General features: G+C 45.5%; 2 protein-coding genes across 2 annotated transcripts; one reads left to right on the top strand and one right to left on the bottom strand.

The window, feature by feature from the left end:
- Positions 1-611: 611 nt before the first annotated feature.
- LOC142301216 (transmembrane O-methyltransferase homolog) lies at positions 612-14,959 on the top strand. The gene is made up of 4 exons (XM_075342243.1): positions 612-648; positions 6,663-6,922; positions 10,215-10,411; positions 13,674-14,959. The coding sequence occupies exons 1-4, from the start codon at positions 629-631 to the stop codon at positions 13,962-13,964; spliced, it is 768 nt and encodes a 255-aa protein (XP_075198358.1). The 5' UTR covers positions 612-628; the 3' UTR covers positions 13,965-14,959.
- A 369-nt stretch (positions 14,960-15,328) lies between these two features.
- PCDH12 (protocadherin 12) lies at positions 15,329-42,643 on the bottom strand. Its single transcript, XM_075344383.1, has 4 exons — positions 39,601-42,643; positions 22,659-22,750; positions 19,252-19,406; positions 15,329-19,014 (listed from the first exon to the last, which is right to left on the bottom strand). Exons 1-4 carry the CDS (start codon positions 42,505-42,507, stop codon positions 18,653-18,655), a joined length of 3,516 nt encoding a protein of 1,171 aa, XP_075200498.1. The 5' UTR covers positions 42,508-42,643; the 3' UTR covers positions 15,329-18,652.
- Between the last annotated feature and the right edge of the window lie 18,305 nt (positions 42,644-60,948).

Below are 60,948 nucleotides of genomic sequence, written 5' to 3'. Positions count from 1 at the left end.
TTGCTGTCACCTGTGGTATACCATACTGCGCTCTCACCCCATAGCTCAGCGCTGTGTCTGCTTGCTGTCACCTGTGGTATACCATACTGCACTCTCACCCCATAGCTCAGCGCTGTGTCTGCTTGCTGTCACCTGTGGTATACCATACTGCGCTCTCACCCCATAGCTCAGCGCTGTGTCTGCTTGCTGTCACCTGTGGTATACCATACTGTGCTCTCACCCCATAGCTCAGCGCTGTGTCTGCTTGATGTCACCTGTGGTATACCATACTGCGCTCTCACCCCATAGCTCAGCGCTGTGTCTGCTTGCTGTCACCTGTGGTATACCATACTGCGCTCTCACCCCATAGCTCAGCGCTGTGTCTGCTTGCTGTCACCTGTGGTATACCATACTGCGCTCTCACCCCATAGCTCAGCGCTGTGTCTGCTTGCTGTCACCTGTGGTATACCATACTGCGCTCTCACCCCATAACTCAGCGCTGTACTGTGCCTGCTTGCTGTCACCTGTGGTATACCATACTGCGCTCTCACCCCATAGCTCAGCGCTGTGTCTGCTTATCTCACATATCTCAGGTATAATCTACACTTCCTGGTTCTGACATCACCTCCCCTCCTGAGACTGAGGCTACATGGAGCTCACAATCACAGGGTAAGAAGAGATCAAATGAATCAAACTCCACAGAACATAGAATGTGACTGATATGAGGTTGTGATGGATCTTACAGGGGCTGGGTCCAGTATCTGCTGACACTTGCATGCTTCTCTTCATACTTAGTGATCTTTTGTGCAGAGAGTGGAAAGATTTAATTGAAATCTTCAGATCAGCTCATTATATCTCTGCAATCCCTGTATTTGCTGAACTTCGCACACTGCGGAGCTGAGTGATCTGTAGAATCTGTAGCTGAAGGGTCTCAGTTTATCGCTTTCATGTAGTTCTGCACTTTGAGGACTCTAGAATAAAATACAACCGCCTCTTTCAGACGTCTGATTATTGGTTTTCACAGACTATATTACATGTACGAGTGCCATGGGGCCATTCACATGCCCATCCTCAGAAAATCAGGGAGACATATGTCAGATTGGCAATGCAAGTCTATAGGGGGCTTTACATGCCGCGATATCGTTAATGAATTATCGTCGGGGTCACGATGTTTGTGACGCACATACGAGCGAACATAAACAATCGCAAAAGCGGTCAAAATCGTTTGCCGCGGAGAGGTCGTCCTGCAACTAAAAATCGTTCTCTGCTTATTAGCGATGTTGTTCCTCGTTCCTGTGGCAGCACACATCGCTGTGTGTGACAGCGCGGGAGCGACGAACATCTCCTTACCTGCAGCCGCCGGCAATGCGGAAGGAAGGAGGTGGGCGGCATGTTACATCCTGCTCATCTCTGCGCCTCCGCTTCTATTGGACACCTGCCGTGTGACGTCGCTATTACGCCGCACGAACCACCCCCTTAGAAAGGAGACGGTTCGCCAGCCAGAGCGACGTCACAGGGCAGGTAAGTGCGTGTGATGGGGGTAAGCGAGGTTGTGCGGCACGGACAGTGATTTGCCCGTGTCGCACAACCGACGGGGGCGGGTACGATCAGTAGGAGACAACATTTCTCAGTGTAAAATCATGCTTTCAATTGGTCTTATATAATATTCTAATTTTCTGAGATAATGACTTTTGGGTTTTCTTTGGCTGTAACCCATAATCATCAATATCAACAGACATAAACACTTGAAATAGATCCCTCTGTGTGTTATGACTCTATATAATATATAGCAATAGATCCCTCTGTGTGTAATGACTATAATATATAGAAATAGATACCTCTGTGTGTAATGACTATATAATATATAGGAATAGATCCCTCTGTGTGTAACGACTCTATATAATATATAGGAATAGATACCTCTGTGTGTAATGACTCTATATAATATATAGAAATAGATCCCTCTGTGTGTAATGACTATATAATATATAGGAATAGATCCCTCTGTGTGTAATGACTCTATATAATATATAGGAATAGATCACTGTGTGTAATGATTCTATATAATATAGAGGAATAGATCCCTCTGTGTGTAATGACTATATAATACAGTATATAGGAATAGATCCCTCTGTGTGTAATGACTCTATAATATATAGGAATAGATCCCTCTGTGTGTAATGACTCTATATAATATATAGGAATAGATCCCTCTGTGTGTAATGACTATAATATATAGGAATAGATGCTTCTGTGTGTAATGACTCTATATAATATATAGGAATAGATCACTGTGTGTAATGATTCTATATAATATAGAGGAATAGATCCCTCTGTGTGTAATGACTATATAATACGGTATATAGGAATAGATCCCTCTATGTGTAATGACTCTATAGTATATAGGAATAGATTCCTCTGTGTGTATTGACTATATAATATATCGGAATAGATCCCTCTGTGTGTAATGACTCTATATAATATATAGGAATAGATCACTGTGTGTAATGACTCTATATAATATATAGGAATAGATCCCTCTGTGTGTAATGACTATAATATATAGGAATAGATGCTTCTGTGTGTAATGACTCTATATAATATATGCATTTCACTTTTTGTATTGAATCACTGAAATAAACTTTTTGATGATATTCTAATTTATTGAGATGCACTTGTAAATAGGAGGCTATGTGGGAGCTCCTACTGTATTTAGGATGCGATGTGAGGGCTCTCAGTGTATTTAGGAGGCTATGTGAGGCTCATGCTGTATATAGGAGGCTATGTGAGGCTCATGTTGTATATAGGAGGCTATGCGGGAGCTCCTACTGTATTAAGGATGCAATGTGAGGGCTCATAATGTATTTGGGAGACTGAGGGGCTCATATTGTACAAAGGTGGCTATGTGGATGCTCACACTGTATATAGCAGGGGCAATGTGGGGGCTCATTTATCAGTAGAGAACTAATAAATCTGCTGTTATGTAGTCCTCCATGAGCTTTGTATAACCCCACCTCCACTACCGATTGGCAACTTTCTGCCTATGCACAGTGTACACAGAAAGCTGTCACTCAGTAGTGTGATTGGGGTTATACAGAGCTCAGCATTCAGAGAACTGGTGGATCTGCGCCAGATAAAACAGTGATTTTATTAAAAAAAAAAAATAAAATAAAAAAAATACAGCAAGCAGCCCAGTAAGCAACACATCACTATATTCAGGGTCTCTGCTGCTACTTCACGCTGCTCTCAGATGGGTGGAGCAAATAACTTGTGGGAGATTCGTTTTAAGAAAAAATACATTCATATAGACTTGATTGAAACAATAGGTTAATTTCCGATTATACATTTTCCCTAACGTGCAGGGGGAATGTCGGGCTGCCCGTGGCTTTACCCGGCAAAATTGGCATCACATGCCATTGGCTGTATTGTGAAAATGATTGTGTAAAACCTCTATGTAATGTCTGTATGGGGGATCTGACAGAGAGGAGTATGGGGAGATGTTATTCTTTTTACTTATTTTCCTTGGATGTATGAATGTACAGTCATATGAAAAAGTTTGGGCACCCCTATTAATGTTAACCTTTTTTCTTTATAACAATTTGGGTTTTTGCAGCAGCTATTTCAGTTTCATATATCTAATAACTGATGGACTGAGTAATATTTCTGGATTTAAATGAGGTTTATTGTACTAACAGAAAATGTGCAATCCGCATTTAAACAAAATTTGACCGGTCCAAAAGTATGGGCACCCTTATCAATTTCTTGATTTGAACACTCCTAACTACTTTTTACTGACATACTAAAGCACTAAATTGGTTTTGTAACCTCATTGAGCTTTGAACTTCATAGGCAGGTGTATCCAATCATGAGAAAAGGTATTTAAGGTGGCCACTTGCAAGTTGTTCTCCTATTTGAATCTCCTATGAAGAGTGGCATCATGGGCTCCTCAAAACAACTCTCAAATGATCTGAAAACAAAGATTATTCAACATAGTTGTTCAGGGGAAGGATACAAAAAGTTGTCTCAGAGATTTAAACAGTCAGTTTCCACTGTGAGGAACATAGTAAGGAAATGGAAATGGAAGAACACAGGTACAGTTCTTGTTAAGCCCAGAAGTGGCAGGCCAAGAAAAATATCAGAAAGGCAGAGAAGAAAAATGGTGAGAACAGTCAAGGACAATCCACAGACCACCTCCAAAGACCTGCAGCTTCATCTTGCTGCAGATGGTGTCAATGTGCATCGGTCAACAATACAGCGCACTTTGCACAAGGAGAAGCTGTATGGGAGAGTGATGCGAAAGAAGCCGTTTCTGCAAGCACGCCACAAACAGAGTCGCCTGAGGTATGCAAAAGCACATTTGGACAAGATAGTTACATTTTGGAAGAAGGTCCTGTGGACTGATGAAACAAAGATTGAGTTGTTTGGTCATACAAAAAGGCGTTATGCATGGAGGCAAAAAAACACGGCATTCCAAGAAAAGCACTTGCTACCCACAGTAAAATTTGGTGGAGGTTCCATCATGCTTTGGGGCTGTGTGGCCAATGCCGGCACCGGGAATCTTGTTAAAGTTGAGGGTCGCATGGATTCAACTCAGTATCAGCAGATTCTTGACAATAATGTGCAAGAATCAGTGACGAAGTTGAACTTACGCAGGGGATGGATATTTCAGCAAGACAATGATCCAAAACACCGCTCCAAATCTACTCGGGCATTCATGCAGAAAAACAATTACAATGTTCTGGAATGGCCATCCCAGTCCCCAGACCTGAATATCATTGAACATCTGTGGGATGATTTGAAGCGTGCTGTCCATGCTCGGCGACCATCAAACTTAACTGAACTGGAATTGTTTTGTAAACAGGAATGGTCAAAAATACCTTCATCCAGGATCCAGGAACTCATTAAAAGCTACAGGAAGCGACTAGAGGCTGTGATTTTTGCAAAAGGAGGATCTACAAAATATTAATGTCACTTTTATGTTGAGGTGCCCATACTTTTGCACATTTTGTTTAAATGCAGATTGCACATTTTCTGTTAGTCCAATAAACCTCATTTCAATCCAGAAATATTACTGAGTCCATCAGTTATTAGATATATGAAACTGAAATAGCTGTTGCAAAAACCCAAATTGTTATAAAGAAAAAAGGTTAACATTAATAGGGGTGCCCAAACTTTTTCATATGACTGTGTATATATATATATATATATATATATAGATTCTAATTTTCTGAGATAATGACTTTTGGGTTTTCTTTGTCTGTAAGCCATAATCATCAACATTAACAGAAATAAACACTTGAAATAGATCCCTCTGTGTGTAATGACTCTCTATATAATATATGTGTTTCACTTTTTGTATTGAATTACTGAAATAAATGAACTTTTTGATGATATTCTAATTTATTCAGATGCACTTGTAAATAGGAGGGCTGTGTTGGAGCTCCTACTGTATTTAGGATGCGATGTGAGGCTCATACTGTATATAGTAGGCTATGTGAGGCTCATACTGTATATAGGAGGCTATGTGGGAGCTCCTACTGTATTTAGGACGCGATGTGAGGCTCATACTGTATATAGGAGGCTATGTGAGGCTCATACTGTATATAGGAGGCTATCTGAGGCTCATACTGTATATAGGAGTCTATCTGATGCTCATACTGTATATAGGCGGCTATCTGAGGCTCATACTGTATATAGGAGGCTATCTGAGGCTCATACTGTATATACGGTAGAAGGCTATGTGGGAGCTCCTACTGTATTTAGGACGCGATGTGAGACCTCATAGTGTAAATAGGAGGCTATGTGGGAACTCCTACTGTATTTAGAATGTGATGTGAGGCTCATGTTGTATATAGGAGACTATGCGAGGCTCATAGTGTATATAGGAGGCTATGCGGGAGCTCCTACTGTATTTAGGATGCAATGTGAGGGCTTATAATGAATTTGGGAAACTGAGGGGCTCATATTGTACAAAGGTGGCTATGTGGGTGCTCACACTGTATATAAAAGGGCTATTTTGGGGCTCACACTGTATATAAAGGGGCTTGCATCAGTAGAGGACTAATCTGCTACCATGTAGTCCTCCATGAGCTTTGTATAACCCCAGCTCCACTACCGATTGGCAACTTTCTGCCTATGCACAGTGTACACAGAAAGCTGTCAATCAGTAGTGTGATTGGGGTTATACAGAGCTCAGCATTCAGAGAACTGGTGGATCTGCCCCAGATAAAACAGTGATTTTATTTAAAAAAAAATAAATAAAAAAAATACAGCAAGCAGCCCAGTAAGCAACACATCACTATATTCAGGGTCTCTGCTGCTACTTCACGCTGCTCTCAGATGGGGGAGCAAATAACTTGTGGGAGATTCGTTTTAAGAAAAAATACATTCATATAGACTTGATTGAAACAATAGGTTAATTTCTGATTATACATTTTCCCTAAAGTGCAGGGGGAATGTCGGGCTGCCCGTGGCTTTACCCGGCAAAATTGGCATCACATGCCATTAGCTGTATTGTGAATATGATTGTGTAAAACCTCTATGTAATGTCTGTATGGGGGATCAGACAGAGAGGAGTATGGGGAGATGTTATTCTTTTTACCTATTTTCCCTGGATGTATGAATGTAATACTTTTTAAATTTTTTAACTTCTATTTTAATTTTTTTTTTTTTTTATATTTCAGCTTTTTTGGCTCAAATTCCTCTCTGCTGATCACCGGTGTACTCGTGCCACTGGCTACTGGTGTGGTTTGGGCACTATACTGGTATCACTTGTGCCCATCGGACAGACGCCGGAGTGTGGTTGTGAAGACACAGCAGACTCTACGTCGATATGTGCTGTTTGAATCCACCCATGGAAAACCGGAGAGTGTTCTGCAAGCGTTCAAGGAATATGCCCGGAGAGATCGTGCAATAAAGGAGCTGCTGTTTACTGAGGAGCAAGGTACAGACAAAGATTTATCTTATTATGTTAGTTAATGGCCTTCAGCTCAATCTCCAGCTATGGCGACTTGATGGATGAATGTTCTATAGATAGATCAATTTTGTGCAGCCTAGATAGGTCCACCAGGATCTTCTCCGCCATTATCTGTCACGGTCGTCTCCCTGTCTTTAGGAGACTAGTGACAGCTTTAGGACTGGAGCTTCTCATTGCCATCTGGGACTCTACATTTAAATGTTGTTTTATTTTTTTTTGGTGCTCAAACAATTAATGTCAATTTTGCTGCTAGCAGCTTTCCAGCAGTAGCCACACCCCCTTGTGTTTAAGTAGCATACTTTGCTGATTATACAAAACCATTTGTATTCTGGCCTCCTTGGTGGAAGGAGCTGCTGTTGATTTGTCTTGTAGTCGTATCTTTTCCATTGTGGTTGTTATTCCCCTGTTTTTCTCACCTACCCTCATGTTGTATTAATGCAGCAGTGGGTCTAGTGAACCTCACCTTCCTACTCACTAGTCAGGATTATTGTAGGGTCTTTCGGGGGTTCAGGTTCCTGCTTGGCACAGAACCTGTATACAGTCTGGCTAGGAGTGCAGGGTACTTCAACAAGTAAGGGCAGGAGGTGTACCATCTACACTTTCACTAGTGCCAGGGCCCACCGTTGTTATTCCAGGTGTCCTCCTTGTTTGTAGTGTTGTTGTGGTGATAACATTGTATTGGATTCGCCTGATCTTTTTACATTGTTGTGGTGTGTTTTTGTTGTGCATCAGACATTTGTAGGTCTGAATGACATTATTTTGATTGCATCAAACCATTGGGTTTCTGGTCTTCCTTTTCACCTTGTTTCTTCAATTCTTCTGACCAGGGATTGCTCTCTTCATAGGATGTATCCAAAGTAGACAAATCATAGCTTGCTGATCCTTGCTTCAAGTGACGTCTGGCTTGATTTGTTCCAAAATTATTATGTTACCCTGCCCTTTGTGTATAGAGCATCCATATACTGTATAATGGCAGCTCACTGCATCTGAGTAGGTTCTGATCAGTCCATCATGGCAGCTTCTACTTGTACCTTGTAAATAAGAAATATCTATCAATTATAATTCTTTTGTTAATTAATCCTTTTTCTAGATAGTTGATGGCGAATAAGACAAAGTGGGATCCATTTTAAAGAAGTATTCACACAATTGAATGGTTTTTTTTTTATCCATGAGATAGGGAATATATTACTAATTGCTGGGTGTGTAATTTGTCGCACCGCCTTGTGAAAATATGGGTATAGCTTGTTGGCTACTTTTTCAGTACTCTGTTGTTGCAGAAACGAGGCGCTCCGAATGGGTGCTAATTACACTCCCCACATATCTAAAAATGGAGGTCTCTTTTTTTTTCCTGCATTACAGCAACTCAACCGCATACGACCGTTTTCTCTTTCAACTGCCTCCTCAAGCTTCGCCCCAATAGCCACTTCTTTGCTTTCAAATCAATTGCAATACCAATTGCAATACCAAACCAAGGTAGTAGAGGGCAGCGCAACACTAAATAATTTATCTCCTCCCAAAGTGGGGAATAGGTGTCTCAAATGTAATCACATAGATAATACAGAACACACATTAGTAGTGGCTTTTCTGGTCCCTATATATACCCCCCTAGTTTAAACAGCGCCGTCCCCGGTGTTTGCCACCATAGATATCTGTTATACCATGATACAGGTCACCTTCAAATTTGAGCTAAAGTGCTATTTTACTCACAATTCTCAACAGCGGGGTGTATCACCAGAGTCTACACCTCCCAAGTGTGGGGTGTAGACTTAGTATCTAAGCAACATGTGAGTTGCAGTGGGGCGCTAAGTTAGGGCAGAACCCTATGTCTATAGCAAATCTTATGGGGTCCATTCAATACATCTCCAAATATTTTAAATTAGAATTCCGAGAAAGGATTCTGTCTCAGACTGGCAAATCAACGGGGCTGTGGATCCCGTGCACGGCACAAGCTCCAGTTAGTGTGTGTCGGACTGGGATACTAAGGGCCCACCAGTACCATTGACTCTGGAGGCCAACTGCTGAGCTACATACAAATATTACATTACTCCCATTCACAAATTTACCTCTGCTTTTATCTAATAGTAAACTGGGTAGTTCATTAATTGAATGATGAGATGCTGCCTTTTTCTGTGCATGGTGAATTAAGTGTATTGTGCCAAGTAATATGGGGGCTGCACATGGGGCCTACCGGGGGATTCATCAGTTTCCTTGTAGGCCAATCAAAGCCTGCGACCATCCCATAGATAATGAATGACGAGGAGTTAAAGCATGTGCACCTCTTAGTCTAAGGCCTCCTTCACATGTCCGTGTTTTCAGTACGTGTGGCATCCATTTTTTCTACGGATAACACATGTACTCCTTATAACCCATGGGGCTTTTCATATGTCCATGTTTTCACACGGGCTGTCTGTCCATGCAAGTAATGGCACGATGATTGAAAACACTGATGACACCAATACTGGTTTTATCATGTATGTGTTTTATACATGTGTGAAGGAGGCCAAAGATGGGGCTCTGCTGAGAATAGGTCTTGGGATCCAGAGCCCCGGTTATTGGGCATTGTAGGGGTCCGAGTGGTCACATCCCTATCGATCAGTAACTTATCCTGGCGATAGAGGATAACCTTTGATTTCAAGAATACCCCATTAAAATGCTAGGTTTCTTTAGTATTTGGATTACGTTGCTTAGATAAAGGGGTTGTCCACTACTTGGACAACCCCTTCTCATTCCCAATGTTTGCCCCCATAAAAAAAACAAAGCCAATACTCTCCTCCGGTGTCGGCGTGGTTCCAGTAGTGTCGGAACTTGCGTTCCTGGAGCTCACATGACATTATTATGCCACGTGAGCACCGCATCCAGCTTTCTTCTCCGCGCCAATGGACATAGGAGCAATCAACAGGAAGTGAATGGCATCCACTACGCTCACTTTCTGTTACTTAACCGTCCGAAGGCAGGAAGACAGAAGCCGTAATTATTGCGGGGCTCGCGTGTCATAACAATGTCACATGATCCTCCGGAACGCAAGTTCCGACATCACTGGATCCGCGCTGGCATCGGAGGTGAGTATAGGCTGTTTTATTTTCATGGGGGTAAACATGGGGAATGAGAAGGGTTTGTCCAAGTACTAGATAAACCCTTTAATAATTCTGCTGTACTATATATTATAATCAGTAAACCCCTGAGGAAAAATGGTCATTTTTTTTTACTTCTCATTTTATTGTTGTTTTTCTTAACTATTTTAATTTTTTTCTATTAACAGAATGTTTTCTAAAGAAAGCTGCCAAACAGCGTTATCCCAAAACGACTCTTCTGTTGGGCACACAGTGTGGCTTCTCCGCCATATGCCTCCTACAACTCCTGCCCGCGGACGTGATATTGTACGCAGTGGAGCAAGATGAAAGCATGGCAGAATCAGCCGAGGAGATGATTTTAGTTGCTGGCTTCAAAAATAATCGGGTAAAAACACAATTTAAGGTTTTTTATGTCAATTACTGTATAGGTTCAGTCCCACAGATAATTTCTGCATTCCATGGTTACAGTATGTACTATCTCCTTAGCAACAGACTACAAACTGTCCTTAGCAACAGACTACAATCAGTCATTGTCAGTGAGAACTGTTTGAAAGATAGATCTATAATCTTTTCTTCTGTCTACCCTCTATTTGTCAGACATACTATATATAGTATACCATGTCACGGTGGAGTGACTTTTTTCTTTTTTGAGCAAGTTAGTGTTAACTAAGTATCCCATGTTATTTACATGTACTATTGCTATTTACTTGCTGTAGGGTATATGCTCATTTTGTTTTGTGTTTGTTTTTTTTGGGAGGGTGGTGTTTTTTTTGTTCTTGGGTTTTATATTATCTATAAATAAATAATATTCTAGGTTGCTTTTTGCTACAGATTTCCTATCCACAACAGTGCTGCAACACCCAGAACAGCCAATACTCAGTAATCAGCTTGCAGGTAAAAGCAGCATAAATGATGAAGAAACTGCAGCAGTGACCACTTCAAACACACAATCAGTTTGCCATGCCCAAAAGATGGGCCTCTACCCACCTGATATGGATAAGTTATCCTAAAGTCCTAAAGATAGGACATCACTTTTGTGATCACACTTTTAAAGTCAACCCTCATAAATGAGAACATTCTGGCTGCCTTCAGCCACCACTAGGGGGAGCTTACCGCATACTGTGCCAACCTGTGACAAGAAGCACAGGATTTTGAGCTCTCTATTAGACACTTATAATTAAATATTCCAAAATCCATAAACACTAGACATCATGGCATTAAACCGTATACATCCCCCTTTGCAGGAAATAAGAAATCTGTCACAAAATTTCACACTACAAATCCTATACATTATTAATAAGATCTCTTAGACCTGGTGAGGCTGCTGTACCTAGTTTGAAAATCCGGCAAACAGACTGGCCATGTAATACTGAGATACAAATGAGCACTTTAATATCAGGCAGGGAATCTATCAAAATGAATTTGACAGCCATGATTACATGGATTTTAAAAGTAAGTATACCAGCCTCATCGGTCTAAGTGATCTGTTTATTAAAGGGAACCAATCACCAGTATTTTCCTATATAACCCTAAGCAAGTGCTATACTGGCGCTATCAGGCTGATTGTATACATACCTGTAGTGGTCAGCTCGGATGTTTAGGTTTTGAAATCCAAGAAAATATAGTTTATACAGTGTAACCTCGGTTTACGAGTAACTTGGTGTGTGAGTATTTCGATATATGAGCAAAGGTTGTTGTAAATTTGTAACTCAGTTTACGAGCAAGCTTTGCTGTACGAGCAAAATACTCACCGCACACACTTCTGGTTCTGTACTTTCACCGCTCTCTGACCCGCTCTTGCAGTCCACACAAACACACATAAACACACACGCACACATACATATTATGCTCACCTGACCTTCCGTTCCATCGCCGGCCTCCTGGTTCTTGTAGTTCGCCGGTACAGGATGTGTATGCGGTAACCATCGCGACGATGGAGGAACTTCCGCTGTCAGCCGCTTTTCAAAGGCAGCGCGCTGACCAATCAGAGGCAAGGGGCTCCTGCCTTTGACGTCAGCGTGATGTTAGCTCTGACATCAGTTGCGATGGTTACCCGATACACATCCTGTACCGGCAAACTACAAGAATCAGGAGGCCGGCGAGGGAACGGAAGGTAAGGTGAGCATAATATGTGTGTGTTTGTGCATGTCTGGAATGTCACAATAGGGGACCAGGATGGGACATTGAACAAGTTGTGGAACAAATTGTCTGAGCTTGCATTATTTCCTATGGGAAATTTTGCTCTGCTAGACGAGTAACTTGGTTTACAAGCACACTCCCAGAACAGATTGTTCTCGTAAACCAAGATTCCACTGTAATTCAGCACCTTCTTGAGTGACAGCAGCTGAGAATCAGATAAATATCTGGCGGTATTCATAGTTATCCTCTTCCCCTGTTAGAATTACTAAAAGTATTATACAATCAATTTAATTTTGACTTGCAGGACCTGTGTGAGGTCATACCCATCGGATCAGAAGGGGTGAGGCCTCAGCCAACAAAGCTGATACCAGGAAGCATAATTTTTCTGTTGGCTGAGGCCCCGCCTCTTCTGGTCACATGGGTATGACCTCACCACAGGTCCTGCAAGTCAAAATTGAATTGATTGTATAATACTTATGCTACTTCTAACAGAGGGAAGGGATAACTATGAATACTCCCCCCCAGCTATTATCTGCTCCTCAGCTGCTGTCACTCAAGAAGCTGCTGATTTTATAAACTTTACATTCTTGGATTTCAAAACCTATACATTCGAGTTGACCACTAAAGATATGAAGAGAATCAGCCTGATAGTGCCAGTATAGCACTGGCTTTAGGTTATATAGGAAAATCCTGGTGATTGGTTCCCTTTAATATATTCATTTGATATTGTGAAATCTGTTGAAGGACCAGCTTGATGCCAGTTTAACCAATTTGAAATCATATTCAGTATTTTATAGGGCATTGCACAACATACCCAAACCCTTTAATGGGCCTCTGGACATTGGTGCACAGCATCACAGCAATGGCGGAGCACTGATTTCCAGGAGTCTTGTGCAGCCACCAAGAGATTTGCCAAATTCCAGGAGTTTGGGAGACTCCTGCATTTTCCAAGACAGATGTCAAGTATGATATAGATCTCCTTTGGTGGAATTTGTGTGCCCATGATGAGCTTTTATTGCGTTTTAGACATTGTATTTTTGCTGTAGCAAAAAAGCAATGTTTTACAGTTCCAGCAAAGGTAATGGGATCTATAGAAATTTCATGCGGTGCATTTTTCCAATTCACAACATGTCAATTTCTCTTGCGGTACCCTATGTTTTCTTTGTGGAATTTCCCCATAGACTTGCATTAGATGCGGAAAATCTGTAGGTAAAAAAAAAACACACGTGTTTTGTAGTGTAAACTGATCAAAAATGCATTTATTCCGCACCTAATAATGTCAATATCGGGAAGTTTCAAAAACAAAGCATGACATACCAGAGACAAAAAAATGAAGCGTCAAAAACGCAATAAAAACGCAATTAAAAAAAGACAAGAAAACTAAGGAGCAGAAATTCTGCAGCATCAAAAACTCTGATGGTACGGTAGGAACACAGCTGTAGTGGGATGTGACCCTCATTTGATAATTTATGTTTTGTCAACTCTTGTCTCCCGCTCCTTTCTTTCAGTTTAGACTGTTGTGTCAACACCCAGTGGATGCCGTTCACATCCTGAAAAGCCAGTTCGGTGTGAAGAAGGTGGATTTTGTGTTGATGGACTATCGATATGACCAACAAATCGAGGACTTGCTGGCTCTGGCCAAACTTGACATTCTGAACATCGGGACCCTAATATTAATTAACAACACCAAGCATCCAATGTCCAAGGGCTTCATAGAAAATATTGGAGGGGCTGAAGGTTATAGGATTGTGGATTCCTGCAAGGGGCTTCTGAAAGTGGAATATGTGCAATCTCAGTAACCATCATCTTCAGAAGAGGCTTCCTACTGGGACAACAACAACCATGCAGACCAATGTGATGCAGTGTGCAGCATATGGTGTGAGCACTGACAGGCAGACCCCCACCCCTCTGCAGCAATGCTGGCAACATTCATACATCTATTTCAAAAAGACAACCTCTGGGTATGACAGTGAGCACATGCATGCAACCTCTGTGGTTGACCATGGCCTCATTCTGAGTGGAACCTGTCTTGTTAAACCTCTGTATGGTCTTGGCCACCGTGCTGCAGCTCAGTTTCAGTGTGGTGGCAATCTTCTTATAGCCTAGGCCATCTTTATGTAGAACAACAATTCTTTTTTTCAGATCCTTAGAGAATTCTTTGTCATGAGGAGCCATGTTGACCTTCCAGTGACCAGTATGAGAGAGTGTGTGAGCGATAACCCCAAATGTTACACACCTGCTCCCCATTCACACCTGAGATCTTGTAACACTAATGAGTCACTTGACACCAGAAAAGGAAAATGGCTAATTGGGCACAATTTAGACATTTTCACTTAGGGGTGTACTCGCTTTTCCCCTCACCCATGACAGCACCCATATAATCACATGGTGCTGTCATGGGTTCTGGAAAAAACATCTACCGGTAAGTAACCTAGGTGTTTTCCCCTCACCCATGACAGCACCACGTGATTATATGGGTGCTGTCATGGGTTCTGGAAAAACCGGCTACCGGTAAGTAACCTAGGTGTTTTGTTGCCAGTGGTTTAGACATTAATGGCTGTGTGTTGAGTTATTTAGAGGGCACCAAATTTACACTGTTATACAAGCTGCACACTGACTCTATACATTGTATCAAAGTGTCAGATCTTCAGTGTTGTCCCATGAAAAGATATAATAAATATTTACAAAAAATGTGAGGGGTGTACTCACTTTTGTGATATACTGTAATAAAGAAGAATTGCTTTTTATTTTGGATGCACCATGGTAGATAATGAGCGCCCCCAGTAAAAGTAGTTTCCAGCCTCAGAAATGACTCTGTGAGTTTTTGAAACGTAATTTGTTCACAAAGGAAGCAACGTCAGTAAAATCACAGCGTCAGTAACGTTTCCTATCTGCTTAGCTGTCAGTTACCTGCCTCACTGTACAGGCTGTACAATATCAAATGGATGGCCTCTGTCTATAGGAAGTGCTCGGTGGGAGTGCGCAGGGATCACTCAGCGATTACTTACAGAACATTACGCTGATGTACATGAAGGATTGGCCTTTGAAAACTTCCTGAACATCAAAATACAAATTAATTAAATGACTCAGGCCATCGCTCACGTGTTAAATCACTTTCCAGTACAAAATGGAGATTTATTATCTTTATTCAATTGAACACAGTTCATATAAGGCAACAATGTAAAAGTACAAAAAAAAACTAGAAACTTCACTTAAACATCGATAAATAACATAAATAATAAAAAGAATGTTACGAGTCTAATGGATGGCAGCCCGATGGGTTCAATGGTCTACATTCTGCTCAACAGAAAGAATGATATGGCAGGGCTAGAAAGCCATTGACTTTTTGGGTGATGATTAACTAGATGTGGTTAGCAGTAGTGCACTAAGAGCTATGTTAATTTGTAACGTATGGTCGTGAAGACCTGATATGGTGTAGATCAGTGCTGGTGGTGGTGGGGGGCTACATGGACCTCTCTAGTGCCTGATGTGCTGCCCCCTAACGGAAGGGAGGCACATATGGTACATACTTGCCCAGCTATGAAAAGCAAAGGCGCTTCTTGATGTTCTGCGACCAACCTATGACACATGTGGCTCACAAACCCGTGATGTGTGGCTCCCGAGTGTCTTCCAGTTTGAGACATAAGCATCAGCTATGAAGAGCAGGTCTCCATATGGAGACTTTTGTGAGTAGCCCAACAAAGAAGAGCAAATCTAAATGGGGGTAAGGTAGGAACCCCTAGATCTTGGTATACTGTCTCGGTGTGATTTATGTGAAAAAGCTTTTGCTGTCATTATACCGGTGTCACTACTGAGAGAGGCAGAAGCTGGATATGGCTTGGGACCCTTTTTCAGAGCTGAATGTGGCTCTCCGGGTCAGAAAGGTTGAGTACCACTGTTTTACGGTTAGGATGGTATATGTACCATATCCAGAATATAATACAAAAACACCAAATAGTGTCAGCTCACCTTTAAAACCCATTTTCACTCTTGCTTCCAATCCTGGCACGGATCTCACTTGGAAACTTGTAGCACAAAAAAAGATCATAAATGATCCAGCAAGGAGAGGAAGTCCACCAGGACTGGTTGACTTCCTTCCCTCGCTGGATCATTTATGGTCTTTTTTATATCCAAAGTATGTGTGTATTGTTATGTATGTTTTATATGTTTTCTCGAACATATTTCTATATTTATGTTCTTTGTCTTCAACATATATCTCTGTAGATCTGTTTTTGGAATATTTTTTCTTTTATTGTTGGCCAAGTCCAAACCAACCCCAAAAATAGTCATGTATTTCTGAATGTAAAGTGCAGTCATCTGACTGAGACCGTATCGGAAATGGAGACCCCCGTGTCATGCCAGGTTCAGCAACACTGATCTCTAGAGTAAAAAGTCATATAGATTGCATGCAAACAAAAGTAAAAAAAAAAGTAAGAAATGCTCTTGATTAGCTTCAATTTGTATGTCAGTATGAAAATTGAAAGGGGTTGTCAGTAGAGATGAGCCGTGGAAGTTCGGTTCGGTGGGTTCATCCGGACTTTAGATAAAGTTCAGTTTGGGACCCGGACTTGACCTGAATCCCAATGGAAGTCACTAATTAGACAATTTGGGTCTCTACCACATGCAGCCAGCCATAAACAGATCACTTCCGGGAGTGGATGGGAAGGGTTTTTCCATTTCTTTTGTTTGGTGCTCACTACATTTGATCATGCTGTTGTTACCCCCAGTGCGAGCCAACCAAACACTGAAAGCAGCTCACACTGTGCTGAGCACCGAGTGTACCCGAGCACAGTGATGCTTGCGCAAGTGGTTTGCATAATTAAATCACCCATTCTCCGAACCCAAACTCTGTTTTTTTCTGTTTGGTACAAACACCAAACCTCAGGTTTGCTCATCTCTAGTTGTCGGTTCTAAGGGGTACTTTGCACACTACGACATCGCAGCTGCGATGTCGGTGGGGTCAAATCGAAAGTGACGCACATCCGGCGTCGCTGTCGACATCGGAGTATGTGAATCCTGTTTACTACGATTAGCGATTGTAAAAGCGCCGAAATCGTATGATCGGTGTAGCGTCGGTCATTTCCATAATTTCGGAAGGACCGATGTTACGATGTTGTTCCTCGTTCCTGCAGCAGCACACATCGCTGTGTGTGAAGCCGCAGGAGCGAGGAACATAGCCTTACCTGCGTCCCGGCTGCAATGAGGAAGTAAGGAGGTGGGCGGGATGTTTACGTCCCGCTCATCTCTGCCCCCCTGCTTCTATTGGCCACCTGCCGTGTGACGTCGCTGTGACGCCACACAAACTTAAAAAGGAGGCGGTTCGCCGGCCAGAGCGACGTCGCAGGGCAGGTAAGTGCATTTGAAGCTGCTGTAGCGATAATGTTCGCTACGGCAGCTATCACAAGATATCGCAGCTGCGACGGGGCGGGGGCTATCGCGCTCAGCATCGCTACCATCGGCTTGAGATGTTGTAGTGTGCAAAGTACCCCTAAGTCTGCAGTCACTCTGTGTCACTCTGTGACTGCAGACTTGTGAATCCTCACATTGCGCACACTTTCCACTGTGAGAATTCTCCAGTGTCAGAGCCAGGAATGGTGGTCATGTGCCTGCAAGTATGCAATGTACATTCCCCCGGACAAAATCTGAATAGATGGCTACATCCTCGCTCAATACATTTGCATTGAACAAGGACACATCCATCCAGTCAGATTCTGGACAGGAGTATTTCCTTTGTCGACATGCTATCGGTGTTCAGTGTAACTTAATGACTACTTGATTCAATAGGTAAGGTAGCCCTTTTTTTCTGCCTACGTATCTGCTGTGACAGAAAAGGAGGCTGGTTTAGCTTTTGAAATTAGACAGCTAGCCCCCCTCACACATAGCACTTGACACAAATTTTGGCAAAGTGTCAATTACAAATTGGAACTATGGCAATACCAGAGAAAGTGTCTTCAGATTTGGGAGCCTTAGAAAATTGAAGTATATTAATTATTTAACTTTCTACTTTTATCATATATAAGGATATTTCTTTTTTTTTCACTGGACAACCCCTTTAAGATATGTAATAAAACAACATATTAGCTGACACTATATTTTGTCTACATGTCTACTACCGCAACTGTTGTATACAGTGCAAATTAGCCCTTGTCAAAGAATGTGCAAATTTGCCTTTGGTAGCACCAATAGTAAAATACTGTGTAACTGTGTTAATATTCTAAGTTCTACTGCCTTGCATAATGCGCAAAAATCTACATTTCCAACTACTCATAATGATCATAGTGTAAGAGTCACCAATAATCCATATTCATCCATTAAGGCAAATATTGCCATATTCCCTTTCATCTTTATATCTACAACTCTCCCATTCAGTCAATACGAATTCAAAAACTTCATCCTAAGTGCCATATTGATACACAAGTAGGTGGATGGCTGAGACAAGAGCCTCATGCTCGATCATCATGTTGACCCTCAGTTTACCGTCTTCTGGTTAAATCTTGGACCCATCACTTTTATTACTGTCCATGCTCTTGCTGCAGCCAGACAGCCTCATAAGCACCTCAGAGGTGGCATTTCCGTGAGATTCGGCTTTCTGCGTCAACAGCATCTCAAATAAAGAACTCATTTCGGAAAGGAAGGTGCTGGCCAGTCTGTTCTCTTGAGACTCATCAGACGCTTTGCCAAACGTCAGGAAGGTTCTGAGATCTTCTTTGTCGGCTGCCGTTATAGTAGGCTCTTGAGTTATTTGATTATTTGGGGTAAAAATATTCTCCTTGTAGTTGTTGGCTAAAGGCAAAGAAAGACGGGCAATCCACGCCGGATCTAGATCACTCAACCGACTGCTCTCTGTACCTGAAATAAAGGTATCTGTTGTAATATAGTTGATCGTATGAAGAATTGATCACACAGCCCACCTTCAGATTGTAGGTTAGAAAATATATGAGTTCAATTACCATATGGCACTTAGGTACGTGTGATAAGGCATTTTTGTAAGTTAGTTTTGTGAGGTCTGATGATATTCTTTATGATTTACATCAAACCTCGATTCCTTAATCATTCAAAATCATGTGTTGAATTACCGTAACTCACCTATAGATGGACCAAACAGAGCCTCCAGATTGTCCTCCACCATCTGATGGGTAGAAGAAAGATCTCCACCTGGTTCAGAATCCAAGTCACCAGCCTCGCTTTCACCATGTCCACTGTCCTTTGTGCTCTGCCAGTCATTGTCTTGTCCAGCATTTCTGAAAGAGTAACATGGACTAACCATCAATTCCTGCAGCTCTTAAAGTAAAAGCAAAAGACATCTCAAAAATATATAGAAAGCTGAGAGAAGTAGTATCGGGGCTTGAACATGAGACAGGGCCACATTGGAGGCGCGAGCCTGACTACCATCAAGTCTATCCTCTAGATAAGGGACAGCACAGGGGCCCCAGCCTAAGAGCCCCTGTTCATCCATACACCCCTGTGACAATTGCGATCTCTGTTCAGTGGTCCCATTGGGGCTTCCATCCGAACCCCAAACAAAACAAGTTTCAGATGTATACACCGACGGGGCCATTGACTATAATGGTGCAGACGGAGTCACCGTGTGCTCCGTCATGCACATTTCTTGGGATTATCCACTTACTGGAGGCGGACACCCAGACACAGTCTACTACTGAATGTCTGGGGGTCCACCTCCAGTAAGTGTATACTCCCAAAAAGTATGCATGACAGAGCACATGGTGACTCCATCTGAAGCATTATAATCCATGGCCCCATTAACGCATACGTCCGAAGCCCATTTTGCGGCGGGTTCACATAGAAGCTCCAATGGGACCACTGAACGGGGATCGGAACGTAGTGTGAAAACAACCATACAGCCACACCTCCAGTGGGTGATGTCTTTAGAAACTATGGGTCCCACTTGAATGACTGCTAGTTGAAAATTTGTACTAAGAAACTTACGGTCATTTTAAAAAATGTTCTTTGTTTTAATATTAATAAACCATATTTTTAGGTACACTATTGAACTTTTTGTTTTAACTTTCATCAGAAGTTATCCTAAAATGTAGTAAATCAAATATTAACATGAACTGAGCAGATTGATTTATAATTTTGAGGGAAAAGGTTCAGTTTAACATCAACCATAACTGTAAAAAAAAGATCTGGTACAAAAATCCAAATATTATACACTGCGGCCAAGTCAATATTACAAAAATGAATGCTAGGTTCTTAGTTAATATTTTGATCAAAATGTATAAGCCCACTGCTATGTACTAGCAAACTACTCTAAAGAATAGCGGTGTTGGGTGACCTTCACCACAACAAAGTGCCAGCAGATTGGAGCCGCTCAGATTCCCCCCATCAACTATGCTCCCAGGAAAAACTCCCAGGACTCGGAGCCATAGCACCCCACATGTTCAGTACCCTGGCTACAATGGCCACCACATCACCAAAACCAAGTGACCTCGCCTTCCATGAGGTCTCAGACCAAAAGCTGAGAAGAAAATAGATGGACATTTTTGGAAGTCTCTTTTAGCGAATATTGACTTATTAGTATGATCGATTCAATACAAATATCTAAAAATGTCAATTCACAAACTGAATTTGTGATTTCAGGGGTCTGATTTTTTATTTTTAAAGTACCTGAACAATGTTTAAATTCTTTTTTATATTCTAGTTTAGAACCTACCCCATTACCCCCATACATGACAACAAATAAAACAAATGGCACCATTGTTTGCATACGAGTGCTATCCATGTTTTTCATGGATAGTTCTAGTACCTGTAAAATGGTGAGTGGGGCCATTCACATTTCCGTGATTTTTTACTGACTGACCAGTCCGTGCAACATTGCGTAGACATGTCCGATATTGATCCGAGTGTTCCATCAAAATTGGCAATACAAGTCTGTGGGTTTGTGAATATAATCGGACAGCACTCAGCTGCTACCTATGAGCTGTCAGAATTTCACAGACTGTTAGGAAAAGGTAGAGAAGCCTTTTTTTAATATATGATAAAAAAAATTGATAAAACTTGGACCAAAAGCCGGAGTTCCACTTGCGCATAACTCGCGTGAGTCTCGCATCGGTATCACCCGACACGGCCTGACGCTCTCCGAACACGAGCGCCTCAGCTGCATGGACATACATGCAGCCAACCAACTCCTGTCAGGAGAGTGTGCGGCCATGCCGGCTGATGCGATGCGAGACTCGCACGAGTCATACGCAAGTGGAAAAGTACCCAAACTGATTAAATTCTGAACTAAATCATTAATGAAACCTGATGTTAGATCACGCTGTCAGAGTTTTATAGCACGACTTAAGGGGCTAACCGATCACATCAGCAGACATGAGCCCACATTAAAGGTACAGACATGGCCATGGACGTATATATACATCCTTGGTCGTGAAGGGATTAAAACAACAACCTGTGTTTACTCCCCCGCTCTAAGTCAAGTGTTGAGTTTCCGCTGCTGCTCCCGGTGTCTCTGATTGTCTGCAGCGCTGACTTCATGTCGATAGAGCTGCAGCCAATCAATGATCTTAGCAGCTCTGAGCAGCTTTTATTGTCAACTCAGACCGGGCTCCGTTATCGGCTACAGCATTATCAATGTCAGTGCTGCAGACAATCACAGACATAGAGACTCAAGGGGGCTTTACACACAACGACATCGCTAACGAAATGTCGTTGGGGTCACGGAATTCGTGACGCACATCCGGCCTTGTTAGCGACGTGTGTGAAACGTACGAACGACCGCTAACGATCAAAAATACTCACCACATCGTTGATCGTTGACACGTCGTTCAAATCCCAAATATCGTTGCTGTTGCAGGACGCAGGTTGTTTGTCGTTCCTGAGGCAGCACACATCGCTACGTGTGACACCCCAGGAACGACGAACAACACCATACCTGCGTCCTCTGGCAATGAAGTGGGCATGTCTTTCCTTCGGCTGCTCTCCGCCCCTCCGCTTCTATTGGCCGCCTGCCGTGTGACGTCGCTGTGACGCCGCACAAACCGCCCCTTTAGAAAAGAGGCAGTTTGCCGGCCACTGCGACGTCGCTAGGCAGGTAAGTACGTGTGACGTGGACTAACGATATTGTGCGCCAAGGCCAGCGATTTGCTTGTGACGCACAAACGACAGGGGCGGGTGCTTTCACGAGCAAAGCAGCCTTTGGAACTGGCCTCGGGAAGGGTGAGTATAGAAGTTTGTATTTTTTCAATCTATCAGAAGCCATGGGACAGTGGTTTTCCAAAAGTGGAAAATCCCTTTAAGTTGTCTCTGACCATCTGAATTAGGAAAACGCTTCAGTAATTTTATGTCTTTAAATTTCAAACTCATGATAAACAAGAGATCCTTCTAGATGCCTGTAAATAGACCGTTGTGCTGAACTTATGTATTATCTAGGGGAGTGCAGCTTCCTTTGAAGACCAGGATGACTGTCGCTATCTACTAATTGAAAGCAAGTTCCTTCATATAGTCAGCCATTATATAATTTCTCACATTACCTGCCAGCTTTAGACGAATACTTATTCCCTCTGTGAAGTGTCTTGGGGTGAACTTGTCCTTGGTGGAGCAGGGACAGGAGCTGAGAAATTTGCTAAAAAGATAATACAAAAAGGAATGTGTTTAATTTTGGTGCGATAATAATTTTGCCAGAAAATGAATAGACACGCTGATAGTAAATATGGCCTCCATTCGGCTGCTCCTTCTGTATCTCAGACGCACAGTTTTCTTCATGTCCAAAATGGTCAATGTAGAAGCTTGGAGAGCACTATAGTAAGTGACAATCATGTCTCCTCGGCTCTTCTCTGTGACAGGACGGTCATGACACCTTCATTAGCATCAGTGCTAGTCCATCCCACATCAATAGGAAGGCAGGAGGAAGATGCTCCTCACTCTGCTTCGGAGGCCATTTTGAGCAGCATGACTAAAAATGCGGAAGGAGGGCCAGTAGACTGGAGGCCATTACATATAGTGACAATACCTTAGAAATGTATACAGGGTTGTCAACTTGACTTTTTATTTCTTTAGACAGCTTATCAAAAAATCACGAACAGACAATATTTTTTACCGACACATTCTAAAATCACAATAAACCATTATGATTATAAGGCCACGTTCACACATTAGTATTTGGTGATTTTTTATACCTCAGCCAAAACCAGGAGTGGGTGATAATACAGCAGTGGTGCCCGTGTTTCTATTATACTTTTCCTCAGTTTTTGTGCCATTCCAGGGTTTGGCTACCAATACTGAGGTAAAAAAAACTCACCAAATACTCAACGTGTGAACATGGCCTAATTCTACAAGTCTACATCCCATAATTCTGATCTGAAGACATCAGCTGCATTCACTGTAAAATGATAATTACAGTCAAAATAATTTATAGAAGTTCCTTCAGCTTAAAAAAATCATGGGCGCCTTTAATTTCTTTTACGAACGGGGTGAAAAAGTGCCCACATTTTACAAACTGTCCTGGAGTTTTAGGGCTCATGCGCACATAACTTCAGAATATTCTGCAGCGATTTGACAGCACATGTGCTTGTCAAATCGCTGCAGAAAGACTGCATAATGGATGCAGTTTTTTGTAAAAAAAACAAAACAAAAAACGATTTCATGCGCTCTGGCTGCTGCCCCCACCATAGACAGAGTGGGAGCTGCATCCAGAATGCAGAAATAATTGACATGCTCATTTTATGAATGCATGGATTTGGGTCAAAATTTTAGCACCCAAATCGCTGCGTTCATAAAAGCATTGTGCGCATGTCTTATGCACAATCTACATAGATTGTGCAGGGGATGCAGGACGCATGCATTTATGCTGCAGTGCAATATGCAGCGTAAATGCATGTGAGTACACAACGTGCACATGAGCCCTTAGGAAGGTTGACAAACCCTGAATGCATAGTCATATTTAGTATGGGGAATTGTGGCGGTCCTGCGGCTTCAGTCGCCACAGGGTACTGCACCTCACTTAAGGTGCAGTATTTATCTCTGGTAAGGAGGGGGTTAATCACCGGTGTTCCACATTCCACATTACATATAGTTTAGGTGCCTTTTCACTGGGGACTGGACTAGGGTAGATAGGGGGGGTGGCCATCACGAAGCATGGGACTTTCCCGATCACCAGGACAACCACCTGGTGGGGCGGGCACCACTTGGGGTAGAAGTAGGAGCAACCTTTACACAATCTCAGTCAAGTCGGGACTTCAGTTCTGGCGACACAACACCACTTTCTTCTCTCTTTTCTTCATGGGGCCCGAGGCTTGGAGCAGGAAACTCAGCCAGGGTTTCTCACTTCTGACAGGGCACCTCTTAGGAAAGAACACTTTCAAGGACCGGTGGCTACCTCTAATTTACCCAGGATTGGCTGGAGCCCAACACGGGGAAGACCGGCACCTCCCGGGCAACCCATGGACAGTGAGTAAAGACCTGGAACCGCACCTACTGTGTCCGTCCCCTTCCTTCATTGCTGGTGCCATCGTCCCGTGCTTTGGCGCCAACGGACACTACTACCACCATCATCCTCCCTGGGACTACCACCATCATCCTCCCTGGGGCCTAGCTTCACCTGTGTAAAGATGAACTATCCTAGCTGCGACATCACCTGGCCCAGAGGACAGCGACCGCAGCGGCGGCTAATACCTCGCTACGTACCGCAGGTGGCGTCACGAGACAACTCCCAACTACCCCCATCATCCCATCCACCATTCATCATCCCCTTTTATTGTACACCTCGGGGCCACGAAGCCAGGCAGGGCCACCCGTGACATCCCAGACCCGGCCCGGCGACGAGTAACGTTTAACCCCCTACCCCGCGGGTGCTACCGAATGGGGCTGGGGAGGATTAATTCAGAGACACTGATAGCCTATTCAGTATAATGTACTCACAGGAGAACTAATATTATTTAGCAATGTTTTAATTTAATACGATCCTCCACCCTGGGACTAGAAAGTGACCATACATTCACTCTACTTGGTGCCCTCTGTTTGGTTTTACTGCCTTCTCTGCTTAGATCATTAATCCTTTCCTCCTACTACCAAGATGTCTTCCTCAGTGGCACTAGAAGGGCAGTGTAAAGTATAAACCATGCCTACCTTTGCCTTTCGACATGATAGGTGCGGTGTACACTTACAATTGCACTCTCCATGCCATGGCTGTCATATTTGAAGCAAGAAAAGCAAAAAGACTTTGTCACCGGGGTTTACAAATGGAGCCAGGGCTTTTAGGCTGACCCAAAGACTGAGGCCCCTGTGCTGCCACTTATCTTGAAGGTAGACTTAATGGTAGCCAGGTTTGAGCCTCCAACGTGGCCCTGTCTCCTGTCCAAGCCTCGATACAACTTCCCCCCCAACCAGGAAGTGGGACGCAAATCCAGTAACAAAAACTCCACTAATAGGCACAGACAAGGGTAAACAAAAACTCATGCAAATAGCACTCAAACACAAAGGAGGGACCGTATGTGCACTAGGGAGTAACGCAAAAGGGGTAAGAGATAAATATAAAACTGGAGGACTCCTACACCACGCAGACCTGCAACTTGTAGAACACCATGCAACTGGATACCCACAGGACCCGAGGAAGCCAAAAGCTATATCCGGCAAACAGCCCCAGAATCCAGAATCTTATAAAGGCTGGAGATGGTGATCAGCAACCTGAGCTCCCAGCAGCTGATCCCAGGCCAGCAGAAATTAACGTCCGCTGTACTGGAGAGCAGTGAAGCCCGAACCAGCCAATGCCCATGACAGGCTGTGCAACTAAAGAATCCAAGGCAGTTTGTCAGACTCTGCACTGTGAACAAAGTCCGACGAACACTGATCTAAGCAGAGGAGTTGCGGGCACCAGGTAGCGTACTACAAATGGGAAATGCTTCATCACTTTTGAACACCAGGGTGTAAAGTCTTTTTAAAAGGAATCTGTCAGCAGGTTTTTGCAATATGATTTTAGAGAAGCATAAAATAGAGCAAGAAAACCTGATTCTAAGGATCTGTCACTTACTGGGCTGCTCATGGTAGTTTTTATAGAATACCTCTATTTTGTCTAGTGTAGATGTAGCAGAGCTAAGTCTTCTGGGCTGTCTATATCCCCGCCAACACCCCTGATTGGCAGCTTCTTGGTGCATTGTCAGCAAGCTGCCTATCCGTGGTGGGGGTGGGGTTACACAGATTAGCCTGACTACTGTGCACATGAGACCTAGTCCAGTACTGTTAATCTCCTGATGAGAAAATACTGATTGTATTGAAGCTATAGTAATACAAACTAATAAGTGACACATCACTGGAATCAGGCTCTCGTGCCCTATATTATGCTACTCTCAGAGACAAGTCAGTTTTTTCTTGGAGCATGGATCACATAATGACATCACACGGATAGCATCCATGTGTCATCCGTGTGACATGTACCGGAAAAAAAATGGAAGATACTGACATGAATGGTTTATTATGTCTAAAAGATGTGCAAAGATCAATATATGAGGAAGCACTACGTGAAAACGCGCATTCGAGGTCTCCTGGCCTGACTGCCTTGTACAGATAACTTTTATAGATAATGTACTGAATTTATATCAGTTCAATGCAGTGTTTTTTGGGGGGTTAATTTTTATAGCCTCAATTGTGCTTTAAAATTGACTTGGAAACATGATTCTTCTTGTCAGTGCAATTACGGTAATGCCAAACATGCACGGGGGAGAGAAGGGTTATTTAAGTGGAGAAAAAAAACATCCAGAGGTTTTGAAAGATAAAATTTTGGTTTGTGTCAACTTTCTTCGATATCCATAACATTTTATTTTTCCGTTTATGGAGGGCCTGGTCGGGGTCCGATGGCCCTGCCTGTGTGTGCTGGCTTCACTTCGCTCCCCGGTCGGTGCCGGCGGGCCAACGCCCGACCCCGGTCCTACGGTTCCGCGTTGCTTCACCACTCCTGCAGACGGCCACCACCGTCTGCCAACCTTGCAGTCAGTGCCTGGGCCACAAACCCAGACACCCAAGTGTTTACTCCTCACTCTTCAAACTCCAAAACTACTCTGACACTTTTCCCGCCACCAGGCCTGTGAACTCCTCGGTGGGTGGGGCCAACCACTTGGCTCCGCCCCACCTGGTATGGACATCAGACACTGGAGGGAGGCAACAAGGGTTTTTGGTTTGGCTGGTGTCACTGTCTAATGGGGTGGAGGTGTTTGTGTGTTATCTGTGACGACCTGGCTAGTCCAGGGCGCCACAACTACTCTATTTAGTTGCCGATAGCAGAGTTTGACAGCAGCATCTAAATGGTTAACAGCAGTTGATTGTTAGTGACAGAAGCCGGCAATGTAATACAGCTGGCATCTAATCCATTTGGAAAGAGCTCAGCTCCTCAGCCACCTCCATGCATCCCGACCCCCTTTATGCATTGTTACTGAGGCTGAGTTTTTAGTCAAAGATCTAAGGGTTTGGCAATTTACCACCACATGAGAGACACCTTAAACCGCCACTTGAGGCGAGATGCTCACCTTGGCTCATGGCACAAGTGGCCCTGCTTACAGATGGAAGACTACTATATGCGATAAATATGACCCATTATTCATTTTGTAAATCTTTAGTCAGCAGAACATATCACATGTAAAATGTTTTATTTGGGTGGCCTTCAGGAAGGAATTGCTGGAGCCCCTGGATGAAGGCAATGTGGGGCAGGATGTGGAATAGCGCCAACTCATACAAGTCTTTCGCCAGATTTTCCTGTCAGTCACCAGTCAATGAAAACTCAATGGTTATTAACATTTTACAGACAATATCTAGTAGCTAAGTTCTGTGTGTCGGATGCTCCATTAAATGTGATGGAAATAATAAGAGTAACTCCCAACCTTTCTGTCAAAATGACTGACACCATGACAGAACTCATCAAACACTATTATAAGTCAATGGAGTCCATTGAGTGACTGAGCTGTTCTCCAAAGGTGGAACAGATCATTACCTTGAGCCATATCTTAAAGTGTTGATGGAGCACCTGGAGAGCAGAAAGGAAGGAGAGCCTTCCCTTCTGCTCTCCAGGGGCTCCATCTACACTTTGGGACTCTCCTTCCCTTCTGCTCTCCAAGTACTCCATTTACACTTTGGGGCTCTCCTTCCCTTCTGCTCTCCAAGTACTCCATTTACAGTCTGGGGCTCTCCTTCTCTTCTACTCTCTAGGTGTTCCATCTACACTTTGGGGCTCTCCTTCCCTTCTGCTCTCCAGGTGCTCCATCTACACTTTGGGATCTACTTCCCTTCTGCTCTCTAGGTGTTACATCAACACTTTGGGGCTCTCCTTCCCTTCCGCTTTCCAGGTTCTCCATCTACACTTTGGGGCTCTCTTTCCCTTCTGCTTTCCAGGTGCTCCATATACACTTTGGGGCTCTCCTTCCCTACTGCTCCCCAGGTGTTCCATCTACACTTTGGGGCTCTCCTTCCCTTCTGCTTTCCAGGTGCTTCATCTACACTTTGGGGCTCTCCTTCCCTTCTGCTTTCCAGGTGCTCCATCTACACTTTGGGGCTCTCCTTCCCTTCTGCTCTCCAGGTGTTCCATCTACACTTTGGGGCTCTCTTTCCTGTCTGCTTTCCAGGAGTTCCATCAACACTTTGGGGCTCTCCTTCCCTTCTGCTTTCCAGGTGCTCCATCTATACTTTGGGGCTCTCCTTCCCTTCTGCTCTCCAGGTGTTCCATCTACACTTTGGGGCTCTCCTTCCCTTCTGCTCTCCAGGTATTCCATCTACACTTTGGGGCTCTCCTTCCCTTCTGCTCTCCAGGTGTTCCATCTACACTTTGGGGCTCTTCTTCCCTTCTGCTCTCCAGGTGTTCCATCTACACTTTGGGGCTCTTCTTCCCTTCTGCTTTCCAGGTTCTCCATCTACATTTTGGGGCTCTCTTTCCCTTCTGCTTTCCAGGTGTTCCATATACACTTTGGGGCTCTCCTTCCCTACTGCTCCCCAGGTGTTCCATCTACACTTTGGGGCTCTCCTTCCCTTCTGCTTTCCAGGTGCTTCATCTACACTTTGGGGCTCTCCTTCCCTTCTGCTTTCCAGGTGCTCCATCTACACTTTGGGGCTCTCCTTCCCTTCTGCTCTCCAGGTGTTCCATCTACACTTTGGGGCTCTCTTTCCCTTCTGCTCTCCAGGTGCTCCATCTACACTTTGGGATCTACTTCCCTTCTGCTCTCTAGGTGTTACATCAACACTTTGGGGCTCTTCTTCCCTTCTGCTTTCTAGGTGCTCCATCTACACTTTGGGGCTCTCCTTCCCTTCTGCTCTCCAGGTGTTCCATCTACACTTTGGGGCTCTCTTTCCCTTCTGCTCTCCAGGTGCTCCATCTACACTTTGGGATCTACTTCCCTTCTGCTCTCTAGGTGTTACATCAACACTTTGGGGCTCTTCTTCCCTTCTGCTTTCCAGGTTCTCCATCTACACTTTGGGGCTCTCTTTCCCTTCTGCTTTCCAGGTGTTCCATATACACTTTGGGGCTCTCCTTCCCTACTGCTCCCCAGGTGTTCCATCTACACTTTGGGGCTCTCCTTCCCTTCTGCTTTCCAGGTGCTTCATCTACACTTTGGGGCTCTCCTTCCCTTCTGCTTTCCAGGTGCTCCATCTACACTTTGGGGCTCTCCTTCCCTTCTGCTCTCCAGGTGTTCCATCTACACTTTGGGGCTCTCTTTCCCGTCTGCTTTCCAGGTGTTCCATCAACACTTTTGGGCTCTCCTTCCCTTCTGCTTTCCAGGTGCTCCATCTATACTTTGGGGCTCTCTTCCTTTCTGCTCTCCAGGTATTCCATCTACACTTTGGGGCTCTCCTTCCGTTCTGCTCTCCAGGTGTTCCATCTACACTTTGGGGCTCTCCTTCCCTTCTGCTCTCCAGGTGTTCCCTCTACACTTTGGGGCTCTCCTTCCCTTCTGCTCTCCAGGTGTTCGTTCCATCTACACTTTGGGGCTCTCCTTCCCTTCTGCTCTCCATGTGTTCCATCTACACTTTGGGGCTCTCCTTCCCTTCTGCTCTCCAGGTGTTCCATCTAAACTTTGGGGCTCTCCTTCCCTTCTGCTCTCCAGGTGTTCCATCTACACTTTGGGGCTCTCCTTCCCTTCTGCTCTCCAGGTGTTCCATCAACACTTTGGGGCTCTCCTTCCCTTCTGCTCTCCAGGTATTCCATCTACACTTTGGGGCTCTCCTTCCATTCTGCTCTCCAGGTGTTCCATCTACACTTAGGGGCTCTCCTTCCCTTCTGCTCTCCAGGTGTTCCCTCTACACTTTGGGGCTCTCCTTCCCTTCTGCTCTCCAGGTGTTCCATCTACACTTTGGGGCTCTCCTTCCCTTCTGCTCTCCATGTGTTCCTTCTACACTTTGGGGCTCTCCTTCCCTTCTGCTCTCCAGGTGTTCCATCTACACTTTGGGGCTCTCCTTCCCTTCTGCTCTCCATGTGTTCCTTCTACACTTTGGGGCTCTCCTTCCCTTCTGCTCTCCAGGTGTTCCATCTACACTTAGGGGCTCTCCTTCCCTTCTGCTCTCCAGGTGTTCCATCTACACTTTGGGGCTCTCCTTCCCTTCTGCTCTCCATGTGTTCCTTCTACACTTAGGGGCTTTCTATCCCTTCTGCTCTCCAGGTGTTCCCTCTACACTTTGGGGCTCTCCTTCCCTTCTGCTCTCCAGGTGTTCCATCTACACTTTGGGGCTCTCCTTCCCTTCTGCTCTCCATGTGTTCCTTCTACACTTTGGGGCTCTCCTTCCCTTCTGCTCTCCAGGTGTTCCATCTACACTTTGGGGCTCTCCTTCCCTTCTGCTCTCCATGTGTTCCTTCTACACTTTGGGGCTCTCCTTCCCTTCTGCTCTCCAGGTGTTCCATCTACACTTAGGGGCTCTCCTTCCCTTCTGCTCTCCAGGTGTTCCATCTACACTTTGGGGCTCTCCTTCCCTTCTGCTCTCCATGTGTTCCTTCTACACTTTGGGGCTCTCCTTCCCTTCTGCTCTCCAGGTGTTCCATCTACACTTTGGAGCTCTCCTTCCCTTCTGCTCTCCATGTGTTCCATCTACACTTTGGGGCTCTCTTTCCCTTCTGCTTTCCAGGTGTTCCATATACACTTTGGGGCTCTCCTTCCCTACTGCTCCCCAGGTGTTCCATCTACACTTTGGGGCTCTCCTTCCCTTCTGCTTTCCAGGTGCTCCATCTACACTTTGGGGCTCTCCTTCCCTTCTGCTCTCCAGGTGTTCCATCTACACTTTGGGGCTCTCTTTCCCATCTGCTTTCCAGGTGTTCCATCAACACTTTTGGGCTCTCCTTCCCTTCTGCTTTCCAGGTGCTCCATCTATACTTTGGGGCTCTCCTTCCTTTCTGCTCTCCAGGTATTCCATCTACACTTTGGGGCTCTCCTTCCGTTCTGCTCTCCAGGTGTTCCATCTACACTTTGGGGCTCTCCTTCCCTTCTGCTCTCCAGGTGTTCCCTCTACACTTTGGGGCTCTCCTTCCCTTCTGCTCTCCAGGTGTTCCATCTACACTTTGGGGCTCTCCTTCCCTTCTGCTCTCCATGTGTTCCATCTACACTTTGGGGCTCTCCTTCCCTTCTGCTCTCCAGGTGTTCCATCTACACTTTGGGGCTCTCCTTCCCTTCTGCTCTCCAGGTGTTCCATCTACACTTAGGGGCTCTCCTTCCCTTCTGCTCTCCAGGTGTTCCCTCTACACTTTGGGGCTCTCCTTCCCTTCTGCTCTCCAGGTGTTCCATCTACACTTTGGGGCTCTCCTTCCCTTCTGCTCTCCATGTGTTCCTTCTACACTTTGGGGCTCTCCTTCCCTTCTGCTCTCCTGGTGTTCCATCTACACTTTGGGGCTCTCCTTCCCTTCTGCTCTCCATGTGTTCCATCTACACTTTGGGGCTCTCCTTCCCTTCTGCTCTCCAGGTGTTCCATCTACACTTTGGGGCTCTCCTTCCCTTCTGCTTTCTAGGTGCTCCATCTACACTTTGGGGCTCTCCTTCCCTTCTGCTCTCCAGGTGTTCCATCTACACTTTGGGGCTCTCCTTCCCTTCTGCTCTCCAGGTGTTCCATCAACACTTTGGGGCTCTCCTTCTCTTCTGCTCTCCAGGTGTTCCATCTATACTTTGGGGCTCTCCTTCCTTTCTGCTCTCCAGGTATTCCATCTACACTTTGGGGCTCTCCTTCTGTTCTGCTCTCCAGGTGTTCCATCTACACTTTGGGGCTCTCCTTCCCTTCTGCTCTCCAGGTGTTCCATCTACACTTTGGGGCTCTCCTTCCCTTCTGCTCTCCAGGTGTTCCATCTACACTTTGGGGCTCTCCTTCCCTTCTGCTCTCCAGGTGTTCCATCTACACTTTGGGGCTCTCCTTCCCTTCTGCTCTCCAGGTGTTCCATCAACACTTTGGGGCTCTCCTTCCCTTCTGCTTTCTAGGTGCTCCATCTACACTTTGGGGCTCTCCTTCCCTTCTGCTCTCCAGGTGTTCCATCTACACTTTGGGGCTCTCCTTCCCTTCTGTTCTCTTTTGGGTTACATGCACACACAACAATCAGTTATGATAATATAACCACCTAAAATTTTGTAGATTCCTTTAAACTGCTGCAGTATGGACGCCACAAGACCTTTTATGTTCTGTGTTTCAACTGAAAAAAAAAAAAAGATATGGACCGATGTTCTGGGCTACCTGGCACCAAGACATTAGTAGCAAATCCTCTTAGAGCAACTGTAAGGCTATGTCAGCTTTAATTTGGCAGCTTTTTATCCTTAAGTAGCTTTGCCGCTATTTGTGGGTTTGTTTTCGCGGTAGATTCATCAACATCTTTTCCTTATATCTTTTGTTAAGACAGCAAGCAGCTAAAAACTGCTCGAAGAATGAACAAATTGCTTCTTTTAACCACTCCAGGGTTTCCGAATCCTGAAGCGGTTAAAAGAAGTAGCAAATGGCTGAACATGTGCATAACAATGCCGTTTTGATATTGCTGTCTATTTTGTCAATTTTTCTAGATGGCTTTGTGCCACTTTTTCATGCGTATTAAACATCTGAATAAAAATGTTGTGAAAGGGGCCCCAAAGTGGATTAGCTTAGGGGAACATATGGTCGCACATGCTGGACATATTTAATTGAAAATAAGTGTTTAAATATATTTTATTAAATGGTAATAATGTAATTGGCAAATTAAATATTTAATAATTTCATGATTTATGATGGACTGCACCCCGGGGTGCGCTCTCCAGGACCTTTTAATACCTAAGGTCCGCCCCAAACATCATGTCACACAAGATGGCGCCGACAGGTGAGTGGCACATCATCAGTGATGTTACCAGTGGCCTATCCGGACCCGCCACGTCACTAATGACACAACCGCAGCACCGCCCCAAACACCCTACCAGTCATTGTTACAAGACCAATGATGAGGTGCCAGGTCATTGGGGAAGGATTCTGTGAGCCAGTCCAGAGTGGCCACATCATCAGGGGACCTGACGCTATCCAGCCTATCAGGCCCTGCCACATCACGGACATGCCCAGTGAAGTCTTCACCAGACTTAAGGGTGCTTTACAAGCTGCGACATCGCTAGGGATTGTTAGCGATGTCACGAGCGTTAGCACCTGCCCCTGTCGGTGGTGCGATATGTGGTGATCGTTGCCGTAGCGAACATTATCGCTACGGCAGCGTCACACGAACATACCTTGTCAGCGACGTCGCTGTGACCGCCGAACAATCCCTCCCTCAAGGGGGAGGTGCGTTCAGCGTCATAGTGTCGTCACTGCGGCGTCTCTAAGCGGCCGGCCAATAGAAGCGGAGGGGTGGAGATGAGCGGGACGTAACATCCCGCCCACCTCCTTCCTTCCGCATTGCCGGTGGACGCAGGTAAGGAGATGTTCGTCGTTCCTGTGGTGTCACACATAGCGATGTGTGATGCCGCAGGAACGATGAACAACATCGTACATGTGGCAGCAGCGATATTAAGGAAAGGAGCGACTTGTCAACAATCACCGTTTTTTAACGATTTTTCGATCGTTGATCGTCGCTCCTTGGTGTCACACACTGCGATGTCGCTACCATTGCTGGATGTGGGTCACTAATAACGTGACCCTGACGATATATCGGTAGCGATGTCGCACCGTGTAAAGCACCCTTTATCCTCAGATACTGCACTAAGTGTGTGAGCATGCTCAGTAGCCTGAACTGAGGACTTGGCCTCAGGAATGGAACTAACAGGCTGAGCATGCTCTCTAGGCGAAACACTGGACATAGGCTCTGGCTGGGGTAAATTGGCACAAGCATGTGCACTAGCCGCCTCTCCACACTTAGGCGTGGAGGAATAAGCAGCCAGCTGGGCAACCCGAGGCACGGCCAAAATCGAAATCCGACGCCTGGGCATAAAGGGAACAGCAGCAGGCTGCTTGCAGCTACGGCGCCTCCGATTTGTAACAGATTGTGTCAGGATCCACTTCAAAAAAGTGCCATGCACATTCTGTTTCCCCCCCAACAGATTTCCAAAACCTCTTCATTATTGAACAGCAAAGTGCATTAGCCATAAAAATGAAGTAGGAGAGTTTTTGAAAAGTTTCTCTAAAAAAAAAAGTCCTCAAAAACATCTCATAGCCCGATGTTCCATTTACGCAGACTGTCCAGTGGCGGAAAACGATCGCTTGTCGTTTAAACGCTTTTTTACACAAGCAGACCAAAACAAATGATGCACGCTGAGATATATGTTTACACAATGATCTTTTGCGCTGCACAAAGGATCATTTCACCCAATGAAGGAACATTTTGCTTATTCATCAGTTGGTCGGCAGCCTCTTTACCCTGCAAAATGATGATGAAGTGACCGTTTTTAAAAAATGCTCCTTCTCTATTATCTTGCAGGGTAAATGCATCTTCAAGGAAACCTGTCAGATCCCTTGTGCCATCAATACCAGCAGCATTCACATCTTTATGTCAAAATTCCTTTCCAAATCAGCCCTGTATAACATCAATCTCTAAAATCAATGTGTCAAAAAAGGATGTATTACCTCCGTTTTTTCATATGCAAATTAGGGCCATGACTAGTTGAAGGGCCATTGTTTTCCCAGACTAGTCTGCCCAGTTTCCATGTTATCACACTCTTGTTAGAATGATGACAAGATTTTCATGATAGCCAGTTCCCAGAAATCTTGCGCATGCGCACGGATCATTTCGGCAGATTCAGTGTACCTCAGATGCAGGGTGCACACATCCTGACTTCAGAGAGGTGCACTGTGCATGATTGGAAAACAGCACTGCCAGGAGCCAGGGTCATTGCAGCGCCTGGAAATCTTGCGCATACGCAAGGCTTATATCGGCAGGTTCAGTGTACTTCAGATGCAGGGTGTACACGTCCTGACTTCATAGAGGTGCACTGCGCATGGTTGGAAAACAGCACTACTAGGAGCCAGCATCATTGCAACTCTTGGAAGTCTTGCGCATGCGCACCGCTCATTTCAACAGTATTACTGTGTGTCAGAAGCAGGATGTATGCATCCTGGAAGTGCAGAAGCTGTTTTCCGATCATGCACAGTGCGCCTCTCTGAAGTCAGGGCATGTACACTCTGCATCTGGGGTACACTGGCCCAGCCAAAATGAGCCGCAGGCATACGCAAGATTCCCGGGAGCTGGCTATAATGCCGGCTAGCGGAAATTTTGTCATCACTCCAACAGGGGTGTGATAACATGGAAAGAAGGTGGACTAGTCTCGGGAAACAACGGCCCTTCATCTAATCAAGGCCCTAATTTGTATATGAAAGATGGAAGTAATACATGCTTTTTTATACATTGATTTTAGAGAATTACTGTATGTTATACAGGGCTGGTTAGGAAGGGAACTTTGAGGTGCAAATGTGAATGCTGCTAGCTTGGATGGCATAAGTCACCTGACAGGTTCCCTACAAAGTGCTAATCTTATGCTGATCCAGAATAACAGAGCTGTATTCATAACTCTCCAGAGAAGACATCTCTCTGCATGCCTGGTTTATTGTCTGCACTAAGCTTACTCTGGTTATTACCTCTCTGAATATTGTAATCTTTATAATACCCTTTCTGAACTTTGTTAGGGAAAATTTAGGTTTAACAGATTGATTTATGAATGCACCTCTGAAGCATAATTCACGCTGTAGCTCAGGATCAGTACAAGATGAGTATTACAAAGTATTTACAAACTTATTCAACATTGTATATACTGTATGTTACAGGCAATGTATGAAAACCCGGCATTCTATAGAATACCTAGGCAATGTATACAATCCCTGTCGTTTTCAGGCAAGGTATGAAATATCTGTGTTGTTCTATACTTTCCCTACGCATTACATAAAATGTCTAGGTATTATAAAGAATGACAAGAACTTCTCAGGGTAAAGTCTGATATAATGCCCTGATTGGAAAAGTTAGCCATTACATAAAATGCCTAGGTGCCCAGATTGGAAAAGTTAGCCATTACATAAAATGTCTAGGTGCCCAGATTGGAAAAGTTAGCCATTACATAAAATGTCTAGGTATTATAAAGAATGACAAGAACTGTTCAGGGCAAAGTCTGATATAATGACCAGATTGGAAAAGTCTTTATTAACAAACAGTGAAAAAAACTAATGAAAAAAGTAAGAAACAGTCAAAAAACTAATGAAAGAAGAAATCCTAAATGAACAACAGGATATCTTTACTGGGAAAAACAGAAGTGTCATTCCTGACTATTAGTGATTAATAACAAACAGTCAAACACATGAAAGAAGAAATGCAAAATGAACAACAGGATATCTTTGCTGGGAAAAAAAAAAGGAATCAGAAGTGTCATTCCTGACTATTTGTTGCAGCACGGGAGGCTACAATGGCCTTTTAATGCTAAGGGCAACTGAGCCAGTTTCACAGATCTTCTGCTGCCTACTCTGTCCACCTACGTTTAGACGGACCACCCCTGTAGTATTATACACTCCGCCTGTTTGTCATTTAGGTATTCTATAGAATGACTAGGAAATGTATGAATATCTGATGTATTTCATACTTTGACAACCCATTTCCGGCATTGTATACATTGCCTAGGTATTCTATAGAATGCCTGTTTTTACACATTGCCGGTAACATGTACACTAGATTATATCTGCAAGTGAATTTACTGTATATAATAATATCTGAGCTACTCTCAGGACAATATCTATTGTTTGTCAAGACTTCCTGTTAATTGTTGTTCTGCAGTAACTCAAAAGTTATTGCAGGTGCTATATTTTTTTTTCAAAAATTTACAGGAATTAATACTTTAATTAACTGTTTCAAATATAAAGAGATTTAAAATGTTTTCTGAGACAACTTGTCTCATTATAGACAGCACTTTTACTATAAAAGTCACCTCTCAGGACTCGTAATGAGTGAATGCTTAAATATTTGTGTTCGGATTATGCGTACCAAATACCTAGTACTTATTGGTCACGAATAACGAACTTAATGCAAGTCAATGGGGAACCCAAGCATTTTTCTTGAAGATTTGCCGGTTCCCCATTGACTTGCATTAGGTTCGTTATTTGTGACAAATATTGGAGTAGTACAAGGCATTCGGTGCGAATTATCCGAGCCCGAAAATGTAATATTCGCTTATCGCTATTCAAGACCCCAAATAATGATTGCAAAATGTAAGGGGTTGTCCAGAAACAAGCAACATGGTTGCATTCTTCAAGAAACAGCACCATATCTCTCCATGGGTTGCATCTGGTCTCTCCAATGGTGTTAATAATGCTGAGTTGTAATACTACCCACCACCTGAAGGCAGGAGTGGCACTTTTTCTGAAAGCCATGTTTTTCTAATCTTAGGCAATCTCTTTAAAGGAAACCTGTCACCAGATTTTGGCTTTCTAACCTAAAACTAGCACCTTAAGCAACACCTGTGCTGCATTCCATGACCCCCTGACCCCTCTTGTAGACCCCAAAAATACCTTTATAAAATCTCCGCCCTGTATGTAAATTGTCCGGTCCAGTCCAATGGGTGTCCTAATCTGCGCCTTCTGTCCCTGTCCCTCCTTTCACCCTCCTCATGTGATGATTGACGTGGATAACGCCTTGGACGTCATCCATGTAGGCTCTCGGATTGTGCAGGTGCACTTTTCTCTGCCCTGTTGCAGCCGAAACTGAAAATATTGGTGCACCTGTGCGAACCGGCGAGTTCTCTGTGCAAGCGCAAGATTTTGCTGGCTATGTGGATGAAGCAGGTGATATCATCCACATCGCCATGCAAAATCTTGCACCTGCGCAGAGAACTCGCCGGTTCGCACAGGCGCACCAATATTTTCAGCTTTGGCTGCAACAGGGCAGAGCAGAGAGCACATGCACTTGCCGAGAGTATGGAGATTTTGCCCACCTACATGGATGGCGTCCGAGGCGTCATCCACATGAATCAGCACAGGAGGGGGCGAGGAGGTGCAGATTAGGATGCCCATTTGACCGGATTGGTCAATTTAGATTGCGAATTGAATTATTGACCTACTATGTAATATATCGATATCCTTCGTCTGTGAAAGTGGACACCTCTGCTTTTTGCTCTGATCTCAAGTTGGTGACTTCCTCCTATGACATCTGTGGGCCCTACTTGAATATCTCACCTATGGTACCTATCTCTTACCCCAGGAACAGGGTCTGTCAAGCACCCCTATAAGTGGAGAGATTGTCATACAGGCCAAGCTGTCTACATTTTTTTAAACTACCGAAGAAACAAATTGAGAGAGACACACATGCGCACCACCTCCCTACTGACAGCAAAATAGATGAACATCTCAGTGGTGAGACCCTCATACATTTGTAATTTCACTGTTTCTGGTATTGCATTCCCTTGAATGAGGCTGGGTGTCAATATCGGATACAGTCTAAGGACAAGCGTGGAACCATTCCAGGAAGAAGGCCGCCATGGAACCACCATTTCTTACATAAGAGTACTATTTAAAGCTGATGATCTCAGACAATTGTCAAACCTCCCTATGATTCAGTCACAATGACAGATGACGTCACAAACTGTGATGTTTCTTATCAGTATAGAATAGCTTGAACTTTGGGAAATAATGACTTTGTGGTTTCTATTTAATGCTTGTACTGACGTCTTGAATTCAGAGCTGTAAATAGAAACTGTGTTGAAATGCGTCGAAGGGGAAATTTCTTAAAATCCATTATTATTTGAAGTCATGTCTGATCACTGTACTTCCTTCCTTGGTCATTTTTGGCTATTAGTCACTCAAATTATATGTTGAGACTGGTAAATGAAAGTCAATTGGAAGGAGTAGAGCCTTAAAGGGATTTTTTAAGAAATATTTCCCTTTTAGGACATATGGACATCATAGAGAGAGGCCCACAGCCTCACTTTCCCCTCTATTAATCAGAAAGTTTGGCAGACCCACAGGGGGTTTCCATGAATATGCAACCCTTTTAATTTAGGACAAGTACATAAACTAAATACAAGTTGAATGCTGATAAATATAATAAGAACTTGCTCTCACCTGTACGTGTGGGGATTGCATTGTGAGTTCCACCGCCTCTTTTTCCGCCAGTGCTACCATAGACAAGCGTACCAGGCTTCTTATTATTTGTTCTTTAGAAGTTTGCTCTATGTTCTTTTGACGTCTCAGAGTTGGGGATGTGGCTGGTGAAAAGTCCACTTCATTGAATATGATGGGTTCCGATGGATTGGGTTCATCATATGCTCTTATTTGGGGACTTCCCGGATTTTTTAATGTTTTGTTGCTTGCAGGAAGGGTTGCATGTGTGTCTTGAAGGTTCTCTCTTGAGCAACTTCTCTGTCTTTGGTACTGTAGAGTTCGGCAAACAGAGGGGGGCAAAGAGAAAGAGTGTTCTAAGTCTGTAGTATCTTCTCTAAGAGTATCGGGGTTATGCTGGTTTCTTAGTGTACGGTAAAGAGTAGGTGTTAGATGAAAAGGAGTATGCAAGGTTTCATCTTCTAGCATTTTGTCACCATCATCTGGGCCAGGAAATGGTTTGGCTTCTTCTATTGGCGTGACAGGTTGTTGTTGTTGCCTACCTCTGAGCACTGGAACCACATGGATATCTGCCTTTTGGATTTGTCTTTGGGGTCTTCTCGGTTGCTTCCTATAAGCTGATTCTTCTTCCCTACAATTGTAAGCTCTATTGTCCTTTCTGTCCACTCGACAAAAGGACATCACAAGAGCTAAAATCAGAAGACATATAGCCAAAAGGACAGCCAGACAAATAACAATCACCATGGATAAGCTTAATTTACCATTGGATTCGCTTGCTGAATTTTTTAGATGGTCCAAGTGGCTACTAAACATAACATGAAGAAGAGCTTTGACCTCCTGATAAGGAGTTCCACAATCTCTGACAGTGATTTCCAAGTCAAAAGTATTTCCAATGAGGTTACTAGCATTGCTTGCATTTAGGTATATATGTCCAAGATGTTCATCCATAATAAACAAGGCTTTGTGGTTACCTGCCAGATGGTAGAGAAGTTTAGCATTTTCCTCTGAGTCTTCGTCAGTAGCCACCACTTGATATAATGGGTGTACATTTAGTTTTGCTGTTTCTGATAATATTTCATCTGATGTATATCCAAAAGCTTCAGAATTAGTAACTTCCATTGCAGAAAGAAAATACCCTGTCTCAGCATTCACAAGGACGGTAATGCTGGCCTGACCTCTCTTAAGTTTTGGTTGCACGATCAATGGACTATTATCATTTTTGTCTTTTACAAATACTTTAACAGAAGTATTGCTGCATAGTCTTGGGTCCCCATTATCTTCTGCTTGAACTAAGAAATTAATTTCTTTCATTTCCTCATAGTCTATAGACTTAAGAATTACAATTTCTCCTGTTCTGGAGTGGATTGAAACCAATGAAGATAGTTGTATTCCATAGATGACCGAGTTAATAATACTGTATGTGACTTCAGCATTATGTCCTTCATCAATATCATGAGCATTTAAAGTTAGAAGATGATTGAGAGGACCACTGTTTTCATCTAGGAAAACATCATAGCTTGGCCTCTCGAAAATAGGAGGATTGTCATTTGCATCACTAACACGGATTTTTAAAGATTTCGTAGCAGAAAATGAGGGCTCACCTTGATCTTTAGCTTGAATGGTTAATTCATACTCATCCCACTTCTCTCGGTCCAGTATGGCATTGGTTATTAAAATATAACTGTTACCATTAGATTTCTGCAACCTAAAATGTTCATGGTCTTGAGCTAAATGGCAGTGCACCAGTCCATTCTCACCAGAATCCGGATCGTTGAGCATAATCAGAGCTACAAAACTGCCCAATGGAACGGCCTCAGATACCACGATCTCTGAAGAATCCTTGGAAGCCCAAGTGACTTTGATATCCGGTGCATTGTCATTAATATCTAAAACTTTAATGACCACTTTACAGTGGGTAGGGATAGGATTAGGTCCTAAATCCTTTGCCTGCACATCTAATTCATAAGAACGTCTTTCCTCATGATCAAGTGACTTTTTCAGAACAATTCCACCTGATTTAGGGTCAATGGTGAACATATTGAGGACATGTTGAGGATTATGTTTACTCAATGAGAACTCAATTTCCCCATTTGGACCTTGGTCTGGGTCAGTGGCAGTAAGATTTATAAGGAGTGTTCCAGGTGAGGTGTCTTCTAAGACTTCTAGAATAATAGAGCTTTCTCCAAAAGTTGGGCTGTTATCATTAGAGTCCAAGACATTAATCTTGACTTGGACAGTCCCAGATTTTGGTGGATGCCCTCCGTCCACAGCAGTTAGAAAAAGGTTAAAAGAAGATTGCTGTTCCCTGTCCAATTCCTTTACCACTACTAATTCTGGATGTTTATTACCATCAGAACCAGAAGTAATATTTAAAATGAAGTGGTCATTGGGTGAAAGGGTATACATCTTTACTCCATTGCTGCCACTATCGGGGTCCCAAGCTTTGTCAAGAGGGATTCTTGTCCGTAGAGAAGCACTCTCTGAAATCTCCATATCCAGTTCCGGTTTGGGAAATATTGGTTCATTGTCATTGATATCCAAAACCTCAATTTCCACATGTACTAAGGACAAGACCTTGGTTGCTAAGACATTAAAAGACAAGATGCAATGTCCATGAAGGTGACAAAGCTGTTCTCTGTCCAGACGTCCTGTAGTCATCAACGATCCACTATTTAAGCCTACTTGAACTGGAAAAAAGTGACTCTCCTGCATGATCTGATATTCTTCATTTAAATCCTTTATCCAGCCCGGTACATCAGATATGTGTCCAATAATTGTGCCGACGGGTACTTCTTCTTTGACTCGAAATCTCACCATTAAAGAAGATGAATTCTTGCAATAGATTTTGTGGTAGGAGCAAATAAGTAGAAGAAGATAGATATGGCTGACGACCTTAAGAATCCCATCCATGGTTCCTCACAACAAATAAAAAAAAATTAAAAGTCTTTTCGAAATTTGAGGATCAACAGGAGGTCCTCAAGGTCTTCTTTTTCATCTCACATTGGATTGCATGTAGTCTGCCGTACAGACTAGGTCTGTAACTTCTCACAGGGCTGCAGGCATTTACACAATTCAGTGTGGCCAGACAAAAGGTTATGCATGATGTAGGGAAGAATAGTAAAGCAAATTAACGCGGGGAGGGGAAATGTGCCAGAAAGTTATGACTTGTTTTCCCAGGCAACACAGCCGTCCTCCTACAGGAAGAGCGATGAGGAAGGAACTACAAGTCGGCTAATGGACAATCGTCCATTAACCTCTCGTTGTCCAAATTTAACTACATTACCCCACAAAATAATCCATCTCATGATCTCATTGTATAGAATGGTCAACTGTGTTCATTACAAAGACAGATTCTCAGGGCTCTGTTACAGAAACCATATTGAGAATGATGTAGTGATAGTGATAAGAACTGTGGGAGTCCAGTAACGATCAGATAATCTTCTCTTCAGACACAGATTATCCCCCTAGAGAAAATGTAGAGACAGATAAGAAGAAGGAGGAGGAAGATATAACCACATTCAGCCTACAAGTTAAAAAATGAAGTCATTAAAAGCTTCTGCGGGGGAGACTGGGTTTATTGATAAAGAATTAATCGTCAAAAGATATGGAAAAGGGAAAAAACATAGAATGTGATATGAAAATGAACCCATTCAGTCTACTCATTAATGCTCAATAAACTCTAGGCTGACTTCATCTGGCCCTATTATGCATTTTCGGTGCAAATGAGAAAAAAAATCATTAAAAATTATATACGAACACATACACACATATAAATGAGTGCAGGGGCGTACAAAATCATGGGGGCCCATAGCAGGCCACCCAAATGAGCACCCTACAAAATAAATAATAATATTCAGCATGGTCATAGAAAAGCAAATAAGTATTGAACATGTCACTAATTTTCTAACTTAATACTGTATATTTCTAAAGGTACAAATTTCTCACCAGATGTTGGTAACAACCCATCCAATCCACACAAGCAAAGAAATTAAACCATAGATGTCAATAAATTTAGTGATGTGTAATAATGAAAAGTGACACAGGAAAAAAGTATTGAACTTGCTTACTGAAATGTATTTAATACTTTGTACAAAAGCCTTTGCTGGTGATGATAACTTCAAGATGCCTCCGGTATGGAGAAACTAGTTGTATGCATTGCTCATGTGTCATTTTGGTCCATTCTTCTACACAAACACTCTTCAAATGTTGAACCTTCCATGAGCTCCTTCTATGAACTTTGAGCTTTAGTTACTTCCAGAAATTTTATATCGGATTCAGGTCAGGTGATTGGCTTGGTCATTCTAGCAGTTTTATTTTCTTTCCTAAAACCAATTTGATTTCCTTGGATGTGTTTTTGTGATCATTGTCTTGCTGAAATGTCCACCCTCGTTTCATCTTCCTCAACAAAAGTGAGTACAACCCAAGTGACAATGGACAAATTGGGCCTAAAGTGTCAATATTTTGTGTCCACCTTTATTTTCAAGCAGTACCATAACTCTCTTGGGCATTGAGTTCACTAGATCATCACAGGAGCCGCTGGATCCTCTTCCATTATCCATGATGACATCACGGAGCTGATGGATGTTAAAGACCTTGCGCTCCTCCACCTCCGTTTGAGGAGGCCCCACAGATGCTCAGTAGGGTTTAGTTCTGGAGACAAGCTAGTGTGTTGCCCTGGCCGGGCCAGGTAGTCACAAATAGGCCCCTGCACAACACCTTTCCCACACAGGTGACAGCAGCCAACCATAAAACCCTAGTCACCCTCCTCAGGGCTAGATGGACACACAAGGGGGCGGAACCAGGCAGTTGGAAGATGCCCACCAAGGAGTCTAGACAGCCCAGGGCAGGAAAACAAGGAGTTCAGTCCAGAATAGTTTTAGAGTTCAGTGAGAGTGGAGGTCAGGCCTGTGTGTCAGGCCTGAAGCAAACTGACAGGTGCCAGGGTAGGAGCCCTGGTGCCTTTGGCTAGGAGGCAGAAGGCGGTCTCCGATTGCATGGGGCCGGAAAACAGCTTGGTGGAACCGAGGTGGACCGGGACAGAGTAGTGGCCCGCTGGAACCGACCAGGGAAACCGACTCGGAAACCGGAGCACACAGGGGGTGTCGCTGGCCCATGGGATCTCTGATCCCTGGTGGTGGCCTTTTATCCCCCTTGGTGGGCTGTTGTCTTCTATCGGGACTTTGGGTGGGACAGGACCTCTAGTCCTGGCCTCAATCAGTTAATTAACCAGTTCCAGTCACTTCTGAACCTAACTTCAGGGTCTGAGTGCGGGCAAGGGCTCCTTAGGCCACATCCAGCCGGGAGCGGACTCCTGAAGTTGAAATCACAGGCAGTCCACCATTACACAAAGGTGCAGGAGAAAGACAGAGACCACCAGCCGGGTGGGGGACCAGAACGCAGCCGACTGCGGGCACCGACCACCATCACCTTGGTTTACCAGAGACTCGTGTGTTTCCTTCACAAGTGAGTACACGAGTACCCTGCGGTCATCCATCTCCCAGCACCAACCAAGAACCCAACGGGTCCCGGGGCCACCATCCCTGCCCACGGAGGGGTTAACAACTTGCTGCACAACATCTCCCCCGGGTGCCCCATAAGTGCAGCGGTGGTGTCCAAACTCACCACATACCGTGGGTGGCGTCACGAACCTAGTACGGCCCAGTCCGTATATATACGTCCTACATCCACCATCCCCAAACCCTTTTCATTCGGAGTGTCCGCTGGATCCCCCGGGTCCGGAGACCCTTGAGCCACCCACTGGAAGGCCCGGACCCGAGCAGCGGCAGGCTGCCGGCACGGGGGCGGCACACCCCGAAACTTGGCGTCACGAACAGAATACTTACCCATCCACTTACCTTGTGGAAGTGCGCCTTGTATTGAAGTCAGCGGTGATCCGTTGCAAAATTTCCAGAAACCGCCATCTTGCCGCCATCTTTTGGCGTGAAGATTCCAGAGTCTCCTTCTCCGAGAAAAGGGCACGAAAGCCGAAGCCCCGCCCCCTGGGAACACGGCCGGAAAGCAAGGCCGGAAGTCGCAAAACGAAACTTACCGGCTTGAAAGAGGAGTGCCAAGAAAAGACCAAGGGGGACGGGTGAAGATTCTGCGACATGTGACCGAGCAGATAAAGGGCAGGGACTCCAGGACCCTGCCACCCCTCTGGTTCCTGGACCCCATGAGAGCAACATGGCCGACCCGTCCAACAAGCCCAGAGTACAGGAGCTCGTGCCCGGAACAGCGGCATGGGTTGAAGCCCAGACCGCACGGATGTGTCGCCAGATCCAGGCGCAGGCGCGCTTTATTCTGGAGCGGTGGACGGCCGAGATGGAGGAGCTGGCTGCGGCAGTGCGGGCACGTGAAGTGGAGGCAACCTTAGAGGAGCGGGTAAGCGACCCACGCCCCTATGTCCACCAGAGACCGGCCGATCAGGCTGAGGGACCCGGTCTGCCCCTGCCCTCCATACTGCCTCCCTCGCCGCCCATACCGGTTGCTGCTGACGCCCCACTTGGTCCGCTGCCACCAACACCGGCAGCGGAGTCCGTCCCACCGGCCCTCGAGGACCAGCCCGAAAAAGCCGCCAGCAGTCAGCCCGTCACCGCCCCGGCATCGACCCCGGTTCCACATACCACCAGCGTCCGGAAGGTGCCCCGTCTTGCTCTGGACCCGCCACCGATCTCGGAGGAGGCCGAGCCCGAGACGACAAAGGCCCCCAGCAGTCCGCCCGGCCACGGCAGAGGTGGCCCCTGACCGGAAGCCGGCGGGACAAGAAACGTTGGCCGCTCCCAGACTACCGGTCTCGGCTGAGGTGCAGCGGAAATGTGCCTGCGGGTCAGCCGTACAAGCCACGTCACAGCGGGGCCCTCTACTGCCGAAGGTGCAGGTCGTAGCCGGCACGGAGGTGCTCTGGCTGGGCTCGGCTCCCGCTCAGGTCACTCTGGAGCAGGCCGCAGACGCTCCATATTGGGAGCGGCAGCAGCGCCAGCTGGGCCGAGAAATTGCGGCCCGTGAGAAAATAAAAGCGGAAGTCCTATCCCGAGCCATCCAGGAGAAGGACAATCTTAGAAACGCCACCTACAAAGTGAGGGGCCCGACACATGAAGGCCAAGTCCAGCACTTTGACCCCCGAAGAGGATGGGGTTTCTTCTTTGAGCCGGGCATGGAGGACGAAAAATTTGTGTCCCGGAGGGATGTATACCCGCACCTGCCCGTCGGCCATCCCGACCGGGATCTGGAGCCCTGAGAGCTGGTGACCTACACACGGCTACACACGGCACTGTGGCGAGAGGGGGTGGTTTGCCCTGGATGTAAGAAGAAGGGTGACCATGGGAGCCCAGCTACACGTTCGCCCCTCTCCACCATCCTCCGGTCCTGAGTTTGATTCAGAATGTTAAAGAGGTAGTGGTTCCCGGCTACCTTTCTGCAAAGTCCCCGTTGGGACCCTGTTGATGTTCCCGTTTCAATACCTTTACAAAAAGACATGGCTGAGAACTTGCAGGCCAAACCAAAAACTATTGGGTCTTGTAAATAGCCCCAGACCACCCTTTTCATCATGCCACAGTCTCCGGAGAGGTTGGTTGGAGGAAGGGCTTGCGGCAGAGTAGGCCGAGGTCCCGTCACCATGGCAACCGGTGACTACCCTCCGGGTCAGGGGTCCCCTGGACGTGGGGCCTCTGAGAGAGACTGCCGGGTAAAGAACTTATTACCTGTCCCGTGTGGGCACTACCTGGACCCGAACCCGATTCCTGGACTGGGGAAAAGGGCTGTGCACCAGTGCTTAGTGGTGGCACCAGGGCTAGGTTTGTTTGGGTGGGCTAAGGTGAAAAGGACATGGTCCCATCCCGTCCCGGTTAATAAAAATGTTATGCAACATTTAAGTAAAATGCCTCCCGTTAAGGGAAGAAACCAAAATCTTCATGAATTTAAATATGTTATTATGCTTGTAAATGTTTATCTCCTTTTATCTTTTTCAGTTAAACAAAATAAAACGGTGGTGGTCGGACAGCCCGCGGACGGTTTGTGTTTAACCAAGGGGGAGTGTGACGCCCTGGCCGGACCAGGTAGTCACAAATAGGCCCCTGCACAACACCTTTCCCTCACAGGTGACATCAGCCAACCTTAAAACCCTAGTCACCCCCCTCAGGGATAGATGAACACACCAGGGGGCGGAACCAGGTGGTTGGAAGACACCCACCAAGGACTCTAGACAGCCCGGGGCGGGAAAACAAGGAGTTCAGTTCAGAACAGTTTTAGAGTTCAGTGAGAGTGGAGGTCAGGCCTGTGTGTCAGGCCTGAAGCAAACTGACAGTTGCCAGGGTAGGAGCCTTGTTGCCTTTGGCTAGGAGTCAGACGGCGGTCTCTGTCTGCAGGAGACGGCTCGGTGGCACCAAGGTGGACCGGGACATGGTAGTGGCCCGCCGGTATCGACCCGGGGAACCGACTCGGAAAGTGGAGCACACAGGGGGGTACTCAGACCCTGAAGCTAGGTCCAGAAGCGACTGGAACTGGTAAATTAACTGATTGAGGCCAAGACTAGAGGTCCTGTCCCACCCAAAGTCCCGATAGAAGACAACAGCCCACCGAGGGGGATAAAAGGCCACCGCCAGGGCTCAGAGATCCCATAGGCCACCGTCTGCGGGCAAGGGCTCCTTAGGCCACATCCAGCCGGGAGCGGACTCCTGAAGTTGAAAGCACAGGCAGTCCACCATTACACAAAGGTGCAGGAGAAAGACAGAGACCTCCAGCCGGCTGGGGGTCCATAACGCAGCCGGCTGCGGGCACCGACCACCATCACCTTGGTTTACCAGAGACTCGTGTGTTTCCTTCACTAGTGAGTACACCAGTATCCTGCGGTCACCCATCTCCCTGCACCAACCAAGCACCCAAAGGGTCCCAGGGCCACCATCCCTGCCCACGGAGGGGGTTAACAACTTGCTGCACAACATCTCCCCCGGGTGCCCCGTAACTGCAGCGGTGGTGTCCAAACTCACCACATACCGTGGGTGGCATCACGAACCTACTATGGCCCAGCCCATACATATACGTCCTACATACACCATCCCCAAATCCTTTTCATTCGGACTGTCCACGGGATCCCCCGGGTCCAGAGACCCTCGAGCCACCCACCGGAAGGCCCGAACCCGAACAGCGGCAGGCTGCCGGCACGGGGGCGGCACACAATGCCAGTCTAGCACCTTTACCCTCTATTTATTTAGCAAGGTAGTGACCGTTTTGGAGGTATATTTGGGGTTGTTATCATGTTGGAATAATGCCCTGCAGCCCAGTATCTGAAGGGAGAGGATCATGCTTTTCTTCAGTATGTCATAGTATATGTTGACATTCATGGTTCCTTCAATGAACTGTAGTTCCTCACAGCCAGTAGCTCTCATGTAGTCTCAAACCATGACACTCCTACCACCCTGCTTGACTGTAGGGAAGACACACTTTGTTTTGTACTCTTCACTTGGTTACCGCAACATATACTCGGCACCATCTGAACCAAATAAGTATATCTTAGCCTCATCAGACCACAGGCACGTGGACGTATTCAGAAGCAAGTGCAATTGAAGCCCTGATTGCCACCACTTCCGGGTCAGGTTGACTTCAAAAACGTAATCAGTTCAGTTGAGCTGAAGACACCAAAGATTTATTGTAATTAGGGAAGGGAGGCAGAAATTTGAGGAACAAGTATGGGGAGAGAGAGGGGGGGAATGTGTATGGACGCAGTATGGGGAAAGAGGGTGGACGGAATGTATACGGACACAGTATGGGGAGAGATGGTGTGGGGAATGTATGCAGACACAGTATAGGGAGAGAGGGTGGGTGCAGTGTATACAGATACAGTATGGTGAGTGAGAGGGGATTTGAGAACTATATGGGGAACGAGAGGGAAAATTTGTGGACAGTATGGGGAGCAAGGGGGCAGGATGAGTGTGAACACAGTATAAGGAATAAGGAGGGAATGTACTGTATGCGGACACAGCGTGAAAAGTGGGGGGAAATTTATGCGGGCAAAGTATGAAGAATGAGGGGGCCAATGTATGAAGACACAGTTTGTGGAGTGAGGAGGGGAATGTATGCGGCACAATATGGACACAGTATGTCCTAAAGCGGCTTTTTTTTTGCTTCTTTTCTAACATCCTTTGGCTGCTGTTTTTTTTTTTTTAAACTGAAATTGTATTAAGTACTAGTCAGCAACCTCCTAGCAGTAGCGGCCCCAAAATGGTTAGATTACCTTTTTTAACCTTTCAGTGTCTTTGAAAACCCAAAGCTGTTAAGCTCAAAAGTCTGAACATATGAGCAGCAAGTGCAAGTGCAGGTATTTAAACCATACAGTATCATGGCCTCCACAGTCCACCATTCACCATGATATTCCCAACAGCCCCCACTCAGTATGGTGGTCCAAACCGCCCAACGCTCAACTCAGTATCAGTAGGTTGGCCCCCATGGCTACTGACATGCGCTGTTCCAGAAGGGATGGAGCATTGCCCCCCCCTCCCCCCGGGGCATTTGCGGAGGCCCTCATGACACTTGATTGGTAGGGAGGTCAAGGTGTCATGAGGGGAGGGGGAGAGTGAGCCCGTTTTTTGAAATATAACAATGACCATGGGGGAGGAGCGGCACATTTCCCGCTTTTGGGGACAAAAGTGACAGTCCCTGTACCCCTACCTGCCATGGAATCGGTGGATCAGCTCCTGGAGCGGCTTAGAGCGGCGGCCGGCGATCATTCCCCTGGGTGGCTGCAGGATACCGTGGCAGGGATCATCAGCAGGAGGCTGGAGGCGGCAGGGTCTTTCCCCCTGCAGGAGCGGCGCTCCCGTAGGTCTAAACCGCCGCAGCGGTTTTCTCCTGACCTGCCTCTCCTGGCCCAGCGTCGCTGCAGAAGCCCCTGCAGGCCGGGCGCCGCGAGCAAAGAAGTACAGTGCGCCCCGGCCTGGGAGGAATTCTACTGTGCGGCTGGGCCCAGCGGCGGTCAGCAGGCCTCTGCTGGAGCTGGAGGCAGGGTCTGCTACCGCCCGGTCAGCGGTGGATGTCGGCGCTGCGGCGGGGCGTGTGGGCGATGTGCCTGCCCTGCGCCCTGAGCCTTGTCAGCAGGAGAGACTGGAGGAGCGGGCGGGTCCCAGCAGAGGGGGTGGAGCACGGATGCTGGGATCTGTGGTGCACCGGGCCTGGAGTGCAGGGCCTACAGCAGCAGAGGCCCGGATTGAAGACGGGGCCCCCTGGAGGAGCACTGGGGAGCTGCACTGGCAGGGTGTGGAGGAACGCAGGCAGCTCTCTGGGGCGGACGGCTAGCAGGACGGACGTCAGGCCCATATTACAGGGTCGGAGGCGTCTTCCGGCCTTGCGGCTGCAAGGGCCAACAGCGGGGAATCCGGTGGGAGGAGCCAAGAAGCTGCGGATCGTGTGGATGGACGTCAGGAATCAGGCGGTCCGGCTGGCGGGGCCTCTTCCCTAGTGCAGCCCGGTGAGTATGCTTCTGTGTCGTGTCTGTCTCCTCAGCTAAACCGGGATCGGAACGAAAGGGGAGAGGTAGATCAGATGGGGTTAAGTCCAGGGGTACCGTTTGGTGTTGGAGGGTATTCGTCGGGGGGTGGGGAGCTGGGAGAGCTGTTAGGTTGCGTGCGTTCGTTGCTGGAGCAAATTGGGGGGCCAAGGGAACCCCCGGCGCCTGTGGGGGCGTGGGTTAATCCGCCTATTCTGGGGGTTAGTGAGTCCGTGGTTGCAGGTATTTCTTCCCCGGTTTCGCTGTCGGTCCAGACGGAAAAGACTAAGGGGGACAGGATTCATTTAGATGATAGGGCGCGTGGGGAGGTTTATGTATGCTTTGAGGGCCCCTTAGGTTCGCACCTTAAGAAGGAGGTGAGGGAAAAGATCTGGAAGGACGAATATGTCGAGATCTTTTCCCTCCTTACTTTGGCAAAATTTAATTTGGATAAAGGGAAAAAGGAGGATAGTAAAAAAGAGGATGAGGAAAAGCGGCAGTGGCGCTTGATCCCTCAGACGTTTACTAATTGGTTGGAAGCCTTCGCTATTTTGGTGAGTGTGATAGGCGAAAAGGCGCCGGAGAATTGTTCTCATCTATTTTGTTATATGGATTCGATATGTGAGGCCTACAGGGTGTACGGGGGGCAGACGTGGCTTCGGTATGACGAACAATTTCGTCAGAGGAAGGCCGTACGCCCATCTATACGATGGGATCAAAAAGATATAGGGTTATGGTTGCGGGTCATGGCACCGGCTAGGTATGGCCAGCCCTTTCAAGGCGGGGCCGGGACTTCCGGCCAGTCGGGAAATCAAGAAACCAGTGGTCAGCAGGGTCAGGCGGGATCGCAGAAGCCAGGTATATGCTGGCAATTCAACGACGGGCAGTGTAAGTTTGGGGCCACGTGCCGTTTTAAGCACCTATGCACCCATTGTAATGGGACATCCCACGGAGCGTCTAAATGCTAACCCAAGCCCGGCGGCTCTCATACCCAAGGGTCTGACACCAGTGAAGTTAGTCGCGATGCTTCCGTACCTAAATAGGTACCTGGATCGGGAAAAGGCGGAAGTGTTGCGGTTGGGTTTTGGGGAGGGTTTCAGGATTCCTGCCCCCGTTTTTGACATTCCGGGGGCAACCAGGAATCTCGTTTCTGCATACCAGCATGCGGCGGTTGTGGCAGAAAAAATAAGGAAGGAGGTGGCGTTGGGGAGGATGACGGGCCCATTTCGGGCCCTTCCTTTTCCCGACTTGGTGGTGTCGCCGCTGGGGGTGGTGCCGAAAAAGGAACCAGGGAAATTCCGTCTGATTCACCATCTGTCTTATCCAAGAGGCAGATCGGTGAATGATGGAATACCTGCTGAGCTGTGCTCAGTGGTATATACGTCATTCGATGAGGCTACAAAGTGGGTAAAGAGATGTGGGAGGGGGGCGCTGATGGCTAAGACGGATATTGAATCAGCTTTTCGGCTCTTGCCGGTGCATCCGGATTGTGTTAGGCTGCTGGGTTGTTGTTGGGAGGGTGGCTATTTTGTAGATCGTTGTTTGCCCATGGGGTGTTCGATTTCGTGCGCATTTTTCGAGACTTTTAGTTCGTTTTTGGAATGGGTTGTTCGGGACGTTTCAAGTTTGTCATCAGTGGTACATTACCTAGATGATTTTTTGTGTGTAGGTCCTGCTGACTCGGCACAGTGTACCGGGATCTTAGCGGCAATGGAGTGGGTTTCGGCTTATTTTGGGGTGCCTTTAGCACCTGAGAAAACGACGGGGCCGACGACTTGCATAAGTTTTCTTGGTATTGTGATCGATTCCGTGGCTTGGGAAGTTCGGCTTCCTGAGGAAAAGGTCAACGGGCTGAAAGACGAAGTGGCAAGGGCACGGCGTGTGAAGAAACTGCAATTAAGGGAGGTTCAGTCTTTATTGGGAAAGCTTAACTTTGCGTGTCGGGTAATGCCAATGGGGCGAATTTTTTCGCGCCGACTTGCTGGTGCCACGGCGGGAGTGCTTGCTCCGCACCATTACGTTCGTTTATCGGCGGAACACAGAGCGGACTTAGCAGTTTGGGGACAGTTTTTGGAGCATTACAACGGTCGTTCGCTGCTGATGGAGGACGTAAAGGACAATTTTGATTTGGAGCTGTTTACTGATGCGGCGGGCAGCTCAGGCTTTGGGGCTTTCTTTCAGGGTCAGTGGTGTGCGGAACGGTGGCCTGATAGGTGGGTTGAGGAAGGCTTGACGAGGAATGTGGCGCTATTGGAAATTTTTCTGATATTGGTGGCGCTTCATCTGTGGAGGGAACGGTTGGCGAACAAGAAGATTCGCTTTAATTGTGACAATATGGGGGTGGTGCTGGTCATTAACAAGTTTTCGGCGTCCTCTCCTCCAGTTGTTCGGGTGTTATGGGAGCTGGTTCTGGTTTGCTTGCAAATCAATGCGTACGTTACGGCAGCTCATGTGCCAGGTGTTCAGAACCTAATAGCCGATTCCCTCTCTCGTTATCAGTGGGAGTGGTTCCGGGTTTGCGCGCCAGAGGCAGAGGCCAGCGGCTTGGAGTGTCCGGTACAGCTTTGGAACGTGGTCTTCAGGCAGTAGGACCACTGATTCGGGCGTCCCTGTCGGGTACCACATGGACGGCGTATCAGGCAGCGTGGAGTCTTTGGGAGCAGTGGTTGCAGGGTTGTGGGTCTGCTGAGGGAGATCAGTTGGGAGTACTGTTGGAAAGGTTGGGGGAGGCAGCGGTTACAGGATGGTCAGTTGCGAAGGTTAATCGCTTTATGGCGGGGTTAGCATTTGGTTTTCGGTTGCGGGGTTTACAGGATTTGACAAAAAGTTTTTGGGTGGTTCAGGCTTTGAAGGGATTTCGGAAACGATGCAAGCCGCTGGATCGTAGACGGCCTGTGTCATTTAGCTTATTGGAGCAGTTGGGTAGGGCATTGCGGGGGGTTTGTATATCGCAGTTTGAGGTGAGTTTGTTCCGGTTAGCGTTTTCCTTGGCGTTTTTTGGGGCGTTGCGGATTAGGGAATTGGTATCGCCCAGTAAGACTTCTCCCGGGGGCCTGGGTCGTGGTGATATTATCACCGTGAAAGGCGGGATCAAATTCTGGATTCGGAAATCGAAGACAGATCAGAGAGGTGCGGGTAGGCGAGTTCGCTTGGGTGTGGTTATGGCATCTGAGATGTGCCCGCTCAAGTGTTTCGGGAACTTTGGAAGGATTCGCCCGCAAGTCGATGGCCCCTTGTTGTGTCATGAGGGCATGAGGATTTTTTATCTAGATACCAATTTGTAAGTGTTTTTAGGGCATGTTTGAAGTCTTTGGGGGTTAGATCTGAGGTCGTTTGCGTCGCATTCTTTTCGCATTGGGGCAGCGACAGAGGCCGCTATGTGTGGTTTGCCGGAAGAGACTGTGAAGCGGATTGGTAGGTGGAAGTCGCGGCGTTTTAAGTTGTATGTCCGTCCACAGGCGGTCGTCGGCAACTGAGCAGGGGGTGCTGCGGCTGCGAAGGGGGGGGTGTGGATTGGGTGTTTTTCAAGTTGGGGAATAATGAAACTGAATGGTTGTTTCTTTGTACATTTTGTATTACAGAAACACCCCCCTCTCCGTATTTGGTTTGGATCCTGGGCCATTCTTATGTGTACTGGGGAGCCCAGCGAGCGGATGCGATAAGAAACGGGAGACAACTAGGTTTTGAAAGGGATATGGCTCTTGTACGTTGGTTGGGGGTTAGGGGTGGAACAGGGTATTGCAAGAGGTGAATAGGTATGCCCGTTTAGACAGGCCTCCCGACGTTTTGGTTTTACATGTCGGGGGAAATGATCTGGGGGGGCGTCCTTTTCGAATTTTGATAAGAGACATCAAGCACGATTTATTGCGGTTATGGGTGTCATTTCCACGGCTAACTATAGTTTGGTCTGAGATGGTGGCGAGAAGGAGTTGGCGAAAAGCGAGGTCGGTCGATAAGTTGAACAAGGCGCGGGCAAAAGTGAATAGGGCGATTTCGAAGTTTGTTATTCATAATGGGGGAGTTGCGATAAGGCACGTTGAGTTGGAAAGGACGGATGAGGAATTCTGATTGGCAGACGGGGTGCACTTAAATGCGGTGGGGATTGATTTATGGGCCCTCGGCCTGCAAGGAGGTATTGAGAGGGTGCTGCGGTTGCGGGGGGTCTCAGGCACTTGAAGGTTATCAAGGTGCCCTCGTTGTGGCGGTTTTTTATTGGTGGGTCCTTGAAGTTGGTTAAAAATTGGTTCGGGGAATCCATCTGGCAGAATGGCTGGTCACCTGGTGATTTTGTGGGGATTCCCGACTGGGTATGTCGGGGTCCCTGGGGGTGGTTGGGGTTAACGGAGGATTAACCCTTACCGTTTGGTGCTCCTGAGCCAGTGTGGGTAACGGCTGGGGGCAAGTTGGTGTTTATGGTTCGGTTGGTAGGAATCACCAGGGTTTGTAGCTTCAAGGACCCTACCATATTGCAATGTTTTTATTTGTTATGTATTTTTGTTTAATAAATGGCTGCTATGGCCAAAATTATCCAAAGAAAAATTGGTGTCTGTGCAGTCATTTTAGATACGAATTGGGAAAGGAGGGGTGGAGTATGGAAAGACCAGAGTCAACAATTCCAGGGTCATGTCTGTGCATGTTGGCTACTGATGCTCCGTACTGCAGGCGCAATGTAGCCACATCTACACGCCTTCAGTGCAAGGAGTCTCAGTCTCAATACCACAGGCCTTTGGCTCCCTGGTCCACCATTGAAGTCAATGGTATCTGTGCCCATGATGTCGTGCTGTACTAAAACTCCTGAACATTATTCATAGTAATATATAATATCCTAATTTTTCTCTTTGTTTTTTTCTTGTCTAGAGGCTGCCCTTTACATGTTTGTAATGTTACAGCTCAGCTTTTTGGTGTTTTTTGTCTGCTCTCTTGCTTTTGTGCAAGTTGGAGGCACAGCCCTCCTTATACTGAGGCTGAATAACCAATTGCTTCCCACTTTGCTGTGTATTTAATCTGGGACCCAGCTGACCACTTGTTACCATTCACATTGGAGTTTTGACATGACACAAATCAGGTATATAATTTTTTTTTAACTTTAGTTGGTTAGGGACCATCCCAGATGGGTACACCGTGACGAGGTGGGATGGCTTCTTACCTTTTTGCAAAAATGTATATACTAAGTACCCTGTTATTAAGCACTTGCATTTTATTTATTGATATTCAGGGTATTTTTCATACAATTTTTCTCTTTGTTTTTTTTCTAATATATAATATCCTGTTTGACATTGAAGCCTGAGAGAATGCATATCCCTCCCACTTGAATGTCAGACTGGATATTAAATATTACTACAAATAATGGTCAGGGGTTTTAGTTCAGCGTAGAAGCAGGAAGCCATTAACAACTCTTCCCTGGCGCTTTTTCTATGACTCATCATGCCGCCTATTATTAAGCATTAAGCAGATCCAAGTGGACAATCATCTGGACAGGTAAATGATTGATTCTTTTTAGTAAAGCAGGGGAAAGCATGTTGGCTGAGTGGGAGAGAGAACAAAAATGTAAATATGTGTATACAGTGTTCACCCCCTTTAAAAAGTAGGATATTAATCTGAATCTGAACACAAGAACAATTTCCAAAATTTCGACAAGAGTAAAGGGTGCTTTACATGCTGCGACATTGCTAACGATATATCGTCGGGGTCACGTCGTTAGTAACGCACATTCGGCGCCGTTAGCAACATCGCAGCGTGTGACACCAATGAGCGACTATCAACGAGCGCAAAAATGTGAAAAATCGTTGCTCGTTGACACGTCGTTTATTTCCTTAATATCGTTGCTGCTGCAGGTACGATGTTGTTAGTCGTTCCTGTGGCAGCACACATCGCTATGTGTGACACCGCAGGAACGACGAACATCTCCGTACCTGCGTCCACCGGCAATGAAGAAGGAAGGAGGTGGGCGGCATGTTCCGGCCGCTCATCTCCGCCCCTCCTCTGCTATTGGACGGCTGCTGCGGGTACGCTCGCTAGCGATATCGGTACCGATATCGCAGCGTGTAAAGTAGCCTTAAGTTTCATAGAACATTTTTTTAAACCCATAACATGAAAGTATTTCATTACAATATCTTCAGTTTTAGTTAAATTGGTTAATGCAAAAATGAGTACACCCCTCATCAAACATTGCTACAGCTAGTAATTGTATGACCTCCAAGATTTATAAAGGGGTTGTCCACTAGTTGGACAATCCCTTTTCATTCCCCATATTCGCACCCATGAAAATAACAAAGCCTATAACCATCTCCGGTAGTGGATTTGTTCCAACGATGTCAGAACTCGTATTCTCAGGGCCCACTTGACATTGTTATGAGACCTTAACCCCACAACAATCAGCCCCGGCCTCCTTCTTTCTACCTTGGTATGGTTATGTAAATAACAGGAAGTGAGTGGCAGCCATAGTGCTCACTTCCTGGTAATTACTTAAACATCAGATGGCAGGGAGAAGGAAGCTGAGGCTGATTGTCGTGGGGTTCAGGTGTCATAATGTTATGTTGGCCCCCAGAAATATTGACATCACTGGAACTGCAGTGGCAGTGAAGGTAACTATCGGCTTTAAGGACAGCACCAAGTCTTCTAGACATGGAATGAACAAGTTGGCGACATATTGCAAAATCTTTTGTTTATTGTCAACATCTTAGTTAATTAGAGACACACCTGTGGATGTATTTTAATGCACACCTGAAACACACTGCTTCTTTGTGTAGAATCATGTGAAAGTCAAAAGAAATCAGCCAACATCTCAGGAAAAGAATTGTGGACTTGTACAAGTTTGGTTCATTCTTGGGTGCAATTTCCAGAGACTTGAAGGTGTTTTGTTCATCTGTACAAACAATTATATGCAAGTACAAAGAAGAGACAAGTTCTGTGTATCAGAGATGAACGTGCTTTGGTCAAACATGTGCATATCAACCCAAGAACAAAAGCAAAAGACCTTGTGAAGATGCTGGCGGAAGCTAGCAAGATTGTGTCATTATCCAGAGTGAAACGAGTATTGTATCCACAAGGGCAGAAAGACCATTCTGCCAGGAAGAATCCATTACTCCAAAAGAAACATAAAAAAGCCAGATTAATGTTTGCAAATGCACACAGGAACAAAGAACTTAAATTTTGGGGACATGTCTTGTGGTTTGACAAAACTAAAATTGAACTGTTTGGCCATAATAACCATTGTTACGTTTGGAGGGAAAAGGGAGAAGCTTTGAAGCGTAAGAACACCATCCCAACTGTCAAACACGGGGGTGGCAGCTTATGTTGTGGGGTTGTTTTGCTGCAGGAGGGTCTGGTGCACTTCCACAAATAGATGGCATCATGAGGAAAGAAGGTTATGTGGCAGTACTGAAGCAACATCTCAAGACATCAGCCAGGAACATAAAGCTTGGGCGAAAATGGGTCTTTCAAATGGACAATGACACAAAGCGTACTGCCAAATTTTGTAATTGATTAATCAAAAAGTGGTTAAAGTGTCCACACCATTCTATGGTATTTTTGCACAATGTGTTTCATCATGGGGGTCAGTTACTGCATGTAAACATGTATTTTGTATTTACATTGTATTTACACTGTATATAGTGCCATTATTACATAGTGCACTTTCTTTTTATGTATAATGTGTCCCTTATAGTATATAGTACCATTCTGTTTTACATAGTATCCTCTTTTATTTATAGGTCCATACCACATAGTTTTTTTGTTATCTCTCCGTCATTTGTGTGTTGATCATGTGGCTTATCAGGTCACCCCACCACCATTGTCATGGGACATATCTTATGACATAACAGTCTAAACTGCCCAACTTGTCATTGAATAACTTGCTCTCTAATGATCTTGAGATGACTTTGCTTACAATTTATCAGTCTATACAGCAAAGCAGAAAAATTATTTCAGAAAACAAAAAGTGTTAGCTCTGAGTCTGCCCTAATGGACAATGTAAAATTTTCAAGAATTTTTCTGTATATGAATAGTATCTAAAATATGTATATGATGACAACCTGATTCAAATATTTTCTATTTTTCTGATTACAATCACCTTTATATTAAGTTACAAAGGACTTTGTTGAATATATTATTCATATGTTATAAATATGTTATTATGAAAATGTTTACAATTTATATGAAGCCTGAGTAACTAATTTAGCTACCATTCTGTGGACATGTATTTATTATATTTTTTTATTTTTAATGCTCCACTTTTCAAAAGGGGTTACATATCTAATATATAAAGCTGAGTGTATGTATGTATGTATGTGTGTATGTATGTGTGTATGTCTGCTAAAGGAATCCGCACCGTCATATTTACAATCACGAAATTTTGCACAGACGCACCATGTGACCCAGGGAACGTCGTAGACTATGTTTTAACGGGAAAATTTAACCCCACGCTTTACAGTTACTCTCCAAAAATCCTCCCTCCATTAAACTGAATGGAGGTGGGAGCTACAGACTATTAATAGCATCTGTCAGTGGTTGCTATAGGAACAAAATAAACTTCGTATAAGAAGTTTATGTGTGAGGTAATAAGATGTCAGTGGGGAGACGGATAGAGAGAGACAGAAAGAGACAGACAGAGAGAGACAGAGAGAGAGACAGAGAGAGGGAGACAGGGAAAGAGAGGACAGACAGGGAAAGAGACAGAGAGAGAGACAGACAGTTAAAGAGGCAGACAGAGGTAGACAGACAGGGAAAGAGACAGGCAGGCAGGAAAAGAAACAGAGAGACAGACAGGGAAAAAGACAGAGACAAGGAAAGAGACAAGGAAAAAGACAAGGAAAGATACAGGGAAAGAGACAAAAACAGTGAAAGAGACAGAGACAAGAAAAAAGACAGGGAAAAAGACAAACAAGGAAAGAGACAGGGAAAGAGACAGAGACAGGGAAAGAGACAAAGACAGACGGGGAAAGAAACAGAGACAGACAGGGAAAAAGACAGATGGGGAAAGACACAGACAGACAGGGAAAGAGACAGGGAAAGAGACAGAGACAAGGAAAGAGGCAGAGAAAGAGGCAGGGAAAGAGACAAATACAGGGAAAGAGACAGAGACAAGGAAAAAGATAAGGAAAGAGACAGACAAGGAAAGAGACAGGGAAAGAGACAGAGACAGACGGGGAAAGAGACAGACGGGGAACGAAATAGACAATGAAAGAGACAGACAGGGAAAGAGACAGACTAGGAAAGAGACTGACAGACAGACACAGAGATAAAGAGAGGCAGACAGACACAGAGATAGAGAGAGACAGACAGACTGATACAGAGACAGACAGAGAGATAGACACAGACAGACATGGCTAGAGAGAGACACACATGGATAGAGACAGACAGAGAAAGGGACAGACAGACACACACAGACAGGGAAAGAGACAGTCAGAGACAGACAGACAGTCAGACAGACAGAGAGAGACAGACACAGAGACAGAAAGTGACAGAAACAGACACACAGTGACAGACACACAGAGACAGACAGACAGACAGACACAGACATAAAGAGACAGACATAAACAGACACACAGAGACAGACACACGCAGACAGACACCGAGACAGACAGAGACAGACAGACAGAGACAGACAAACAGAAACAGATGGACAGAGACAGACAAACAGACAGAGACAGACAAACAGAGACTGACAGACACAAACAGACGAAGATGGAAGACAGAGAGAGAGACAGTTACTATCCCGGGTAACACCCGGGTACTACAGCTAGTAGGCTATAAATATAACTCCTATGGGGGCGTGGCCTGGCTATGGAGGAGTGAGGACACACTTCATCTCGGCTCCCTAACCTGCCCTGGATAACAGCCGACTATACAGCACCCCAGGTCCCTGGCCCTGGAAT

This window comes from Anomaloglossus baeobatrachus, chromosome 4 (assembly GCF_048569485.1).
Source record: "Anomaloglossus baeobatrachus isolate aAnoBae1 chromosome 4, aAnoBae1.hap1, whole genome shotgun sequence".
Taxonomy (NCBI): domain Eukaryota; kingdom Metazoa; phylum Chordata; class Amphibia; order Anura; family Aromobatidae; genus Anomaloglossus; species Anomaloglossus baeobatrachus.
This window is presented reverse-complemented; position numbering and strand designations above follow the sequence as displayed.

Coding starts and splice junctions, on each gene's coding strand:
- LOC142301216 (XM_075342243.1), top strand. CDS start 629: ATGGAGCTCACAATCACAGG. Junction 6,923..10,214: donor GCTGTTTACTGAGGAGCAAG/GTACAGACAAAG, acceptor TTCTATTAACAG/AATGTTTTCTAAAGAAAGCT. Junction 10,412..13,673: donor CTGGCTTCAAAAATAATCGG/GTAAAAACACAA, acceptor CCTTTCTTTCAG/TTTAGACTGTTGTGTCAACA.
- PCDH12 (XM_075344383.1), bottom strand. CDS start 42,507: ATGGATGGGATTCTTAAGGTCGTCAGCCATATCTATCTTCTTCTACTT. Junction 22,751..39,600: donor TGCAATCCCCACACGTACAG/GTGAGAGCAAGT, acceptor TTATCTTTTTAG/CAAATTTCTCAGCTCCTGTC. Junction 19,015..19,251: donor TCTGTTTGGTCCATCTATAG/GTGAGTTACGGT, acceptor CCTTTATTTCAG/GTACAGAGAGCAGTCGGTTG.